This window comes from Macaca mulatta, chromosome 15, assembly GCF_049350105.2.
Source record: "Macaca mulatta isolate MMU2019108-1 chromosome 15, T2T-MMU8v2.0, whole genome shotgun sequence".
NCBI lineage: Eukaryota > Metazoa > Chordata > Mammalia > Primates > Cercopithecidae > Macaca > Macaca mulatta.
This window is the reverse complement of record NC_133420.1, coordinates 43,363,980-43,436,068: the sequence shown is the minus strand read 5'-3', so window position 1 is coordinate 43,436,068 and position 72,089 is coordinate 43,363,980. Positions and strand designations below refer to the sequence as shown.

The 72,089-nt window shown below is 41.1% G+C and overlaps 1 protein-coding gene across 1 annotated transcript; it reads right to left on the bottom strand.

Annotated features, from left to right (window-relative positions):
• Positions 1-41,907: 41,907 nt before the first annotated feature.
• TNFSF8 (TNF superfamily member 8) lies at positions 41,908-71,862 on the bottom strand. The gene is given in 4 exon segments (NM_001266670.1): positions 41,908-43,387; positions 44,881-44,952; positions 58,644-58,686; positions 71,534-71,862. Coding segments are annotated over 4 exon segments (705 nt in total). The 5' UTR covers positions 71,729-71,862; the 3' UTR covers positions 41,908-42,992.
• Positions 71,863-72,089: the final 227 nt, after the last annotated feature.

Here is a 72,089-nt window from a genome sequence, read left to right as displayed (position 1 = left end):
TGCATCAACTAATGGGCAAAATAACCAGCTAGCATCATAATGACAGGATCAAATTTACACATAACAATATTAACCTTAAATGTAAATGGGCTAAATGCCCCAATTAAAAGACACAGACTGGCAAATGGGATAAAGAGTCAAGACGCATCGGTGTGCTGTATTCAGGAGATCCTCACATGCAAAGACACACATAGGCTCAAAATAAAGGGATGGAGGAATATTTACCAAGAAAATAGAAAGCAAAAAAAGCAGGAGTTGCAATCCTAATTTCTGATAAAACAGACTTTAAACCAACAAAGATCAAAAGAGACAAAGAAGGGCATTACATAATGGTAAAGGGATCAATGCAACAAGAAGAGCTAACTATCCTAAATATATATGTACCCAATACAGGAGCACCCAGATTCATAAAGCAAGTTCTTAGAGACCTGCAAAGAGACTTAGACTCCCACACATTAATAGTGGGAGACTTTAACACCCCACTGTCAATATTAGATCAACGAGACAGAAAATTAACAAGGATATTCAGGTCTTGAAGTCAGCTGTGGACCAAGCAGACATAATAGACATCTACAGAACTCTCCACCTCAAATCAACAGAATATACATTCTTCTCAGCACCTCATTGCACTTATTCTAAAATTGACCACATAGTTGGAAGTAAAACACTCCTCAGCAAATGCAAAAGAATGAAAATCATAACAGTCTCTCAGACCACAGTGCAATCAAATTAGAGCTGAGGATTAAGAAACTCACTCAAAACTGCACAACTGCATGGAAACTGAACAACCTGCTCCTGAATGACTACTTAGTAAATAACGAAATGAAGGCAGAAATATAGATGTTCTTTGAAACCAATGAGAACAAAGACACAATGTACCAGAATTTCTGGGACACATTTAAAGCAGTGTGTAGAGGGAAAGTTGTAGCACTAACTGCCCACAAGAGAAAGCAGGAAAGATCTAAAATTGATACCTGAACATCAAAATTAAAAGAACTGGAGAACAAGAGCAAACAAAATCAAAAGCTAGCAGAAGACAAGACATAATGAAGATCAGAGCAGAACTGAAGGAGATAGAGACACAAAAAAACCCTTCAAAAAATCAATGAATCCAGGAGCTATTTTTTTGAAAAGATAACGAAATAGATCACTAACCAGACTAATAAAGAAGAAAGGAGAGAAGAATAAAATAGATGCAATAAAAAATGATAAAGGGGATATCACCGCTGATCCCACAGAAATACAAACTACCATCAGAGAATACTATAAGCACCTTTATACGAATTAACTGGAAAATCTAGAAGAAATTGATAAATTCCTGCACACATACACCTTCCCAAGTCTAAACCAGGAAGAAGTCGAATCCCTGAATAGACTAATAAGTTCTGAAATTGAGACAGTAATTAATAGCCTACCAACCAAAATAAGTCCAGGACCAGATGGATTCACAGCCGAATTATACCAGAGGTACAAAGAGGAGCTGGTACCATTCCTTCTGAGACTATTCTAAACAATAGAAAAGGAGGGAATCCTCCCTAACTCATTTTGTGAGGCCAGCATCATCCTGATACCAAAACCTGGCAGACACACACACACACACACACACACACACACACACACACACAGAAAATTTCAGGCCAATATCCCTGATGAACATTGATGCAAAAATCCTCAATAAAATACTGGCAAACTGAATCCAGCAGCACATCAAAAAGCTTATACCACAATCAAGTCACCTTCATCCCTGGGAAGCAAGGCTGGTTCAACATAGGCAAATCAATAAACATAATCCATTACATAAACAGAACCGATGACAAAAACCACACAATTATCTCAATAGATGCAGAAAATGCCTTCGACAAAATTCAACACCCTTCATGCTAAAAGCTCTCAATAAACTAGGTATTGATGGAACGTATCCCAAAATAATAGAACTATTTATGACAAACCCACAGCCAACATCATACTGAATGGGCAAAAACTGGAAGCATTCCTTTTGAAAACCGGCATAAGGATGCCCTCTCTTACCACTCCTATTCAACATAGTATTGGAAGTTCTGGCCAGGGCAATCGGGCAAGATAAAGAAATAAAGGGTATTTAAATAGGAAAAGAGGATGTTAAATGGTCTCTGTTTGCAGATGACATGACGGTATATTTAGAAAACCCCACCATCTTAGCCCCAAATCTCCTTAAGCTGATAAGCAACTTCAGCAAAGTCTCAGGATACAAAATCAATGTGCAAAAATCACAAGCATTCCTATACACAAATAACAGAGAAACAGAGCCAAATCATGAGTGAACTCCCATTCACAACTGCTACAAAGAGAATAAAATACCTAGGAATACAACTTACAAGGGGTGTGAAGGACCTTTTCAAGGAGAACTACAAATCACTGCTCAAGGAAATAAGGGAGGACACAAACAAATGGAAAAACATTCCATGCTCATGGATAGGAAGAATCGATATTGTGAAAATGGACATACTGCCCAAAGTAATTTACAGATTCAATGCTATCCCCATCAAGCTACCTTCGACTTTCTTCACAGAATTGGAAAAAGCAACTTTAAACTTCATATGGAACCAAAAAGAGCCCACACAGTCAAGACAGTCCTAAGCAAAAAGAACAAAGCTGGAAGCATCATGCTACCTGACTTCAAACTATACTATAAGGCTATAGTAACCAAAACAGCATTGTACTGGTACCAAAACAGATACATAGACCAATGGAGCCGGAGGCCTCAGAAATAATACCACACATCTACAACCATCTGATCTTTGACAAACTTGACACAAGCAAGCAATGGGGAAAGGATTCCCTATTTAATAAATGGTGTTGGGGGCTGGGCGAGGTGGCTCATGCCTGTAATCCCAGCACTGTGGGAGGCCAAGATGGGCGGATCACCTGAGGTTGGGAGTTCAAGACCAGCCTGACCAACACAGAGAAACTCCATCTCTACTAAAAATTCCAAATTAGCTGGGCATGGTGGCACATGCCTGTAATCCTAGCTACTCGGGAAGCTGAGGCAGGAGAATAGTTTGAACCTGGAAGGCGGAGGTTGCGGTGAGCCGAGATTGAGCCATTGCACTCCAGCCTGGGCAACAAAAGCGAAATTCCATCTGAAAATAAATAAATAAATAAATAAATAAATAAATAAATAAATAATAAAATAAATCGTGTTGGGAAAAGTGGCTAACCATATGCAGAAAACTGAAACTGGACCCCTTCCTTACACCTTATACAAAAATTAACTCAAGATGGATTAAAGACTTAAACATAAGACCTAAAACCATAAAAATCCTAGAAGAAAACACAGGCAATACCACTCAGGACATAGGCATGGGCAAAAACTTCATGTCTAAACACCAAAAGCTATGGCAACAAAAGCCAAAATTGACAAATGGGATCTAATTAAACAAAAGGGCTTTTGCACAGCAAAAGAAACTATCATCAGAGTGAACAGGCAACCTACAGAATGGGAGAAAATTTTTGCAATCTATCCACTGACAAACAGTTAATACCAAAATCTACAAAGAACTTAAACAAATTTACAAGAAAAAAAAGAAAAGCATCAAAAACTGGGCAAAGTATATGAACAGACCCTTCTCAAAAGAAGACATTTATGGCCAGGCGCAGTGGGTCACGCCGGTAATCTCAGCACTTTGGGAGGCCAAGGTGGGCGGATGACGAGGTCAGGAGGTTGAGACCATCCTGGCTAACATGGTGAAACCCCGTCTCTGCTAAAAATATAAAAAATTAGCCGGGCGTGTAGGCGGGCGCCTGTAGTCCCAGCTACTCGGGAGGCTGAGGCAGGAGAATGGCGTGAACCCGGGAGGCGGAGCTTGCAGTGGGTCGAGATCTCGCCACTGCACTCCAGCCTGGGCGACAGAGCGAGACTCTATCCCCTCCCCCCACCAAGAAAAAGAAGACATTTATGCAGCCAACAGATATGAAAAAAAGCTCATCATCACTGGTCGTTAGAGAAATGCAAATCAAAACCACAATGAGATACCATCTCACACCAGTTAGAATGGCTATCATTAAAACGTCAGGGAACAACAGATGCTGGAGAGGATGTGGAGAAATAGGAAAGCTTTTACACTGTTAGTGGGATTGTAAATTCTGTCAACCATTATGGAAGACAGTGTGGCAATTCCTCAAGGATCGACAACTAGAAATATCATTTGACCCCAGCAATCCTATTACTGGGTATATACCTGAAGGATTATAAATCATTCAACATCACTAATGATCAGGGAAATGCAAATCAAAAAGACTCATGCACATGTGTGTTTATTGCAGCACTATTCACAATGGCAAAGACTTGGAACCAACCCAAATGTCCATCAATAAATGATAGATTGGATAAAGAAAATGTGGCACATATACACCATGGAATACTATGTAGCCATAAAAAAGGATGAGTTCATGTCATTTGCAGGGACATGGATGAAACTGGAAACCATCATTCTCAACAAAATAACACAAGAACAGAAAAACACTGCATGTTCTCACTCATAAGTGGGAGTTGAACAAGGAGAACACATGGACATAGGGAGGGGAACATCACACACCAGGGCCTGTGGGGGTGCGGGGGGCAAGGAGAGGGATAGCATTAGGAGAAATACCTAATATAGGTGACAGGTAGATGGTTGCAGCAAACCACCATGGCACATGTATACCTATGTAACAAAACTTCATGTTCTGCACATGTACCCCAGAACTTAAAGTATAACAATAATAAAAAAAAAAACTTGGTACAGAAAAGGTAAAATATCTCATTAATATTTTAATGTTCAAATGACATTTTGGCATGTTAGATTGTATAAAAATATGACATTTGATTTTGTCTGTTTCTTTTGCTTTTTAAGTGTGACTACTAGAATATTTAATATTATATGTGTGGCTCACATTTGTGGCTTACATTATATTTCTATTGGATAACATTTTAAAGGGTCATATTTCTTTTCTACAATGTAATAAAGCATAAGGTATGATAGCAAAATCTCAAGTCTCTTAGAAATTAAAAAACAAAAATGTGAATTATAAACTCTTATTTAAAAATCTTTTTGTGTCATCCGGGTGCAGTGGCTCACGCCTGTAATCCCAGCACTTTGGGAGGCCAAGGCGAGTGGATCACCTGAGGTCAGGAGTTTGAGACCAGCCTGACCAACATGGAGAAACCCTGTCGCTACTAAAAATACAAAGATTAGCTGGGCATGGTGGCACATGCCTGTAATCCCAGCTACTTGGGAGGCTGAGGCAGGAGAATCACTTGAACCTGGGAGGCAGAGGTTGCAGTGAGCCGAGAGCTGAGATAGTGCCATTCCACTGCAGCCTGGGCATCAAGAACAAAACTCCGTCTCAAACAAAACAAAACAAAACAAAATCTTTCTGTGTCAAAGAGGATGCAAAGCAAAACTGGCAATGTCATAATATCTGGGAAGTAAATATGGTTGAAATAATAAATAGTTATGCATTGCTTAACAACAAGGATATGTTCTGAGAAATGTGTGCTTGTGTGATTTTGTCATTGTGTAAACATCAAAGAGTGCACTTACACAAACCCAGATGGTGTAGCCTACTATTCACCTAGGCTATGTAGTATAGCCTCTTGCTCTAGGCTACAAACCTGTGCAGCATGTTACTGTGCTGAATACAGTAGACCTTGTAATACAATGGTAAATATTTGTATCTAAACATACCTAAGTGTAAAAAGTACAGTAAAAACATGGTGCTAAGGACATGAATAGACAATTCTGAAAAGAAGCTACATAAATGGTCAACAAACATATGAAAAAAATGCTCAACATCACTAATGATCAGGGAAATGCAAATCAAAACCACAGTGCTATACCACCTTACCCCTGCAAGAATGGCCATAACAGGGAAAGAGCGGAGCAAGATGGCCGAATAGGAACAGCTCCAGTCTCCAACTCCCAGCGCGAGCGACACAGAAGACCGGTGATTTCTGCATTTTCAACTGAGGCAAACAGGGTCTGGAGTGGACCTCAAGCAATCTCCAACAGACCTACAGCTGAGGGTCCTGACTGTTAGAAGGAAAACTATCAAACAGGAAGGACACCTACACCAAAACCCCATCAGTACATCACCATCATCAAAGACCAGAGGCAGATAAAACCACAAAGATGGGGAAAAAGCAGGGCAGAAAAGCTGGAAATTCCAAAAATAAGAGCGCATCTCCCCCGGCAAAGGAGCGCAGCTCATCGCCAGCAACGGATCAAAGCTGGATGGAGAATGACTTTGACGAGATGAGAGAAGAAGGCTTCAGTCCATCAAACTTCTCAGAGCTAAAGGAAGAATTACATACCCAGCGCAAAGAAACTAAAAATCTTGAAAAAAAAGTGGAAGAATTGATGTCTAGAGTAATTAATGCAGAGAAGGTCATAAATGAAATGAAAGAGATGAAAACCATGACACGAGAAATACATGACAAATGCACAAGCTTCAGTAACCGACTCGATCAACTGGAAGAAAGAGTATCAGCGATTGAGGATCAAATGAATGAAATGAAGCGAGAAGAGAAACCAAAAGAAAAAAGAAGAAAAAGAAATGAACAAAGCCTGCAAGAAATATGGGATTATGTAAAAAGACCAAATCTACGTCTGATTGGGGTGCCTGAAAGTGAGGAGGAAGATGGAACCAAGTTGGAAAACACTCTTCAGGATATCATCCAGGAGAACTTCCCCAACCTAGTAGGGCAGGCCAACATTCAAATGCAGGAAATACAGAGAATGCCACAAAGATACTCCTCGAGAAGAGCAACTCCAAGACACATAATTGCCAGATTCACCAAAGTTGAAATGAAGGAAAAAATCTTAAGGGCAGCCAGAGAGAAAGGTCGGGTTACCCACAAAGGGAAGCCCATCAGACTAACAGCAGATCTCTCGGCAGAAACTCTCCAAGCCAGAAGAGAGTGGGGGCCAATATTCAACATTCTTAAAGAAAAGAATTTTAAACCCAGAATTTCATATCCAGCCAAACTAAGTTTCATAAGTGAAGGAGAAATAAAATCCTTTACAGATATGTCACCACTAGGCCTGCCTTACAAGAGACCCTGAAGGAAGCACTAAACATGGAAAGGAACAACCGGTACCAGCCATGGCAAAAACATGCCAAAATGTAAAGACCATCGAGGCTAGGAAGAAACTGCATCAACTAATGAGCAAAATAACCAGTTAATATCATAATGGCAGGATCAAGTTCACACATAACAATATTAACCTTAAATGTAAATGGACTATATGCTCCAATTAAAAGACATAGACTGGCAAACTGGATAAAGAGTCAAGACCCATCAGTCTGCTGTATTCAGGAGACCCATCTCACACGCAGAGACATACATAGGCTCAAAATAAAGGGATGGAGGAAGATTTACCAAGCAAATGGAGAACAAAAAAAAGCAGGGGTTGCAATACTAGTCTCTGATAAAACAGACTTTAAACCATCAAAGATCAAAAGAGACAAAGAAGGCCATTACATAATGGTAAAGGGATCAATTCAACAGGAAGAGCTAACTATCCTAAATATATATGCACCCAATACAGGAGCACCCAGATTCATCAAGCAAGTCCTTAGAGACCTACAAAGAGACTTAGACTCCCATACAATAACAATGGGAGACTTCAACACTCCACTGTCAACATTAGACAGATCAACGAGACAGAAAGTTAACAAGGATATCCAGGAATTGAACTCATCTCTGCAGCAAGCAGACCTAATAGACATCTATAGAACTCTCCACCCCAAATCAACAGAATATACATTCTTCTCAGCACCACATTGTACTTACTCCAAAATTGACCACGTAATTGGAAGTAAAGCACTCCTCAGCAAATGTACAAGAACAGAAATTATAACAAACTGTCTCTCAGACCACAGTGCAATCAAACTAGAACTCAGGACTAAGAAACTCAATCAAAACCGCTCAACTACATGGAAACTGAACAACCTGCTCCTGAATGACTACTGGGTACATAACGAAATGAAGGCAGAAATAAAGATGTTCTTTGAAACCAATGAGAACAAAGATACAACATACCAGAATCTCTGGGACACATTTAAAGCAGTGTGTAGAGGGAAATTTATAGCACTAAATGCCCACAAGAGAAAGCAGGAAAGATCTAAAATTGACACTCTAACATCACAATTAAAAGAACTAGAGAAGCAAGAGCAAACACATTCGAAAGCTAGCAGAAGGCAAGAAATAACTAAGATCAGAGCAGAACTGAAGGAGATAGAGACACAAAAAACCCTCCAAAAAATCAATGGATCCAGGAGTTGGTTTTTTGAAAAGATCAACAAAATTGACAGACCACTAGCAAGACTAATAAAGAAGAAAAGAGAGAAGAATCAAATCGACGCAATTAAAAATGATAAAGGGGATATCACCACCGACCCCACAGAAATACAAACTACATCAGAGAATACTATAAACACCTCTACGCAAATAAACTGGAAAATCTAGAAGAAATGGGTAATTTCCTGGACACTTACACTCTTCCAAGACTAAACCAGGAAGAAGTTGAATCCCTGAATAGACCAATAGCAGGCTCTGAAATTGAGGCAATAATTAATAGCCTACCAACCAAAAAAAGTCCAGGACCAGATGGATTCACAGCTGAATTCTACCAGAGGTACAAGGAGGAGTTGGTACCATTCCTTCTGAAACTATTCCAATCAATAGAAAAAGAGGGAATCCTCCCTAACTCATTTTATGAGGCCAACATCATCCTGATACCAAAGCCTGGCAGAGACACAACAAAAAAAGAGAATTTTAGACCAATATCCCTGATGAACATCGATGCAAAAATCCTCAATAAAATACTGGCAAACCGGATTCAGCAACACATCAAAAAGCTTATCCACCATGATCAAGTGGGCTTCATCCCTGGGATGCAAGGCTGGTTCAACATTTGCAAATCAATAAACATAATCCAGCATATAAACAGAACCAAAGACAAGAACCACATGATTATCTCAATAGATGCAGAAAAGGCTTTTGACAAAATTCAACAGCCCTTCATGCTAAAAACGCTCAATAAATTCGCTATTGATGGGACATACCTCAAAATAGAGCTATTTATGACAAACCCACAGCCAATATCATACTGAATGGGCAAAAACTGGAAAAATTCCCTTTGAAAACTGGCACAAGACAGGGATGCCCTCTCTCACCACTCCTATTCAACATAGTGTTGGAAGTTCTGGCTAGGGCAATCAGGCAAGAGAAAGAAATCAAGGGTATTCAGTTAGGAAAAGAAGAAGTCAAATTGTCCCTCTTTGCAGATGACATAATTGTATATTTAGAAAACCCCATTGTCTCAGCCCAAAATCTCCTTAAGCTGATAAGAAACTTCAGCAAAGTCTCAGGATAAAAAATTAATGTGCAAAAATCACAAGCATTCTTATACACCAGTAACAGACAAACAGAGAGCCAAATCAGGAATGAACTTCCATTCACAATTGCTTCAAAGACAATAAAATACCTAGGAATCCAACTTACAAGGGATGTAAAGGACCTCTTCAAGGAGAACTACAAACCACTGCTCAGTGAAATAAAAGAGGACACAAACAAATGGAAGAACATACCATGCTCATGGATAGGAAGAATCAATATCGTGAAAATGGCCATACTGCCCAAGGTAATTTATAGATTCAATGCCATCCCCATCAAGCTACCAATGAGTTTCTTCACAGAATTGGAAAAAACTGCTTTAAAGTTCATATGGAACCAAAAAAGAGCCCGCATCTCCAAGACAATCCTAAGTCAAAAGAACAAAGCTGGAGGCATCACGCTACCTGACTTCAAACTATACTACAAGGCTACAGTAACCAAAACAGCATGGTACTGGTATCAAAACAGAGATATAGACCAATGGAACAGAACAGAGTCCTCAGAAATAATACCACACATCTACAGCCATCTGATCTTTGACAAACCTGAGAGAAACAAGAAATGGGGAAAGGATTCCCTATTTAATAAATGGTGCTGGGAAAATTGGCTAGCCATAAGTAGAAAGCTGAAACTGGATCCTTTCCTTACTCCTTATACGAAAATTAATTCAAGATGGATTAGAGTCTTAAATGTTAGACCTAATACCATAAAAATCCTAGAGGAAAACCTAGATAGTACTATTCAGGACATAGGCATGGGAAAAGACTTCATGTCTAAAACACCAAAAGCAACGGCAGCAAAAGCCAAAATTGACAAATGGGATCTCATTAAACTAAACAGCTTCTGCACAGCAAAAGAAACTACCATCAGAGTGAACAGGCAACCTACAGAATGGGAGAAAATTTTTGCAATCTACTCATCTGACAAAGGGCTAATATCCAGAACCTACAAAGAACTCAAACAAATTTACAAGGAAGAAACAAACAACCCCATCAAAAAGTGGGCAAAGGATATGAACAGACATTTCTCAAAAGAAGACATTCATACAGCCAACAGACACATGAAAAAATGCTCATCATCACTGGCCATCAGAGAAATGCAAATCAAAACCACAATGAGATACCATCTCACACCAGTTAGAATGGCGATCATTAAAAAGTCAGGAAACAACAGGTGCTGGAGAGGATGTGGAGAAATAGGAACACTTTTACACTGTTGGTGGGATTGTAAACTAGTTCAACCATTATGGAAAACAGTATGGCGATTCCTCAAGGATCTAGAACTAGATGTACCATATGACCCAGCCATCCCATTACTGGGTATATACCCAAAGGATTATAAATTATGCTGCTATAAAGACACATGCACACGTATGTTTATTGCGGCACTATTCACAATAGCAAAGACTTGGAATCAACCCAAATGTCCATCAGTGACAGATTGGATTAAGAAAATGTGGCACATATACACCATGGAATACTATGCAGCCATAAAAAAGGATGAGTTTGTGTCCTTTGTAGGGACATGGATGCAGCTAGAAACCATCATTCTTAGCAAACTATCACAAGAACAGAAAACCAAACACCGCATGTTCTCACTCATAGGTGGGAACTGAACAATGAGATCACTTGGACTCGGGAAGGGGAACATCACACACCGGGGCCTATCATGGGGAGGGGGGAGCGGGGAGGGATTGCATTGGGAGTTATACCTGATGTAAATGACGAGTTGATGGGTGCTGACGAGTTGATGGGTGCAGCACACCAACATGGCACAAGTATACATATGTAACAAACCTGCACATTATGCACATGTACCCTAGAACTTAAAGTATAATAATAATAAATAAATTAAAAAAAAAAAAAAAGAATGGCCATAACAAAAAAATTAAAAAAAAAATAGATGTTGGCATGGATGCAGTGAAAAGGAACACTTCTATACTGCTGGTGGGAATGTAAACTAGTACAACCATTATGGAAAACAGTGTGGAGACTCTTTAAATAACTAAAAGTAGAACTACCATTTGATCCAGCAATCCCACTACTGGGTATCTACCCAGATTAAAAGAAGTCATTATACAAAAAAAGATAGTTGCACACGCATATTCACAGCAGCAGAATTCACAATTGCAGAAATATGGGACCAGCCCAAATGCCCATCAATCAATGAGTGGATAAAGAACATGTGGGGTGTGTGTGTATATATATATTAGAATACTACATATATATAAAATATGTATGTGTATATATAAATTATAATACTATATATATTATAATATATATACATTAGAATACTGTGTGTGTGTGTGTGTGTATATATATATTAGAACACTACTCAGCCATTAAAAGGAATTAATTAGTGGCATTTGCAGCAACTTGGATGGAATTGGAGAGTATCATTCTAAGTGAAGAAACTCGGGAATGGAAAACCAGACTTCTTATATGCTCACTTATAAGTGGGAGCTAAGCTATGGGATGCAAAGCCATAAAAATGATACAATGGACTTTGGGAACTTGGGGGGAAAATCTGGGAGGGGGGGGTTAGGTATAAAGGACTACACATTGGTTTCAGTGTATACTGCTTGGTTGATGGGTGAATGAAAATCTCACAAATCCCACTGAAGGACTTACTCATGTAACCAAATACCACCTGTTCCCCAAAAACCTATGGAAATAAAAACATTTTTAAAAAATTGTGTACCTGTCTAGGGCACTTACCATGAATGGCATTTGCAAGACTGGGAATTGCTCTGGGTGTCTCAGTGACTGAGTGGTAAGTGAATGTGGAGGCCTAGGATATTACTGTGCACTGCTATACACTTTATAAACATTGTGCACTTTGGCTACATTAATTTTATAAAAAATGTTTTTTCTTTCTTCAATAACAAATTAATCTTAGCTTATTGCAACTTTTAAAATTTATACACTTTTTAATTTTTTAAAACTTTTTTACTCTTTTGTAATAACACTTAGCTTAAAATACACGTTGTATAGCTGTTCAAAAATATTTCCTTTCTTTATATCCTTATTCTATAAGCTTTTTTTCTGTTTTTTTTTTTTTTTTTTTTTTTAACTTTTAAAACTTTTTTGTTAGAAACCAAAACACAAATATACACAGCCCAAGCCTTCACAGAGTCAGGATAATCAACAGCCCTGTCTTCCACCTCCACATCTTGTCCCACTGGTAGGTCTGCATGGGGCAATGATACGCATGGAACTGCCTTCACTTGTGATAACAATGCCTTCTTCTGGAATACGTCCTGAAGGATCTTCCTAACACTGTTTTACAGTTAACTTTTTTTTTTTTTTAAATAAATAGAAGGAGCACACTCTGAAATAATGATAAGAGTATAGTATAGTAAATACATCAATCAGTAACTTAGTTGTTTATTATAATTATCAAGTATTATGTACTTTATATCATTGTGTGTGCTATACTTTTATACGACTGGCAGCACAGTAGGTTTGCTTATGCCAGCATCACCACAAACAAGTGAGTAATATGTTGAGTTTTATTACAGGTACAATGTCACTAGGCAATATGAAATTTTCAGCTCCACTATAATCTTATGGGACTACCATTGTATATGCGGTTCATCACTGAGCAAAATGTCATTATGTGATGCATGACTGTATATCAAAATATATGGCATTTACCCAAAAGAAAATTAAGAGCTCTAATTACTTTCATTACTAAACTTTTAAAAACAGAAATAAATGTACGAAACCTGGATAAACTAAAGTCTACTCAAGAAATCAGAAAAACAAAAAGTATATTATTCTCAGAGGTCTTATAGTCAAGTTTAGGAAAGTAGTCTCCAGTATACAATGGATTCCCAACTGTCTCAGTACCAAGCGTCTGCTGTCAGCCAAGCAGCAGGATTACCCGTATTATGATTAATCCTTCCAAATAAAATTCAAAGTCGCACATTATTGCCTACTTACTCCCATTTTACAGATGAGAAAATGGACACAGCAAGGTTAAGTGACTTGTTCAAGACCTTAAAACAAAATAAAAGATGTGTGATTAGAATTTTAGCTCTCATGCTCATGGGGTTTCCGATTCATCACACTGGTGCTGAAATATTCAGCTATAGGACTGAGAGTCCATGGGTTATAGAATAGGAATGAAAGAATGGAAAAGCCTAAACAATTACATTTAACTTGATTTGATTGGCATCACTTGGTTTAGTTTTAGGAATGCTAGTCCCCTCCTGTATAAGACAAGGGAACAACAATAGGTGATTGTTTAAGACCATTTTTGGAAAGTAGCATTGAGAGGTGCTTTGGACAGGTTAGTTTTCCTGGTGTATGACAGTTGTTACTTGTTTCTGGTAGAAAAGGCCTCCTTCCATCATGGTACTGTTGCACTAACGTGCATAGGGTACTCTGGACACATGCCCCATTAAGACATCTCTGGAGCTTGGGTTGTTTATCCAAGTAATACTCTGTATTAGTCCATTCTCATGCGGCTAGAAAGAACCACCCAAGACTGGGTAATTTATAAAGGAAAGAGGTTTAATTGACTCATAGTTCTGCAGGACTGGGGAGGTCTCAGAAAACTTACAATCATGGTGGAAGGGGAAGCAAACATGTCCTTCTTCACATGGCAGCAGGATAGAAAAGTGAGTGTCCAGCAAAGAGGGAAGCCCCTTATAAAACTGTTAGCTCTTGTGAGAACTCACTCACTATCATGAGATCATGAGAACAGAATGGGGGAAACCACCTCAATGATTCAATTATTTCTACCTGGTCCCTCCCATGACACATGGGGATGATGGGAACTATAATTCAAGATGAGATTTGGTTGGGGACACAGACAAGCTATATCATTCTACCTCTGACTTCTCCCAAATTCCATGTCCTCACAATTAAAAACACAATCATGCTCTTCCAACAGTCCCCCAAAGTCTTAACTCATTCTGGCATTAACTCAAAAGTCCAAGTCCAAAGTCTCATCTGAGACAATGCAAGTCCCTTCCACCTATGAGCCTGTAAAATCAAAAGCGAGACAGTTACTTCCCAGATACGATGGGTGTACAGGCATTGAGTAAATACACCCATTCCAAATGGGAGAAATTGGCCAAAAAAAGGAGGCATGGGCCCTATACAAGTCCAAAATCCAATAGGGAAGTCACTAAATCTTAAAGTTCCAAAATGATCTCCTTTGACTTCATGTCTCACATCAAGGTTATGCTGATGCAAGAGGTAGGCTCCTCTGGTCTTGGGCAGCTCCACCCCTGTGTCTTTGCAGGGTACAGCCCCCCTCCCAGCTGCTTTCATGGGCTAGCATTGAGTGTCTGTGACTTTTCCAGGTGCATGTTCCAAGCTATCAGTGGATCTACCATTCTGGGGTCTGGAGGATGGTGGCCCTCTTCTTATAACTCCACCAGGCAGTGCCCCAGTGGGGACTCTGTGAGGGATCTCTGACCACATATTTCCCTTTTACACTGCCCTAGCAGAGGTTCTCCATGAGGGCTCTGCCCCTGCATCAAACTTCTGTCTGGACATCCAAGTACTTCCATACATCCTCTGAAATCTGGGTGGAGGTTCCCAAATCTCAATTCTTGACTTCTGTGCACGTACAGGCTCAACACCACATAGAAGCTGCCGAGGCTCGGGGCTTGCACCGTATGAAGCCATGGTCTGAGCTGTACCATGGCCCCGTTTGATTATGGCTGTAGTGGCTAGGACACAGGGCACCAAGTCCCTAGGCTGCACACAGCAGTAGGGCCCTGGGCCTGGCCCACAGAACCATTTTTACCTCCTAGACCTCTGGACCTGTGATGGGAGGGGTTGCTGTGAAGGTCTCTGACATGGCCAGGAGACATTTTCCCCATTGTCTTGGTGACTAACATTTGGCTCCTCGTTGCTTATGCAAATTTCTGCAGCAGGCTTGAATTTATCCCCAGAAAATGGGGTTTTCTTTTCTATTGCATTGCCAGGCTGCAAATTTTCCAAACTTTTATGCTCTGCTTCCTCTTGAATGCTTTGCTGCTTAAAACTTTCTTCTGTGAGATACCTGAAATCATTTATCTCAAGTTCAAAGTTTTACAGATTTCTGGGGTAGTGGCAAAATGTTGCCAGTCTCTTTGCATAGCAAGAGTGACATTTACTCCAGTTCCTAACAAGTTCCTCATCTCTCTATGAGACCACCTCAGCCTGGACTTCATTGTCTATATCATTATCAGCATTTAGGTCAAAGCCATTCAACAAGTCTCTAAGAAGTCCCAAACTTTCCTTTATCTTCCTGTCTTCTGAGCCCTCCAAGTCTCCAGGAAGTTCCAAACTTTCTCACATTTTCCTGTCTTCTTTTGAGCCCTCCAAACTGTTCCACCCTCTGCCTGTTACCCGGTTCCAAGGTCACTTCCACATTTTTGGGTATCTTTACAGCAATGCCCCATTACCCAGTACCAATTTACTGTATTAGTTCATTCTCCTGCTTCTATAAAGAGCTGCCTGAGACTGGGTAATTTATAAAGGAAAGAGATTTAATTGACTCACAGTTCTAAGAGGCTATAGGGAGACCTCAGGAAACTTATAATCATGGTGGAAGGGGAAGCAAACAAGTCCTTCCTCACATGGCAGCAGGAGAGAAAAGTGAGTGCCCAGAGAAGGGTGAAGCCCCTTATAAAACCATCAGATCTTGTGAGAACTAACTATCATGAGAACCGGATGAGGAAAACTGCCCCCATGATTCAATTATCTCCAACTGGTCTCTCCCATGACACATGGGGATGATGGGAAATACAATTCAAGATGATATTTGGGTGAGGACACAGCCAAACCATATCAGACTCTAATACTGTCTTCACACTTGGACACATTGCAGCTAAATCTTCATTAGCCATGAAATGGACTTCACTAGAATTGATCCTCTTTTTCTGCTAAAAGAAAGGAGAAGGCCATAAAAAGTCCAGAAAATTTTCAATTCACTGGAGAGTTCTGATCTGTTGAATTCATTTCAACACACATTTTTCAGGTTCTTAGTGTGTGCCAGCACCAGATACAGAGTTATGATGAACAAGACAGAATACCAGCCCTGAGAGGGATGACAGACTCTTAATCTGTCATTTTTTCCAGTTGTAAGAACAGAGACCCTCCCAGTCAACTCAGGAGATAATCAACATTAGAGTATTGTTTGGGTAGACAACTGATATACCAAGGAACTCAGAAGATCCTTCAGCCTTCTGTAAAGATAAACAAAGGAATAAGGAGGAATAGAATCTCAAACAACTATACTTCAAAAGACTGGATCATATGGGGGCACTGGAAGCTTCAAGGTCTTTCCAGAACACTACATGACTACTACAACTGTGTCAGCTACCAGCAACAATTTCTCTTAAGGCTCAGACACTACGTCAAACACTTTTCAACTCTAATAATTTTCTCTATTTTTCATATTTTCTACTCCTCCTTGGCTGTTATTTTAGCTTTCTTTACTCATGTGCATTGGTTTCTGGCTCTCACTGATTTCTTAGCCCTTTGTGTCCGGATTTTAAATGATCATAGGATACCCTAATTTGTCCACTTCATTGATTCATTTAACTAATATTTAAAGTCCTCCTCTTAAGTGTCAATGTTGAGCTAGGTTCTGGGGATTCCACATATAGTGAGAGAATTGTCGGTCCTAGAGTATGTAAGAGATAACAGAGAAGAGAAAAAAGAGAAGAGAACGAGAGAGAGAGAGAGAGAGAGAGAGAGAGAGAGAGAGAGAGAGACCAACCAATAAACCAACGTAATTCAGTTTTTTGTTTTAAGAAGATTCTTCCTGGTGTATGAAAAATACACCAGGAGTCAGACAGGAGGCAGCAAGAAAGAGATGAGAACAGGTAGGAGACTATTCCAGCAGTGCAGGTGAGAATGGTGGTGTGGATTACAGTGCCAGCAGTAGAGATGATGAAGAGAGGAAAAATGAGAGAGCACATTAGGAGGTAGTACAAGTCACTTACTGGTTGCTTAGATGCTGGATATTAGTAAAAGGGAGATTTCTGGTTTGATCAACTGAATCGATGGTGATAAAAGTTACTGCAGAAACCCAGAGGAAGCGAGGTAAGTGGGAGAAGATGTTAAAATAATGAGTTTTGGGTATTTAAAATTGGCAATATCAGAAAGAAAATGTTAAGTAGTTTTTTTGTTTTTTGGTTTTGGTTTTGTTTTTGACAGAGTCTCGCTCTGTCGCCCAGGCTGGAGTGCAGCGGTGCAAACTTGGCTGACTGCAACATCTGCCTCCTGCGTTCAAGCAATCCTCATGACTTCGCCTCCTGAGTAGCTGGGACCACAGGTGCACACCAACATACCTGGCAAATTTTTGTATTTTTAGTAGAGACAGGGTTTCACTATGTTGGCTAGGCTGGTCTCAAACTCCTCACCTCAAGTGATCCTCCCACCTCAGCCTCCCAAAGTGCTGGGATTACAGGCATAAGCCACTGTGCCCCACCAGAAAATGTTAAATAGTTGAATTAGGCAGATTGGAGCTCAGAGTAGTTATCTGGACTGGAGATGTAAGTTTGGCAGTTGATATGGCTAGGCTTTGTGTCCCTTCCCAAATCTCATCCTGAATTGTAGTTCCCATAGTCCCTACATGTCATGGGAGGGACCTGGTGGGAGCTAATTGAATCATGGGGGTGTTTACCCCCACACTGCTGTTCTCATGATAGAGTGTGAGTTTTCACTAGACTTGGTGGTTTTATAAGGCTCTTTTCCCCCTTTTGCTCATTCTTCTCTTCCTGCCACCATGTGAAGAAAGATATGTTTGCTTACCCTTCCACCATGGTTGTGTTTCCTGAGGCCTCCCCAGCCATGCTGAACTGTGAGTCAATCAAATGTCTGTCCTTTATAAATTACCCAGTTGTGGATATGTCTTTATTAGCAGTGTTATAATGGACTAATGCAGCAGTTATAACAGGTAGATGGCACTGGAAGCCATGATCATAGAAGAGACAATGGAAGGAAAAATCCTCCGAAGAACACTAAGTTCAGGCAGATGAAGAGGAAATGGCCAAGTGACTGAGAAAGGTGTCCCAGTGAGGTGGTATATGGAAGCCCAGAGAAAAGCATGTGCTAGGCACTGTGACAGACACTGGGATGCTGAGTAAAACAAAGACCAAGTGATGTCCATTGGATTTGAAAACATGAGATTTGTTGATGGATAATTGTAACAAGAGCAGTTTCCATTGGGTGTGGAGGTGGAAGGCAGAGCAGAGAGCATCACCAAGAATGAAAGGATGATGTCGAAGTTCTCTTCTGTGTCATGCTTCTAGTTTTATTCTGCTGTGCCTATCATAGTGGCAACCTCTGTTGAGCATTTTGTGTGTCTTTTTAAAATTTATCAAAAAATACACAGATAAATACCCAATTCCTTCTGTATTTTTAAATTTTCTAGAATAACATAGTAAGCCAAAGAGGAATAAGGTGAAGTGAGAATTTACCTATATTATGTAGAGATATCTCTTGGTAAGTTTGGCTGTGAGTAAGGGATAGAGAGATGATACAGAAACTGGAGGGGTGAAGATTTGCCTTTTCAAAGAGTTAGGCAGTAGAGCATGTTTGCTTGCTGATGGGAGTGGTTTAGTAGGGAGAAAGGAAGGACTGACTCTATTCCAGGAGAGAACATAACTAAGGAGGTACAGTCTTTTAGAAGGCAGGGATGAATTCATGGGATGGAATTCAGAGCCCAAGAGGAGAGTTGGCCTTCATTAGTCCTGGGGACACTTCCTCCATCACAACAGGTTAAAAAGAAGAGAAGGTGAGTACAGATATTGTAAGCATGAGCATGGGTGGTGAGAAGCTCAGAATTTGCTTCTGGTGACTTCTGTTTCTCCTCAAGTATGAGGAAAGAAATGATATATGTAGGAGGAGGTGTGGGAGAGAGAAGTTATTCACCTTGGGGAGTGGGAAGGTGAGCCTGTCAGAGAAAGATGATCAGCTCTTGGGCAGATCCCTACTAATTCTTGGGATCACCACATTAACATGAAACCCATCATCTCAGTTGTGCAGTTGTGTCCTCTAGCAACCTACAGCTGCTTGAGGACAGCCTCAAGGAGGAAGATGTCTGGTGTTTGCAGGAAAGTATGATGGAGGAGGATATAAGTGAATGAGTTGGCAGGATTTGCCAGGAAGTAACTGAAATGATTATTCATGAAATCTAGGATGGACAAGAGGAAAGGGAAGTCAGGAGAGCCATGAGAAAATTGTGGGGATGGGAGGATGACATCAAAGACTTGTGGTGGGAGTGGTGGGGCTGTTCTGGAGCATGTGATCTGGACTGACGGAAGGTGGTGGTCAGGGAGTGGGGTGTTTAAGCTGACATTTCACAGATGATATTGTTTCTGTTGATGAGAAAATTCAAGGTGTGACTGTGGGAGTGGGCAGATGCGATAGAGTGGAGGAAAAGGTGAAGTGGCAGTGGCAACACCAGGGTGCTGGATGTTGAGACTAGTGATGATGATGACAGGAGTTGGGGTGGACAGAAAACTGAGCCAAGAGTTCAGGTTGTCAGGATTAGGGGTTGTGGTCAGGAGGTCAGTAGTTTATAGAAACAAGGAGAGGCTGTGAGTTTGTAAGAGCTTGTGTGTTTTATAAGAGCAAGGGGGAGAGATAGCATGGAAGAAGAAATGGAGAGCACAGACAGCGACTCCATCTCAAGACTATGAGGTTGTGTTATGAGAGAACAAACCACCTTCCTTTTGAAAGGGCTGTAGGAGAAATGCTGTCTCAGAGAACAGCCAGATTTCAACTAAGGCAAAATATGTAAAAATAACTTATTAAGAAAAGGTTGGAAATTTAGGGTGTTCGCCGACCCCAGAGCAGGCATCCAGAGGGTTACAGTGGAAGGATTTGTGGGGGAGGAATTGGGTTAGGTTAGAATTAGGTCAGAGGATGTTACAAAGCAGCATGAAGATATGAGTCCACTTACTCATTGTTTTCACTGTGGAACCAAGCTTACAAACTAGACTAACTCATGGGCAACTGGCCATTCTGTAAGATTGGTTAGGAGTAATCTGTCTCTGGTCAAATTCTCTAAAAGTCAGGCAGTAATGATGTGAATATAGAGTGTGGCTTTCTAAACTTTGGAAGTTGCCCAGAACTATTTCCCTCAGCAAGGGTTGTGGACAGGGCAGGTACTCCTAGGGCAAATGAATTCCTGTGCAAAATGTAACCAGTTCCAACCCCTTTTCAAAGCAGAAGTTTTCTCTATAGCATGGTCAGTATCTTGTGTTTAAACATATTTAATTAATGTGACATTATTAGTAGAGTGTAGTTCATATTAGCATTGGCAATTTCCAGCATAAATATATTATTACGTTATCTTTAAAAGGCCAAATAAAATGTCAATGGAACACCATTTCTCCCTTTAGATTAGAAAAGTAATAAAGATTGGTAGCATCCATTGCTGATAAAGGTGTGGGAAATGGATTCCACTATATACTACTGGATTTGTAGTGAATTGTTTCAAAGTCGTGGAAGATAATTTGTGACATCTGTTACAATTTTAAAGGCCCATATCCATTGACACTGAATTCCACTTTCAGAAATCTAATCTACAAAAAAATTCTTATTGTATTTTAGGTGCATAAAGCTATATTTTGGGGAATGTTGCTTATAGTACTGTTGAAATAGCGAAAAATTGAGAATAGCCTGCGTGTCTATCAATGGAGGAATGGTTTTAGAATTATGTCTTTACCGAGAAATGCTAGATAGACAAGAATTTGATGCACGACAATTATGGTAAAAGAACATTTGCTTGGTCTACAGAAGATCATTAATGTTTTGTGACCATATAAGTTGTAACAGTGGATTGTTTTTATGTTTAGGTATTATTGTTAAATACAGGGACTGTTTCCAGGTCCAGAATATGAATCATAAGTTTGGATGGGCCAGGTGTGGTGGCTCGCTCCTGTAATCCCACCACTTTGGGATGCCGAGGTGGGTGTATCACAAGGTCAGGAGATTGAGACCATCCTGGCTAACATGGTGAAACCTCATCTCTATTAAAAATACAAAAAAATTAGCCAGGCATGGTGGCGGGCACCTGTAGTCCCAGCTACTCGGGAGGCTGAGGTAGGAGAATGGCACAAACCTGGGAGACAGAGCTTTCAGTGAGCCGAGATGGCACCACTGCACTCTAGCCTGGGTGACAGAGCAAGACTCCATCTCAAAAAAAAAAAAAAAAAAAAAAAAAAAAAAAGTTAGGATGGACGTTAGATGTGATCATGATGAAGGTCTGTGGTCCTAGATCTACAGATGCATGGTGAGAAATTAGAACAAACTGGAGATGGGCCATGGACTCTGCCTAGGCGTGTTAGGAAAATACTTTGACTCCAAGCCTTAAAATACTCACATGGAGTAGGTGCTCACCTCATTCACACAATCACAGAGCTCCCTGGACACTGAACCTCTAAAGGGAAAAGGTCTACCTTGGAGCAGGAGCACCAGGGTTTGCTTGGGAGCATGAGGGTCGAGCTCGGGGCTAGGCCTGGGCCAGGCCCCAGCAGCAGTGCTACTTGGGAGGAGCCACTTCACCTTTGTATTCGTTATTAAAAACAGAATTTGGACCGGGCGCTGTGGCTCACACGCGTAATCCCAGCACTTTTGGGAGTCCGAGGCAGGTGGATCACTTGAGGTCAGGTGTTTGAGACCACCCTGGCCAATATGGTAAAACCCTATCTCTACTAAAAATACAACAAAATTAGCCAGGCATGGTGGCAGGTGCCTGTAATCCCAGCTACCTGGGGGGCTGAGGCAGGAGAATCGCTTGAACCCGGGAGGCAGAGGTTGCAGTGAGCCCAGATTGCGCCACTGCACTCCAGCCTGGGCAACAAGATGAGACTCCATCTCAGGAAACAACAACAACAACATAGAATTTGGATCCTTTGGTCAGGTTCTCTGAAATTCTTTTGAGGTGTCTATGGTCAACTGCTTCAGCTTTGTTTCGGTAACCCCCTGTCTGGTTACATATAGGCTGTTCTTCACCTTGTTTCCAAAGCTGAGGAACAGAAAGTAGCCTCTCTTTTGAGGAGGTGGAAGTTATGTATATATTTATTTTTTACTGTGACTTGTTCAGGGCCACATTTTCCAAAATGCCTTGTTTCCTTTATTGTTTCTGCAAAGGAAAGTTCTATTAATATTGTTTTACTTTGAATATATATAGAATATATATGGAATAGTCTTTTAAATTAGGGCTGATTTTGAAAAATTCTGAGTTTAATTCACATGTATGCCAACACCTTCCCAAATAAGATAATATTCAGAGACAGTTGTTCTGCTCAGATGACTTACAAAAATTTCTGGAATATTCACATTCGAAGATTCCTTATTAATGAATGTCTTTGACTTAAATCTAACCAAGAACTGCAACATTATTCTTTGTACATTTTCGTTTATATAGTGTTAACAAGCTTAGTTGCAAACAAATAGAATACTTACGCTATTTGCTTACCTTGCCTTCTTAAAAAAAATAACGAAAAGAAATGCTAGACAGCCATTTGAAAGAATGAGAAACAAAGACAGATCTGTACATATTGACATGAAAGGATGTCTTTGCTATATAACTGAGCAAATAAAATCACAGACTAATATATATAACATGATTGAATTTTTATTGAAGAAAATACATATGTATATTATTATATGTGTATATATAAATCTGTATATTATATATCTATATCAAGGTCCATATCTGTATCTATATATAAAGAGATACCATACTTCATCAATTCTAGGACATACTTTTGTCATATGTTCATGTCTCTGAAATCTGAAAGTATCTTACAATGTGTGATGTGTAACAGTTTAATTGATAATAGTTTTTTTCTTTATTTCCTGATGGTACAGAAATTTATGGTGTATTTTAGGATTGAAAGAGGCTTAGGTGTGTTGAAATATGGTAGGTAAATAGATGAATAGAGACAAAGAAAAAAGTATTAAAATGTATGAGCATAGGAACAAGGATACCCATTAAATAGTTACTAGAAGTTGTCTTTGGGGTTAAGATCGAAATTACAGTGAGTGCTCTTTTTGCCTTCTTTAAAATATTCTAAAATTTAATTTAGTGTTTTAATTGAGGTAAAAATATCAAAATATTGAGTGAAGAGCTAGATTAATTTTTATGGTTACATATAAAATTCAATGAAAATCAGTTTTATGGATGTAAATGCCCTTGGTATCTGTGGGGGATTGGTTCCAGCTCTTCACCTCCTGCCCCCAGCCGATACCAAAATCCATGGATGCTCAAGTACCTTATGTAAAATAGTGTAGTATTTGCATATAACCCATGTACATCCTCCTGTATAGTTTAAATTATCTTTAGATTACTTATAATACCTAGTACAGTGTAAATGCTATGCAAATAGTTATTGTTCTCTACTGTTTAGGAGGTAATGACAAGAAAAACATCTGTATATGTTCAGTACAGATACAACCATTCATTTTTTTCTGAATATTTTTGATCTGTGGTTCGTTGCGGAACCCATAGATATGAAGGGCCAACTGTACTTGTATAACCACCACCCCGAACAAATTTAAGACATTTCCATCACCCGAAAGTTTCCTTCATATCCCTTTCCAGTCAATATTCATCTCCCCAATATAAATTTTATTCTGACTTTTATCAACACAGATTAGTTTGCCTGTTTTAAACATTATATAATCATACATTAATTCCTTTTATCAAATGGAATGTATTTTTTTTTCTGGCTTCTTTCACTTAACACAATGTTTTTGAGATTCATTTATATTATTGTGTGTAAAAGTAGCTTTTTTCCCTTTGTTGCTACCTAATATTATATTGTATGAATATACCACTATTTCTTTATTCATTTTTCTGTTGATAGTCATTAGGGTTGTTTTAATTTTGGGAGTATTATGAATAAAGAAGCTACAAATATTCTTCTACCCACGTTTTTTGTTGACATATGACCTCACTTCTTCTACAAATATGCCTAGGAGTAGCATGGTTGGATCATAAGGCAAGCATATGTTTAGCTTTAGTAGGTATTGCCAAACAGGTTTCCAAAATGACTGTACCACTTTCACTTCCTCCAGCAATATATGAGGTTTCCAGTTGCTTCACTTCCTCACCAACACTTGATATTGTCGGTTATCTCAATTTTAGCAATTTGGTGGGTGTGTAGTAGTTTTAATTTGGTGGTTATATGGCTTTAATTTGCATTTCCCTGATGACTAATGATACTATCAGGGAATCATTAGCTACTGGACATACAGATAGTGTCTTTTTTGAAGACCTCTTCAATTGTTTTGCTCATTTTAAAATTAGGTTGATTTGTCTTTTTAATTGATTTATAGGAATTTTTATACATAGTATTGTGAATATGACTCCTTTGTCACAGAACAAAGATTTTTCCAATCTGTGGCTTTTCTACTCACTTTCATAATGGTGTCTTTTGATGAGCAGAAGGTCTTAATTGTAGTAAATAGCAATTCATTACTTTTATGGTTTGTGTCTTTCATATTCTGTATATTGTATCTATTTCAATATTATGAAAGTACTTTCCTATACTTTATCTCAGAAGCTTTATTGTCATGCTGTTTGCATTTATGTCTATAATCTATCTCAAATAAATTTTTATGTATGGTGTAAGGTGGGGGAGTCAAAGTTGATTTTTTTTTTTTACAGATACAATTATTCCAGCATCATTTATTTAAAAGGGCATTGTTTCTACACTGAGACTTTTGTCACAATTCAGATGATAATACTTGTGTTGATTTATTCCATTGACTATATTTTCTATTCTTATGTTAACAGTCACAGTACTTTGATTATCTTTGCTGCATAGTTAAGTTGACATCTGATAGTAATGTTACTGGCAGTGAACCCATGTGGGTCTATAGCATCCTCAATTCTTGCCTCTTTAAAAGAAAGAATTCAACTGAGGAGCATAAAGCAGGAAAGCAAGTTTTAGAGCAAGAGTACAAGTTTATTAAGAAACTTTAGAGCAGGAATGAAAGGAAGGAAAAAAGTACACTTGGAAGAGGACTAAGCTGGCAACTTGAAAGACAAGCGCATGGTTTGACCTTTTGAAGTTGTTTTGCTTTGGCATACTTTGGTTTTATGTTTAACTTTGGCTTTATATGTTGGCATACTTCCAGGGTCTTGCGTCACTTCTCCTTTGATTCTTCCGTTGGGTTGGGCTGTCTGCATGCACATGCCTGAGTACACCTTCCCGACTCCAGGAAGCTGCTGATCACTAGTTTCAGGTGTTTTCTATGTATCAGGAGATGGCCTTTCCCTGGCACCGGCTGTGACCAATTATTATTTCAGAGAGACAATTAATAACAACCTGACCATTATTGACCATTACCCGATTGTCACCTGACATTCCTGATGTGTGTGGCAGGGGATGGGGGGTAGTGTGAAGTTGGGGAGAGCCCTCTTCTACCCTGCTCATGCCCGATGAGCTACCTACTATAACAGTAAGACTTGCAATTTGCTTATTTTCTTCAAACCTATTTTGGCTATCCTAGGTTCTTTTTATTTCCAAATAGACTTTAAAAACGTTTTGTCAATTTCCATACAAAAAAACCTGTAGTGATTTTAACCGTGGTAACATTGATTCCATGGATCAATTTGGGGAGGGTTTACATTATTTTTTATTTAATCTCCCAATTCACGTGTGTGCCATCTCTCTCCACTAGGTCTCTACTTTCTCTCAGCAATATTGTATAAATTTTAGTGTAGAGCGTTTTACATTTTTCATTAGATTTATTCCTAGGTATGTGATATTTTTGAATGCTATTGTAAATAGTTTATTTTTCTAAGTTTTATTTTCTAGTTCTTTGTTGATAGTATAAGAAATAGAATTAAGCAAATAATGCAGGAGCAGAAAACCAAATACTACAAGTTTTCACTTATAAGTGGGAGCTAAACACTGAGTCCACATTGACACAATAAAGGAAACAATGGGCATTGGAGCCTACTTGAGGGTGGAGGGTGGAAGGAGGGTAAGGATCTAAAAACTACCTTTGCCTATTACCTGGGTGATAAAACCATCTGTGCATCAAACCCTCATGACATGCAATTTACCTACATAAAAAACCTGCACATGTACCTCTGAAATGAAAATAAAAGTGAAAAAAGAAATAGAATTGATTTTTGTATATTTACTTTGTACCTAGCAACTTTGCTAAATTCATTTGTTTATAAATCTTTTGTATTATAATTTTTTAACTATAATATTTGTATCATCTGTTAATATAAAAGTGTTAATTCTTTTGTCTTTATATAATTTATTTCTTTTTCTTACTTTATTTCTCTGGCTAGGACCTCCAGTTCAATGTTGAATAGGATTGATGCTAATGGACATTTTTGTCTTATTCCTAACCAGAGGGAAAGTGTACTATATTTCACCCCTGAGTGTGATTTTAGTGTAAGTTTTTAATAAATAAGGTTCTTTTGTTTCTTAGTATAAAATATTTAAAGAGGGATGACCGTTGATGAGAAACACTTCTTCTGTTTTCTAGCAGTTTCTTTCACATGAAGGAAGCTCAGTTCGTTTAACTCTATGTCTTTCTTTCCTTTTGTTCACTCTGTCACAGGGATGGTGGAATAACTTATCTGTTTCAAGAATCTGGGAGGAAAAAAGGAGGCATGTTCCTTTCAACTGCTCTCTTTATCTTCCTCTTAGGAATCCCCTGTACTTGCCCAGGATTCAGTGATGCTATTACAGGCAAGCCTATCTAGATCTGAGATTCAGCTAGCAAAGCTGGTCTTGCTGGCTATGAAGCTAAGCTGCATCCTCCAACTTAATCTTTCATAGTCATGAAGTTGATATTTTAATTTCCTATCTGCCTTAATATTTGTTTTACTCTTCAGTTCGTTCAAGAGCCTGAATGCAGAAAGAGTTAACTTTCACCACTTCTGAAATTTTAATAGTGGTATTAAGAGATACTTTTACCCTTTTTAGTTGCATTATATTCAGTATTTTAAAATAAAACAAATATTAAATAAAACAAACTAGTCACAAAGAATTTTTAACATCTGTCAAGGAAATATATTTTTAAAGTATGATCTTTATGGGCCATCTAAGCCTCCTTCCTCTTCTGCTTATCCAGCTCTCTTTCCATTACCCTTTCCTTCTCCATGTTCTTCCTGCTGTACCTTAGCCAAGCTTCATCCTTGACAGAAAGCTATGCAGTACTCTTCCCTCTATGAAGTCGTAGACTTTTTTCTCAGCACCATCAGGTGGGCATGGCTAATTTCTCCTATAGATCTTTCTTCCCTGGCTGACCACAGGTGAAGCCCTCCAAAGCCAAACCCCACAGGATTGCTCCTTGGACTTACCACAGGAGTTCTACCACTTACACATTCCCATTACATTCCTTGAATTAAATTAGCCCCTCAGGTCCTCTTTACCTTATCTTTGCATTGGGAATAATAATAGGATCAATCTCATAGAATACCTGTGAATGTTGAGAGAGTTATTTGAACGTAAAAGCACTTAGACCAGTGCCATATACCAGTAAACTCCTACTACATGTTAGCTATTCTTATTAGCTCATATTATTGCATTTATTGGGCTTTAAAATATGTTATTTTATACTTTAATCAGGATGTTTTGTGATAAAACATGACTTATTTTCTAACTTAGTTTTTAAGCTTCATTAAAAACACACCTGGGTCTTGCGCTTTTGTTGCATTTCCTTTGTGCTAGTTGAATTTGCTATGGGCAATACCACAGCAAAACAATAATACTGAAATTTCCGTGTTTTCTTTAACCTGTGTTTCTGAAATACTATTAGTCTGATGCTTTTTGAAGTGCTGATATTCTAGATATAATAGATCTATCTTTATCCTACAGAGATTTTACTTGAGTATTTGGAGAAAGATAAAGAAAGCTTCCCTCGAAAAAATAGAATGTAACTAATTTGGTCTCTGAAAATCTGGGTTAGTGTCCTGGTTACTGCAGTTATTTATCAGGTAGGTGATTTTCATCTCTGATTCTGTTTCCCTACATCAATGAAATGGAAACAATAATGTCTCATTTTTAATGCAGCATTTAGTTTTCTCCTGCATTTCAATATTCAGATTCAAATACCAAAACAATTGTATTTACTTAATAAAAATACTATTTAAAAATAGACCACTGTTACACTATACATTGACTTTGTAATCACTGGTGTGTATGTGCTTGTATATGTGTGTGTATATGACATTGTTGAGTTAGTAACTGCACAAAACAGTGTGGACCAAAAGAAGGTTCTCTATAGATAGTAATAGATGCTGCTGGGTGGAATAGGGGTTATCAATAGACAGAAACTTGCAAAACTGGTCAATATGTACAGAGTGATAATCAGTTGCATCACATGGGACACAAGTTGCATTTTTACGGACAAGGATTATTTGCATTACTATCAATTTTCTGCAACTTTCTGGGCTGTAAAACAAATCCCAGAGCCAATGAAAGCATAAAATAACCAAAATTTATGAGCTAGTCAGTACTCTCACTAAATTTCAAAGTCTCAAATTTTTCCCTATACTACATGTTTTCTCAGCTAGAACACTATTCTTGTTAATCCTTTATTTAAAAGAGGGCTTGAGTTACTTAAAAATGTATAACACATAGAGCATTTAAAGAGTATTTGGGTACAATATTTTTGCTTGGAAAAGAGCTTGAACCAAGAGGACAAAATTTCAGACAGAATTTTTTTTAAAGGTAATTGCTGCTTCTATTCAAATCAAGGGAGGTGGAACAAGATGGCAGAATAGAAGGCTCCACTGGTTGTCCTCCCCACAAGGACACCAATTTAACAACTATCTACACACCAAAAAATACCTTCGTTAGAGCCAAAAATCAGGTGAGCGCTCACAGTACCTGGTTCTAACTTCAAATTGCTGAAAGAGGCACTGAGGAGATAGAAAAAACAGCTCTGAATTGCTGATGCCACCCCTCCCCCACCCTCCAGCAGCGATGGTGTGGAGAGTGTCACTGGGTGCTGGGGTAGGGAGAGCACAGCAATTGTGAGGCAATTGAACTCAGCACTGTCTTCTTAGAGCAGAAAGGAAAACTGGACAAAACTCAGCTGATGCCCACCCACCGAGGAAGCATTTAAACCAGCCCTAGCCAGAGTGGAATCACGAATCCCAGAATTCCAAACTTGAGTTCCTGCAAACCTCACCATTGAGGGCTACAGTGCTCTGTGTCTCCAAATAAACTTGAAAGGCAGTCTAGGCCATAAGGGCCACAACTCTTAGGTGAGTCCTAGTGCCGAACTGGGGCCAGGGACAGTGGACTGGGTGGCATGTGACATACTGAGACATCAGCTGCATCAGCCAAGAGACTGCTGGCATCACCCTTCCCCTAGACCCAGGCTGCACAGCTCCTGGCTCCAGAAGAGACCCCTTCCTTCTGCTTGAGGAGAGGAGAGGAAAGAATAAGGAGGACTTTGTCTTGCATATTGGATAGCAGCTCAGTCACAGCAGGAGAGGGCACCAGACAGAGTTGTGAGGTCCTTGTCCCACGCCCTAGCTCTCAGATGACATTTAGAGGCATACCCTGGGCCAGAAGGGAACCCAGTGCCTTGAAGGAAAGGACACAGTCCTGGCAGCATTCGTCATCTGCTAACTGAAGAGCTCTTGGGCCCTGAATAACCACCAGTGATGTCCAGGTACTACTTTGAGGGCCTTGGGTAAGCCTCTGGGACTTGCTGGCTTCAGGTGAGCCTCAGCACATTACCAGCTGAGGTGGATATGGGGCAAAACTCCTTCTGCTTGAGAAAAGCAGAGGGAAAAGTAAAGGGGACTTTGTCTTGCACCTTAGATACCAGCAGTTGGGTAGAACACCAAGTGGGCTCCTGGGGTCCCTGATTCCAGGAGTTGATTCTTGGATGGTGTTTATGGACCTGCCCTGGGTCAGAGGAGAGCCCACTTCCCTGATGAGTGAGTCCCAGGCCAGGCAGCATGCACCACAAGCTGACTTAAGAAACACTTCGGCAGTAGTCTGGCAGTACTCCTCGTGGCCTGGGGTGCGGCTCTCCTATCTTTGGAAAGGGATTTCTGTCCATCCACAGATGAATGGATAAAGAAAATGTGGTATACATATTCAGCAATAAAAAGGAATGAGATTTTGTCATTTGTAACAACATGGATGGAACTGAAGATCATTATGTTAAATGAAATAAGCCAGGCACAGAAAGACAAACATCACATGTTATCACTTATTTGTGGGGTCTAAAAATCAAGACAATTGAACTCACAGACATAGAGAGTATAAGGATGGTTACCAGCAGCTGGGAAGGGTAGTGAGGGGTTGAAAGGGAGGTGGGGAATAGTTAATGAGTAAAAAAAAGAAAAAATAGAAAGAATGAATAAGAACTACTATTCGATAGTACAACAGGGTGACTTTAGTCAATAATAACTTACCTGTACATTTAAAAATAAACAGTATAATTGAATTGTTTGTAACTCAAAGGATATATGCTTGAGGGGCTGGATACCCCATTTCCCATAAGATTATTTCACCTGCATGCCTGTGTCAAAACTTCTCATGTACTTTATAAATACATACACCTACTATGTACCCACAACAACTAAAAATTTTAAAAAGAGAAAACAAATATATAAACAAAATCTGTTAAAAAGTAAATATTTCATAAGTATCCACCATGTTAGATGAATAATAATGATACCTTGCCTTATCGGGCATATCCCATACTTATCCACTCACAGTGTTGTATAAGTTATAGTGTTGTGGTTTGGCCCTATGTCTGAGCAGGGACCAAACTCATAGGATACCTGTGAATATTAAAATTATGTCTGATAGTATATTTTCAGAAGTCTGGGTAATTCAGTCTGGAGAATAGCCATATATGAGGTTCTGTGATTCATTAGAATCCACTTAAGTTCCCTTTTTTCATATCCTTCTTTTTCTTCTTATTATTTTTTATTTTAGATGGAGTTTCGCTCTTGTTTTCTGGGCTGGAGTGCAATGGCACAATCTTGGCTTGCTTCACTGCAACCTCCACCTCCTGGGTTCAAGTGATTCTCCTGCCTCAGCCTCCCAAGTAGCTGGGATTACAGGCGTGTGCCACCATGCTCTGCTAATTTTGTATTTTTTTTTTTTTTTTTTTTTTAGTAGAGATGGGGTTTCACCATGTTGGTCAGGCTGGTCTCAAACTCCTGACCTCAAGTGATCCACCTGCCTCGGCCTCCTAAAGTGCTGGGATTACAGATGGGAGCCACAGTGCCTGGCCTCATATCCTTCTAAGGCACTGTCTGATCTCTTCTAAACTCCGTTGAGTGGTTGATTGAAGAAAAGCATCTAAGAACAAATAATTTTCCTAGAACAGTACATTCTAAATCTATATTTTAGAAAGAGACATTTTGATTAAAATTATTTTCATTATTATGAAGACATTCAAATCCTCAAATGTCTCTGGTTTACTGGTTGTAAAGAAAAAAATCCTCACATCTCTAACCTCCTTATTTTAAAACATGATCTTTTTGGAAGCTATTCCTTTCTCATTGCTTTTGGTGGACTTGCCTCTGAGTCCTTTTCTTTTTTAAGTTTACTACTTCTTCATATTGTTAGGATAGATGTTATTAATTCCATGATCAAAAATCATGCATTAGCCCATGGAATCTCTTAGCACTCAGAGGCAGGTTCTATACATGATTCCAACAAAGTTTGTACTCCCCTCTCACAGCTGACAATATTGAAAAGTTCAGATAGAGACAGTAATCATATGGTTCTTTTTGTGGGAGAATTTATGATGTATGTGTGTGTGAGTGTGTGTTGTAAGTGTGTATGTCTAAACATACCTGGAGTCACCAGCAATATATAGTAGGTCCATCAGACATTTTATGTAAACAGCTCCTGGATTCTGGGGCAGTTACTCAACTCTGCCATTATAGCATAAAACCAGCCATAGACTGTACATAAATGAACGAATGTGGCTGTGTTCCAATAAAACTCTATTTAAAAAGTATGTAGAGTCCCCTGAGGTTGTAGTTTAGTGATCTCAGAATATAGTGTAGTTCTAGACAAGAAATCAGAATAGCAGGGGCTCCCGCTCTCAGTTCTGCTTCTTCCCAGTTGAGTGTACAGCTTAGTTCTCTCTCGTACTATTTGAAAGAATAGTGGTGTAAACTTTAAAGCACTATGCAGACGTCTAAGATGGTATTCATTTAACTTTTCATTTAATCAAGAAATATATACCAAATGCCTGCTGTGTCAAAAACTTTCCTGGAACAACAAAGTGATTGTAGATGAGAATGAGTCACCTAAACTTTGGAAAAGGTACCAATACTGGGCTGTTGCATGATTGTCAGGTTGGGGTCATAGGGTAAGATGACAGCCTGAAAGGTGGGAGTGGGGTTTTCCCCTGAAGGGAATTGATGTTCACACAGTCACACATTTTGGGAAGTGATTAATTCTGGGAAGGAAATGAGTTGGCACTTTGAGTAGCGGGTGGTCAGACTTCTCTCTCTGGGGCCAGGAAGTGTTGGGCCACAATTTCAAATCATGGACAGGTCCAGATGATTCTGTTTGTTTCCTGGCTATGTCGGTTTAGACCCAGAGTGACTGGTACCATCAAGTTCATGACTTTCCACTTAGCAGTGACAGTGACCCAGGGTAGAAGCAGTTCGTGTCTGCAGCAACCAGCATCAAGGTTCAGGGTTGTAGAGTCTCAAGGCAGCAGTGTCCCTTCCCAGAGGCCAGGGTAGAGTGTGAATGGTGGAGGATCATGCCACAATAATCTGGAAGAAAGAATAACTTTACTTTTTAGATACCGGCAGGAGAGATGTAACACATTTTGACATTGTTCTTACTCAGAAGCCCACAGTCTAGCAGGGAGGCAAACATACAATCGTGCCATCATAGTCAGTGTAATAGGTTTTTAGACAGAAGGAGAATATCAAGGTCCAGGGTGGATGTCTAATTCAGTCTGGGAGTGGTTCTTGAGCAATAATGTCCGAGTTGAGATTTTATGAATGAGGTCAAATTAACAAGCTGTGAATGAAGGCCAAGGACCTTTTGAACAAAGGAATCAGCAGGGACCGTGTGAAGTGGCCTCAGGGTAGTGCAGTGTAGTGTGGTTAGAAATATAGCTCTGGAGCCAGACTGTAGTGGTTACATCTTAGCTCTTCAGCTCATGAGCTGCTGAAACTTAGAGATACTTAAGCATTTCTTCCAGCCTCTGTTTCCTCATCTGCAACATGGGAATGTTCATCTCTATCTCATAAGGGTCAGGATGAAGTAGACTACAGTATTTGAAGACTTCCATGTGGCGCCTGAAACCTGGTGAGCCAGCATTCAGTAAGTGTTAGTAATTATATCTATTTACGTAATATAAAGCGGTTTAAGTAAACACATCATGAGGAGAATGAAAAGACCAGATGCAATTGAGGACTGTGTGAGTGTATGAATGTAATGTTGGTGGTAGAAATGAAACCTCCTTCAGTGTTTTCTTGCTGTTTACTCATCCCATTGTATTGATCCTGTGACGGATTGTAGCCTTTCTTCCCTTGAGTATTGTGGCGTATGCTGACTGCATCCGGCCAGCTGGTAAAATGAGACTCATTGTGAGAATGGAAGGCATAGTCAGAATGTCAAGGAGATTAGGTCATCTGCGTTGCTAGCAATGGAAATGAAATGATGAAATACTTCAGCTGGTTTTTGCTTGGAGTCTCCTGGTTGTGAAGGAGGATCAGCCTTGAAATCAGCATGTTCTCGACACACACAGTTCTTCACTGTGTGTGTAGGACACTGATCTGGGTGCTGGGATTTGGAGATGGATTCTTCTTGTCTTCTAAGTGCTCATTTCTAAGTGGGAAAAGTGTTCATTGTCAGAGCAATCAGTGCTGCTTCTAGAGAGGCACAGGGAGAGGACCCCGATACTGCATCTCCCAAGCAGTCAGTTGGTTATCTAGTCCAGTTTTCCCTGCAGGATGAAACCATCCTTTGAGAGTTGGCCTCATAGAGACCTTTGTTGATCCAATGACTGGCTTTTCTGAATGCAGTTGGGCATAGGCTTCAATGAATTTGAGGAAGTTTCACTTTTCTCAAACTTGCATTGACTCATTTTTTCCTACTCCTCTCTCCAAGGTCTAACTCCTTCACAGATACTGAATATGATAAAATACCCCAAGAGTTAAACACTTTCCAAGCTTATTCTATGTGTTTGTTCTCCCAACAGTTTTGGGAAGAATTATGCATCCCATTGTACAGCTGAGAAAATTTAAGTTTAGAAAGTCCCTGTGACTTGCCAAGGTCATAGAGTTAGTAATTGCTTGAGCTCAGATTCAAATTGGTTCCCAACTGCCAAGGCCACTGTTCTTTCCCATCTGCCACCCTCAGACTTGCTTTTTCCTCTTTCCTTGGCTATAGGGAAAGTACAGCCCCCATAGAAGTTTCTAAACTGCATCCAAAGATTTCAACATATTGTCCAGAATCTTCCTAGTGCTTGCCCAATATTCCCAAGGGAGAGAGCTGAACCACAAGCAGTTGTTAAAAATTCACTGGTGATCATTACAAATGAATACCATCATGTTGACTTGACGGTTTTGTGGTGTTTAGACCCTCACGTTTGCATAAGCTGCAGACAAGGAAGACAAGGTCAATTCGTGAAAGTCCACTTGGGGAAACAGAGAAACATACCAGATTATCAGCAATCTTCTTCACTTACCAGAAAAAGTCATCCAACTAGTGTTCTTCAGATTGTAAGGTGCACCTGAATCTCTTGGATCATATTAAAATGCAGATTCTGTTCCAGTTTTTAGGTATGTATGAGATGCCTGCATTTTTAACAAGCTCTCTGGTGATACCAGGCACCAGGACATAACTTAGACAGCAAAGATTTAAACCACTGACTCTTATACTTGGCTTAAGTTTGGGAGCTCAAAATAATCCTGATACCTGGGTTCTAAATCCAGAGATTCTAATTTAATTGCTCTAGGAAGTGGCCTGGGATTTCAGGATTCTCAGGTATACCGAGGTTTGTTTTAAACTTTCTGGTGTATTTCAAAATATCTAGAAGAGAGGATTTTGAATGTTCTCACCTCAAAGAAATAACTGTTTAAAGTAAGGGATATGTTCAATAAAGTAAGGGATATATTCACTATTGCACAATGTATACATGAATTGAAATATCATATTGTGCTACCTAAATATGTACACTATTTTTGTGTCAATCAAAAATAAAATAAAACTTAAAAAACTTTCTAAGGTTAATCTCACTATTTCTAACCACAAAATGACTAGAATAGCATATAGATATCTCAGAGGTAGGAAGGGAAATGGATTCTACAGCAAATATACCACAGTTTGCTCAGAAAATTTTTTTTCCTTCCGTGTTCTCAGATGGCGCAGGTAGATTTTGCTTTCTAAAAATTTCACCTTTCTCTAATAGGCATTCTTATCTCCTGAGTGCTGAAAATTCTTTCTTTCTTTTTCTTCTTTCCTTCCTTCCCTCCCTCCCTCCCTCCCTTCCTTCCTTCCTTCCTTCCTTCCTTCCTTCCTTCCTTCCTTCCTTCCTTCCTTCCTTCCTCTCTCTCTCTTTCTTTCTCTTTCTTTCTTTCTCTCTTTCTTTCTTTTTTTCTCTCTCTCTTTCTCTCTTTCTTTCTTTTTTTTTGAGATGGAGTTTTTCACTCTTGTTGCCCAGATTGGAGTTGCAGTGATGCAATCTCGGCTCACTGCGGCCTCCTCCTCCTGGGTTCAAGCAAGTCTCCTGTCTCAGTCTCCCAAGTAGCTGGGATTAGAGGCATGTGCCACCATGCCTGGCTAATTTTGTATTTTTAGTAGAGACGGGGTTTCTCCATGTTGGTCAGGCTGGTCTTGAACTCCTGACCTCAAGTGATCCACCTGCCTCGGCCTCCCAAAGTGCTAGGATTACAGGCATGAGCCACCATCCCCAGCCTGAAAATTATTTCTAAGAAAAATAGGAGCTTTCAATGAACATTTCCATATTTTGAAAATATCTGTTTTTTCTTTTTTTTTTGGTATGGCTTATTTGATATCTTTTCCTTAAAATGGACTTACGTTGAAAGTGGTTTTCTTTGATAATTCATTTAAGAAATATTTATTGAATGGCCATCTACTATGTCCTAGGAATTGGGCTGGGCTGTGTGTACCCAGTGCTGAATAAGATTGATAGGGTACCTGCCTTCTGGGAATTTGAATGTTGGAGAGGAATGATAGAAAGAACCAGGGGTGAAGGGCAAAGTGTCATGCAATTAAGGATGGGGAAATATGGAAGGAGACAGCAAGGCATTAGGTGAAGCTGGCAGAGTCAGGAAGACTTCTCTGACGAGGTGACATTGAAATGGAAATCAGAACAATGATAGGAGTTAATCAGACAGTATCCTAGGAAGAAGAAAAATTATCTGCAAGCTTCTGGTGGCCAGGCAGAGCATGGAAGATTGGAGGAACTGGAAGGAGTGCAATGTGATTTGATAATAGAGCACAAGGAGGTGGGGCTGAGCACAAAACTAGAGAGACATTCAGGAGATAGATAGGGAGAGGCATGGCAGAAAGAGCTTAGAGTTTAGGAAGGCTATGTTCATAGTGACTGGAGCATGGGGTGTGGAGTTAGGCAAACTCGGTCTTAAATCCTAACTCTACCATCCACTGGCTGTGGGACATTGGCCATGCTCCTCAATGTCTCAGACTCTCAATGTCCTTATATGAAGAATGGGGATAATGATGCCTATTTCTTTTTTTCTTTTTCTTTTTCTTTTGAGACGGAGTCTTGTTCTGTTGCCTAGGCTGGAGGGCAGTGACGTGATCTCGGCTCACTGCAACCTCCGCCTCCTGGGTTCATGCGATTCTCCTGCCTCAGCCTCCCGAGTAGCTGGGATTACAGGCACATACCACCATGCTCAGCTAATTTTTTGTATTTTTAGTAGAGATGGGGTTTCACTATTTTGGCCAGACTCGTCTTAAACTCCTGACCTCATGATCCGCCCGCCACTGCCTCCCAAAGTGCTGGAATTACAGGTGTGAGCCACTGCGCCCGGCTCAATGATGCCTATTTCATTGGGTTGCTTTGAAGATTAAATAAGTGAGTGCAGGAAAAGTCATAACATGTAAAAGCTTGATAAATGGTCATTATCACTATCAATTCCAAGAACAATGGGGAGATACTATTGCTGTCTGGAGATGGGATTTTTAAGGAGTAAGACTGGAGGCAATGCTGTGGCTTAGGAGGTATCCAGAGTGGTGGCTGGAACTAGGAAACTGGAGGAATTAGTTGGATGTTAATTAAGTAGGACATGAGAAGAAGGATCTTCACAGACTGAGATAGTCCTTGATATTTGGAATGTAGCAATAGTGTTAAGTTCAGGATGAGTATGGTGGGGTTGGTTTGTACATAATGGTGAGGTCAGTTTGTACATGTTGTTATTGTATTCATGAGGAATCAGTTGCAGAGAAGAGACTTCACTTTAGCTTGTTTGGCAGGAAGGGGTTTATCACAGGATATTAAATGGCTTGTAGAATTGTCAGGAGGTCTGAGGAAACAGAATCGAGATTGAGCTTTTAGGAGCAACCTATAATGTGACACCTAGGAACTGGGCTGCTATAGTAGCTGCTGTCTCTTCAATAATCTTGCAATCAGGAAGTTTGCCCCTCTAGAACCACAAAACTGCTGCCGCCAACAGGAAACCACTACAATCAGGAAGCTGCTACTGTTGCCGGCTCCAGAACCAGTGCACATCTGCAACAGACTACATTAGCAGAATGGATGCTTCTCCCCCACCACCTAGGCTCACCCCAACTACTAAGCTCGTATTTGAACATTAAAACCTCTGCAAATGAAGCTGCAGAAAAACCAATCACCTTCACAGATGTGCTTGCTGGCTGGATGGACAAACATTCCAAAATTCTGTCCATTTCAGACTAAATAGTACTAGAGCCTGAGCTGCAAAAGAATAAGGAAAGTATATTTTTAGCATTCCAACATGTGGAGCAGGAGAAGGCACACTAGAACAGTGTTTTGGAAACTGAGGGTTGTAACTTAAGAGAGCATCATAAAATCAATTTAGATGGTTATAGTAAGTTTTTTCTTTTCTTTTTTTTCCTTAGTCCTTGTTGGCAACATGACATTTCTTCTGGGTCATGGTAGAAAAAAAACCTGGGAAGTCATTATACTAGACATTGAGTGACAATCTTCCATTGCAGAGTTTCAGGAGAGAACTGTGAGAGGAGCCCATGAGGAATATGGACATTTGATCTTGGGGGAGAAATCTTCTGGAGCTGTGCTTGTCCTTCATGCTTTCTGGTGTTTGTTTACTCTCCAGGAAGAGAGCTAGATCCAGGGAAGCCCCAGAGTGCACTGAAAGGCATATTTCAAACCCATGCTAATGAGGGCTGATTTTGCAGTGGCTTGGCAGAGCTGTAGCACACACCACGTTGGGTTGTAAACTGACCTGGCACTCACTGGCACTTGGGACATGTGTGTTGAATGAATGTACAGAGCAGAGAAGTACTTAGAAAGGATGGAAGGAGCCATTCAGATTCCAGAGACTAAGCTCCAGGTCATGAGCTCTGATCATAGAGGGGTCTAAACCGTCACGAGCCATGGTTAACTCAGTGTCTTTGTGACACCATTTATAATTTTCCAAGAATATTTTTGCTGTATAGAAAAATGGCAGCCAGGGGTGGGAGGTGTGCAAGAAGAAGATGTGCTTATTGTAGCTTTGTGTGTAACAGCAAAAACCTAAAAGCAAATTAAATGTTCTAGCATAGAAGAATGGACAAACTATGGTATATTCAAACAATTAAATATATAGCAGTTACTCTACCATAACTCTACTATCTAATTCCTTCTCAGAATCCCCAGTCACATAAAGGATGGCTCAGAGACTAGCCTAGTGCCCTAAGAGATTTCGATGTGAACAAGTACTAAAGGAGGAAGTGCTGAGGGAAGGTGGCAGAATCTGCTGAACAAGGGAGCCTCCCACAATCCCAGGAATACCACTTACTCTGGGATGGAAGGGACAAACCCCTTAAATTAAAAGGATGGAGAAGTCAGCCTGTATCATCTCTAGAACACTCCTGAGAGATCTGCCAGACTTGATGGAAGTCCCATTGGATGGAAGCCCAGCAGGGAGCAGACACTTGTGAAGTCCTCGAGTGTGGTTAGTGAGAGAGCTGGTATTTGAGCCCAGTCTCCTATGCCAATCTCCATTATTTCCCACCAGCCTTGATAGGGCCTCCTGTAGCCTTTCTGCAAAACCTCAGGTCACGTCTTCCCAGCCTTACATTGGACAGTCCCCCACATTCAGAGGTTTCCTCTGCTTTTCCCTGGTCTCACCCTGGTGACTCCAGGATGGTGATTTGAGTGTGAGACACAGGTGGTCTCTATCCTCTATAGACTCAGTACATGGTCAATATATGATTCAGAAAAGGGTTAGAGGCCAGGTGTGGTAGCTCACGCCTGTAATCCCAGCACTTTGAAAGGCCAGGGTGGGCAGATTGCTTGAGGTCAGGAGTTCGAGATCAGCCTGACCAACATGGTGAAACCTGTCTCTACTAAAAATGCAAAAATCAGCTGGGCGTGGTGGTGTGTGCCTGTAGTCCCAGCTACTCAGGAGGCTGCGGTAGGAGGATCACTTGAACCCAAGAAGAGGAGGCTGCAGAGAGCCGAGATCGCACCACTGCACTCCAGTTTGGATGAATCTACTTTGACTTGTTATTTTTTTATCAGCTCACTCACCATCTTCCTCTACAAGTTCTGCAAGTACACTGAGTGTCTGTGTGTGGTGAGGAGGTGGGGTTCAGAGGGTAGGAGGAAGGGAAGGAGCTCAAGTTGAGTTTTTACCAAAGAGGCATATGTGTTAGGTAGCCTGGGTTCCCAGTTAAATAAATTATTTATTTTACTTGCATAGATATCATTTTACTCACAGAATATCATTTGCTCATAACATTCCCACGGGCTGGTTAACCCTCAAGAGTAACAGAATCTAGTTTTAAACTTCCTGGGTTGCCCACTTCCTACATATCTATCAGTTGATTTATGAATGATTATTCTCTTTCTTTTTTTTTTTTTTGTTTGGTTACATTATTCATTTAAATGATGTACCCCTTGTGTCTTTAGGTGTTGGCTTTCTAAGCATTGCTTGACAGAGACTGCGATTAGAAACCGCTCACAGTGCAAAAGTCAGAGACCTCTGCTTAGAGAACAGTTGGTGAAAAATGAAAATGCAATCTTTCTCGAGTTAGAATGTGAGATGGCAGAAAATTTGCTTCGTTAACACACAGTTGGGTTGCATATACCTTTTCAAGAATGCATGAGTTGTTTAAGCAAGATTCACTTGTCCTACACAGTTAGTGTGTAACTCAAATGCCAGCCGTTTCCCTGTTTTTCTTAGCTTTGAGTCTTAATGTCTGTTTTTTACCACAGACCACTTGGCTTGCTGAATTCAACACCTCTTCCAATGCCTGCTTCTCCCAAAGAATCTACTCACAGAAAGAGTTAAAGAGAAATGTAGACTTTACTGAATATTTCAAAGAGGAGACCTAGGAGGAGGTTGACATAGCACACTGCTCAGCAGATGACTTACATTTTTCCCTTAGCCATTTTTGTTCTCTCAAGTCCCTCTCATCCATAACACCGCTGCTGATTTGTTCTTTCTTTCTTTCTTGTAAATCTTTTCTAGCTTTTCTTCTGACAAACTTTGCTGGAGTCCTACTCCTTTTCTCTCCTTCTTGAGAAAAATGCGAATTTTGCTCCATGTTTTAGTATAGCAGGGAAGCTTCCATCTTTTTTTTACTGAAGCATAACCTCAGGGCCTACATTCCATCTCAAACGGCTTGTCAAGGTCCTTCCATGAATAAGATGTTCCTCCAAAGATGATGTACAGATGCCAAGTTGGATATAGCTAGAGAAATCTCATGGCTACCCCAATCAGGAGAGAGGTTGCTGTTTCTCAGAAGTCCTCCTCCCCACTTCCAGGGTCATCATTATCTGTCAACAACTTTGTGGGGATTTAAAAACCCTCACGGAACTGGTTTTCTGAGAGGTGTTTGAAGCAGGAATATAATCTGCAGGAGATGCAGCAGCCATTCCCCGGCTGTTGCACACTGATTGTTTGCTAAAGGCACAACGCTATCCTGACCAGAAATGAAAAATGCCTGCTGCTCAATTATTGTCAACCTAACTGGAATAGAGTCAGGCCTCGTCAGATGGTTTCCCAAACACCCAGATGGTCTCTTAGATTCTGGATGGTCAGCATGGTAGTTCTTTCCATTACATCCTTGAGATCCTGCTGTTGACACCATTCAGCAGGGCACCCTGAACTTTGTTCCCATATTCTGGCTTTGCTGAGATGAGATGCAGTCAGGTGCTACTAGTGTCTTCAATTGTATACTGGGGTAGGGTGGCCTTATCTTGGTTGAAGAGCTTCCAAAATTGTGTCAGAATCTCAGTTCCCAGGGGCTGCTCTTCTGAGATGGAAGAGGTTTTGAAGCAATTCAAACCCATTCCTTTCATTTTCTAGACTTGGATCCTGAGTTCCAGGGATGGGAAGGTATAGTGAATTCTTATAATTTTTGTTGCCTTGGCAACCATTTTGTATACAAGTTTAATTTTCTCATACCAGAAGCTGGGCTTAGTCACCCTTGATATGGGTTTCCAGTTCTATACCAGACCTCTAGCCAAGACAAGAACTAGAGGCATCTCTCCTCCCTAGCAGACTGGATTCCCCACTTTTCTGTTACTTCCTTCAGACCATTCAGGCATTTGCCAGTGAATTGATAGTGACCACACCCTATTTATTTACCTACATTGGTAACTCCCTTGCTCTCTCTCTCTGACTTCTCATTCCTGTCTCATGTAACCCAGAGAAGGAGGACTGCCCTTCAGACTCATTATGCCCTTTCTGTCCAGGATCTGTAAGTAAAAGTCTTCAAACTTGTTTTCCATTGTGGTGGTGTATTAAATTTGTGCTTTCCATCTCAGGAATGGGGGGCTGTCCCAGGCCTGGTTTTCCCTGGGGGTTCCTAGGGGCAGGGTCATGTGGAGCACAAGGTCAGCTTCCCAGTCCCAAAGTGATAGTCAGATAGGCATAAACTGGGCATGGTTCAGTCACAAGGGTATCTGCCAGTATAGGGAAGTTTCCTGTGTGAAAGAGTCCTTGATCGCAACTTGGACAACTAAGCATTAGGCCATCTGCAGATAAAAGAAGTATCCCATGAAGGGCACAGTGTAAACACTCACACCCAGCTCCCCTTCATTTCCCATTAGGGCAGAGTTGCTAGCTGCTCTGATACTGGAGCCCCATTTTATCTGGAGGCTCTCAAAACAGAAGAAATAGATCAAGACCATACAGTGAATTAGTGGTTGGGCTGGGACATCCATTCATCCCTTCTGATTCCCATGTGGGGCTCTGCCCACTACACTACATTGCTTCCCTGCCTGCTATCTGAAAGATACTTCACTCAGAACTCTCTTTTTAACCCTGGAGCTATATCTTTCCAAGAGACAGAAGGCAAGGTATACTATTTAATACCCTGTGCAGTTTGTCTTGGTCTAAAGTTTTCTTTTTGCCCAAGTGTTTGGAGGGATGAAATACTGTATGGTAGAGAGGCGCTTTCTTCCTGAAGGCCAAGAGAAACTGTTCAGTCTGAATTACTGTATAAGAACACGGACAACACATTCTCAAGAGGAAAAGTGCTTGTATCTATGTACTGGAATGTATCCACATTGACTGATACGGTGGTGTTGACCTGCAGGTAATCCAGCAAGAATTGAGAGAGATTCTGGTACACGTGTTTGGTTTGCATTCCAGACTCACACACTGTCACCAGGGCCTGTTTTTTGATATGCTTGTTGATGAGAAGCTCCAACTTCAGATCGACAGAATTATTTGGGCATTGTACGAGAAACTGCAGTTGGCAAATGATGAAGTACAAACCAGGGAACTGGATCACCAGATTCCCATCCTGATATCTGACTCCATGGAGAATGCCATCTTTGTTCCAAGACAATTTGGTTTTGTTTAGATGCTTTGCCACTAGAAAGAGAAGTACAGAAAACAGAATTATTGAGAAGATTGTAGGTATGCATTGCAAAACTCTAAGTCTTTATTCAAAGTTTCCCATTCAAGACCCATGTTTTCTGTAATGTTCCAATCATCTGAATATCTTCCATGTTACTCCCTTTAGAGTCTACTTATTACTCAAGGCACAGGTATAAAACCACCCCACTTCCTTTTCTTCAACACTCAAAGCTGGAGGGTCAGAACACACATGATACTTTACTTCTACCTCCTATAGAATGGTTTTCCACGGAATCATTATCATATTATACTATTCTATGATGATGATGATGATCTTTCCCTTTTCAGAATATAAGCTCCTGGACTCTGTTCTCCACAAAGTCGGAACTATCCTGTTCATTTATCATGAATGGGCATTGCAGAAGGTATCAGAGATAGGAAATTCAATAATATTGAGTTTGATAGGCATTGTAGAAAGTGCAAGGTAGGACATTCAATAATATTATTCAGTTAATAACTAATTTAGGTATGAAGATTTCCAGGAGAATCGCCATGAATTTTCACATTAAGATGTATCCTCTAATGGTTCATTGTCTGAATTTTTGAATGCCTTCTTTCCTTCAAAGAGCAGCCAAAAATAATCGTGTAGGTCCCCCATGTGCCTATTAAGGGGCTCTTGCCATCTGGGATTTATTGAAAAGCAGAGAATTAGCAGACCCTCTAAACTGACAAGTTTGTGTTGGAGGGTGAGTCTCCAAGTCCTAACACATGAAAATTAGCACTGACTGGTAAGGGTGACTTTCAGGGCCGGGAAGCTGGCATGCTAGTTTTAATTGCTTCCATGCTTTCCCTTTAAACCTTGTTGCAATTCAACCGAAGAGTGAGAACTAATCTAACTACAAAATTGAATTTTTAAAATGAGCAGGATGGCTATTCAGAGAATCTTGGCCATCTCTCTCTCATCTTGCAGTCTAAAGTGCCTCTTATTGCTTCATTTGTAAGGGATCTCTTACCTGAAGCACACTGCAATATGCAAATTGTCCCTGTGCTGACATGTTCATTAAGTTGTCAATCTGTGGACAAGGCAATTTTATGGTTCCCTTGTGAATAACTTCATAGAGGCAGAGATTAAGTGCCTGTCTCCCTTGCATTAGGAAAAGGACTGTGTACTCTGCTGAAACTGGTAGGTAGCTGAATAAGAAGGGGTGAGGGGTGAGGGGTGGGGCTGGTGGTGGCAGTGATGGTGGGGACCATGAATGCCCACAGAGGCCAGGTAGGCAACATAAAGGAGTGAATGGGGCGAGGAAAGAGAAGACTTGTAGCTTTGGAGAATAATACTCTCCCCGCTAAGACATTCAAATTCAAATTACAAAAAAAATATCCTGCAGACTAAACAGTACACATCTGCAGGTCACATTTGACCATGGGACTCTAATTGTGACTTCTGTTGCTGAAAAGCCACAGAAGCGGTTTTCATATGTTTAGGTTTCCCGGGTTTGGTTACTGACCTTGGAGGTAGGCCCATGACTTCTTGAATGGAGCCCTTTTCAGGATACATAAGAGGTCTTCTGAGCAATTTCCTAAAAATAAGGAGATGATATATTAAAATGTCTTTTGCTGTTCTGGGATCTGGAGATACCAGATCTTTTTCTATGACCCTTTGATGGAGACAATTACCATTCTGTTTTCCATTTTGAGAATACGGAGAAATGCTCTTTATTTCTCATTTTGCCATCAGGTATTTTAGGATTTTAATTTTTTAAATTCTTTTTTATTGATTGCTACCACTTGGGCTTTTATGGAAGACTGTGGACATCGGGGAAGGAAACAAATATGACATCCATTCCTACAATGTATCAGGTGCCATTTTTTGCCACTATACGTATTTCATCTCCTTAATCTTTGCAGCAACTCTATGACAGGGGTATTATTAAGTCCCTTTTACAGATGGGAAAAAAATCTGGGGACCAGGCAGGTGAAATACATTGTTTCATGGCGCCTTGCCAGGCAGTGGCAGTGAGAATGATAATACTGATAGTAAATACTGTCAACTTACCCACCACACGCCAGAAACTAGTCTGGGTACTTTTACAGCTGGGTAATGTATCAGCTAATCTAGTTCTCAGACTAATCCTACAGGGTTAACTTTGATGCCTAGAGATGGTCAATACCATCACTTAAGTTCAGGCAAGTTTGTGTAAATGCTGGAATTGCCCATGGCTAATTCCAGAGGCCAGGTTTCCTGTTCTAGGCTATTTTGCTAGACAACAAAGATAAAAACATCTTGGTGTTCAATTTTAAGAGGACACAGGGTTAAATAAATCTTAGCAGAAGTCCTACTATTTGGAGCTTCCTTGGCAGAGGCAAATATAATATTATGTTATTATTTATTATTGTATTTAAGAAATAAAAATATTTTTCGTATATTCACTAGTGATGGTGGCTTAGCTTTTTAAAAATCATAGTAACTACTTAATATTTTGTATTCCAAGATTCAAATTATACATTTCCTGCAATGACTCTTGAATTCAACTTATTCAGAGTGAATCTCTTCTTTGATCCTTGGTTTCCCCAAGTGTAAAACTGGGCAATCTTTGACCTGACATGGACATCTTTTCAAAGATGTCATCAGAGATGACCATTCAGTCCATCCATTAGAGACTAGGCAACCAAAGGCCCATTCAACGGAGCAGCCACACCCTGGGATGTTTGCTCACTACATTGCCAAGTAGTACCTGCTGGGCTCACAACCTCTCCCATTGCAATCTCTGCCCAGCCCTGAGAAAGTCCCTCCTGGCCACCTTCATAGCTTCATGGGGGCTTTGGAGTGGTTCAAAGTTAAATGAAGAGTTCCCTCTGCTGTCTGAACAAGCTCACTGCGAGAGGCATCCCCGGCAGAAGCAGGGGCAGTTTTCCTCCTTATCTGCTGCATCCACATAGAGCTTCTGGTCCAAAGCTCTCTTTGTGGTGAGGGCCAGTGGGTCAGCTGTCATTCTCTTGGTTTCATCCTCTTGCATCCTCTGATCAGTGCTCTGGTCCTGCCTGTTGCAGCCCACAGCCCATGCTCTTGGGGTGTGTAGTCAGAACCCCAACACTGATGGCTGCTTATGCTCCTAATGGATTGTGACTACGGTTAGAGAGTCCTCCTGGCCTAACCTCCTACTCTAAGCTGCAGAACATTAAGTCAGGGAGACAGATCTGGCTGAGTCTGTTTGCATGGAAGCCCTTTCTGACTCCTTTTGCCTGCAGGATCAGGCCCAAATTCCTCAGCATGGCTTTCATGGTCCCTCACTCTGAACCTACTAAACTCTCTGGTCTCACCCCTCACCTTCCCTCCTCCCCTTTCCCTTTATGTTCCAATAGTAATAATAATGAGGAGGAGCAGTGATAATAATATGAATGATCATAACTAATGCATGTTGAGTGACAGCCATTTTCCAGGTACTCTGCTAAGCATGTGTTATTTCATTTAATTCTCACAACCACACCATGAGAGAGATACCATAATTAATTCTATCGTGTACATAAGGAAATGGACTCTTTTAAAGGTTAAGTGACTTGTTCACATTCACACAGGTAGTCAGGGGTGGAGTAGAGATCCAAACTCAGGCTGCCTGACCACTGCCTGAGTGGATTCCTGACCGCTGTCCTGGAGTTTGGGGCTTCGCAGTCCCCCTAAACATACCATTTAGGAATGTTGATTTATCATTACACCTTGGCACCTGCTGGGCTCTCTACCTGGACTGCCTCCTTCACCAGACAAGTTATTCCTCGTTTGAAACACAGCCTAGCAGTCAACTCCTCTAGGATACTTCCCTTTGCCTATTTGCCTCTTCTATTAGACAGTGAACCCTCAGGGCAGAGACTTCTGTTTATAAACCCCCACTGCCCAGCCTAGCAGATGCTCTGTAAATGTTTGTTGAATTGAATCACCTAGTTCATCTTTCTTGTTTCCCTCTGTGGATACTGAGTAAGTACTTAGGGCAACAGGCAGGTGAACCAGGATGCTTGACTTGCCTTTTGCCTGAGGGCTAGAATAACACGGGGCCTCATTCTCCCACTGGCTTTGCAGGTCAGGCTAGATTAGATGGGAAGATAAGACTCATGCCTTGGGCTGAGGCCAGCACATAACATCAAGAACAGGCTCTGTTCATTGGCCGAAGGCCCCCTCACACTGTGCCCCTTACTCCTTATGGCAGGTGAACTGTAAACAGGTGGCTGGAGAAGTGCAAACCCAGGCTTGCCTCTCACACATTCTGGTTCTTTTGTTGTTTTTTTCCCCTTTGGTCTTCAAATGTTTAGTGGGGTGACCTCAGTTGTAATTCTGAGAAACCCGAGGATGGAAAAAAAAAAAAAAGAAAAAAAAGCACCTTATTTTGAAACATTTGCATTTCCTGAAGTCAAATGGCATGGTATATTTTAGTTTTTCTTTAAAAATCATTTAGATGGTTTCTAGCTAAAGGGAAAAACACAGGCAGCCCCTTTTAGGAATGATGTTGCCAGAGCTGGTTCAGAAAGGAGCTAAAAGCAGGAAGCTAGAGGAGCTATTGAGGGAATGGGCTGTTAAATTTGGAGAAGACCCCAGAAGACGGCACAACCTCTGTCCTTTAATGCTTGAAGAAGTTGTCAGCACGCCGCGGGGCCCAAGCACTAAACCTCCAAGTGGAAGAGGAAGGAGATGAAGCCCTCAGCTAACAGCTAACACTGCTAATCCCCATTTCTCAGATGCAGCAATGGAAAGACCTACACCAAAAACACCCACGTCACACTGTGAGTCACAGTGTGCCAGCAGCTCACAGAGTTGACCAGTCAGTGCTACTCAAAAAAGAGGTAGGCTGCTTTGGAGGTCATGAGGCTCTTGTCAAGAGCTAGATGAACATTTCACGGGTCATCAGCCATGTGGTCTGAGTCTTCTCATCACCCTGTGAGTCTATGATGTAACTTTCTTTTCTGGTTATGAAGACTGAAAAACGTGACTTATAAATGGTGGCATTACATGCAGCTGAAATCCTGCAATGTCCCTGGAATTCTGAAGACTGGGAGCAGAGGGAGCAAAAAGTGATGTCTGGAGAGGTTAGTTTGAAGAACAGAGCATCAGAGTGGGGGAAATGAGAACTGTCTGCAAGTCACAGCTGAGCTTATGACCTAGGAGTTAGAATTCTGGGATTTCTCCTCTCTGGGCTCTAGTGTCCCTATTAGGTTTGTGCAAAAGTAATAGTGGTTTTGGTATTAAAAGTAATAACAAAAACGGCAATTACTTCTGCACCAATCTAATAGATGAAGGGCAGTGTGGATTTGACGATCTATCTAAAAGGGCCTACCTAGCTTATTTCAGCAGGCTGTACAGACTCAGCCATCCTCTGCCAGATCTGCTGGTGGTGGGGGTGGGAAGGTTTGGGATGGGGAGTCAGTCCCAGCTGCACCTGTCTATCTTTGTGGGCATGTTGCATTACTCAAGGTAGGAAACTATGTCTTCACACATTCAGGTTTTCAGACACCTGCAGTACTAGAACAGAACATTTTAGCTCTGAGGACAATCTAAGTTATGAATAGTCTGGTTCTGTAAGGACTTGCATAGTTTGGAGAAATGAAAGTTCCCTGAGATCGCCTGGTTCAGGCTTGGTAAACACATAACTCATGTGCTCTTCAGTGTTGCCCCTATGGCAGGCTGGCCCTAGGTCATCCAGAGAGTTAGTGAGAGAGAGGACCAGAGACCAGGACTCCTTACTCCTTCTGTAGGGCAGTCTATCTTTCAGACAACCCTAGCACTGCGTGAACTTCCCTGAGGACCAAAGCCTTCAGATGCATCGGCTTTGTAAATCATCTTTCCAAGCTTCAGCCTCTTCTAGGAAGATCATGGGACTTTCTGTGGTTTTGTTTGAGAGGGTGAAGAGAAAGATGTGCCAACAAAACCCTCCTGGCCAGTTTCACACAGAGGAAAGAGAGAGAAAGAGAGGTTGCTCGAGGCGGTTGAAAGGACCATATTCTAGAAGGTCAAGATTATGGCAACCTTAAGACTAGCTTTCACTTTGAGATTTCACAGCGTTGGATAGAAAGGGTCATTAAATGCCATGCTAACAGAGATCTTAGTTTTAGGAGTGGTGAGACTGAACCCAGAGAGACTAGAGTCTGGCCCAAGACCCCACAGTAAGTAAATGGTGGAGCTGGCTTCAGAACACAGGGCTTCTGACTCCTAATCCAGAACTCTTCTCTGACTTTCAGTCTTCCTGTGGAATAGGAAGGGCTAAATGCAGGAAGAAGTGGGTTTGCAGCCACTACAGACACTGGAACTGAAAACTGACAAGACAGCTGGAGGTGCTGAGAAAACAAGTACTAATGAGCTCCTGGGTTCCATCTTGTGGGAGAATGCCAGCAGATAACTTCAGGTCCATGTACTGAACACTGCCAAATTACAACATGGGCATGTAAAGAAGCAAGTATGCTCAAGGCGGCTCTACCATAGCAAAACAAACCAAGCCAACCATCCTGGCCAGATGGTATGTGGTTTGAGTGCCAGGTACCTTCCAGATGTACAGCACCTTAGATATAAGAACAAGGAAGACACGATGCATCGCAAAAAGAGTACCTGAGTTCTGGTCAGAGCTTTTAGCTCTGGGTCTGTCATTTCCCCTTACTGAGCCTCAGTTGCCATATCCATTAAGTGAGAATTAAAACAATCAACCTAAATGTATGGATGTCATGAAGATGCAATGAGACTGTGGATATCAAGTGATTAGTGTGGCCTGTGGCTAGAAGAGACACTCAGTAAAGTAGATTCTTTCTGCCTTACTCCTCTTTTCTTTGTTGTTATAGTGGCACAGTTTAGCAATGCCACTTAGCAGAGTGAATTGGCAGATGAAATGTTCATTAAAATGAAGCTCATGACATTATCTGATGGATGCGAGCTTCTCAATTAAGTACCTAAGTGTTTAAGTCTATCTGATGCTTCCAGGAATGTGTGCTGAATCCTCTTTACATTTGTTGAAAAATGTTTTAATCCTTCCAAGAAGGAAAGGGATTATCCTAATGACTCTGCATCTGCCATGCCCTGGCTTCTTTGTTTGTGGCTTCAGGGAGAATATCTAGGAGAGTCCCAACAGTGACATCTAGAGGACAGTCTCTCCTCTCTGGATAAAATTTGGATTCAAAGTGAGTCCTTAACCTGAGCAAGGGTAATTTCAACTATTAGGTTGGTACAAAAGTAATTGAGGCTTTTGACCATTTCCTTGATATCACTAAGCCAACTGGTAATGGAGAGATAAACTGCAGGACGGACCTTTTGTTAAACAAAGGATGACTAGGTGATCCTGATTTCCAAAAGGATTTGAGGAATGCCTATATGAGCATGCTGAGTGCTGACTGAGCACATAGGAAGTGATCAGTAAATAAAATTAAGATCAAGTTGGAATTAATTTAAATAATTTAAATCCTGCCTTCCCCCTTCCACCTCCACCCCACCTAGTTTCCTTGGGATGTTAAGGTCTTTTCAGTCCTGACTTGTTTCAGTGTATCTGCAACAGTCAGTAAACCTATCTGACTCTATGGGCATTTCCTTGGAATTCATTTATACTAAACACAGGTTGAATTGACATTACGGTGGGTAAGTAAGAAGCACCTTTAAAGTCTATAATTTAAAGGGAAAGCTGAATCTGGAGACATAGGATAAAATCCACTAACATTTTAATAATCTTAAAAAAAAAAAAAAACACTCCCTAGTTGTTCAAAATGCAAAAGTATGGCAGCAATTTTAGAAAGTTAGTTTTGGGTTCAAATCAAGTTTACAAAGTTAGACAGACTTGGCCGGGCGCAGTGGCTCACACCTGTAATCCCAGCACTTTGGGAGGCCAAGGCAGGTGGATCACGAGGTCAGGAGATTGAGACCATCCTGGCTAACACGGTGAAACCCCATCTCTACTAAAAATACAAAAAAAAAAAAAAAAAAAAAAATTAGCTAGGCGTGGTGGTGGATGCCTGTAGTCCCAGCTACTTGGTAGGCTGAGGCAGGAGAATGGCATGAACCCGGAAGCCAGAGCTTGCAGTGAGCCGAGATCGCACCACTGCACTCCAGCCTGGGCGACAGAGCAAGACTCCATCTCAAAAAAAAAAAAAAAAAAAAGTTAGACAGACTTGGGTTCAAACTCCACCTCTGCCATTACTAGCTGTGTGGCTTTGCAAAATCCATGCAGCCTCTTTGAATTGTCCTTTTTTCTTCCTAAAAGTGAGAATAATAAAATAACTATCATGGAGAGTTGTTGGGAGGATTAAATGAGATAATGCATAAAAATGAGCCTGGTGTCTACCACCCAAAGTATACCAAACAATGGTTGAGTCCTATGCCCTAGTCCATGGTTTGTGCTGCTTGAAATATAGAAACTTAAGCCAACACATGTTGTGTCTAGATAGTTTGAATGAAATGCATAACAAAAAAATTTCAAGGAATGGGCCTGCTTTCTTTCCCTTCCCTTTCTCCCTCTCTCTCTCCCTCCCTTCCTCCCTCCCTCTCTCCTTCCTTCCATTCCTTTCCTTTCTTTCCTCCCTCCCTCCCTTCCTTTACTCCCTCCCTCCTTCTTTTCTTCCTTTTCTCCCTCCTTCTCCAAAGTGTTATCTGAATTGTGAGGAACTCTGAAATTTCCTCTGGATTCAAAGACTTGTGATTTATATGTGCTAAATTCAAGTATAAATTTTCACATGTAACTCAGTGATTTCTTTTTTTCCTTTTCTTTATTCTTGCTCTCTCCCCTCCCCTGCACCTCCTCTCTTCTTCTCTCTCTTCTCTTCTCTTGGTCGCAGGGATGTGGGGATTAGGGGCAGATGGCTTTAGAACTCTGAAGGCTTCTTCAGGATCCCATTCCACTTTATTTTGAGTGGCTCATTGTCTAGTTCCTTCCTTCCTTCCTTCCTTCCTTCCTTCCTTCCTTCCTTCCTTCCTTCCTTCCTTCATTCCCTCCCTCCCTCCCTCCCTCCCTCCCTCCCTCCCTCCCTCCCTCCTTCCTTCCTTCCTTCCTTCCTTCCTTCCTTCCTTCCTTCCCTCCTTCCTTCCTTCCTTCTTTCCTCCCTCCCTTCTTTCACTCCTTCCTTCTCTTTTCTTTTCGTGAGAGATTTCTGATTCCTGTTAGCTCTGCTTTAAGAAAAAGTGAGTTTAAGAGTAGATTTTGAGTGAGTGTAAAGTAAATGGAGAAGCAAATAGGCTTTTGAAACCTGTGACTTATCTGAAAAGTAGTTTTCCCTCTGAGCAGGAGCACTCTCTCTTGCTGTGAAGAAAGAGAGAGAGAGAGAGAGAGAGAGAGAGAGAGAGAGATGAACTGGGCATTCTAGATCCAGAAATGTTTCTGCTTGCTAGTTTTTGTCTTTCTAGGGGAAGGAGCTGTCAGGAAGAGACAGAGTCTCACTCTGTTGCCAGGCTGGAGTGCAGCAGCGTGATCTCGGCTCACGTCAACCTCCGATTCCAGGGTTCAAGCGATTCTCCTGCCTCAGCCTCCTGAGTAGCTGGGACTACAGGCGTGTGCCACCATGCCCAGCTAATTTTTGTATTTTTGTGAAAGATGGGGTTTCACCATATTGGCCAGAATGGTCTCGATCTCTTGACTTCGTGATCCACCTGCCTTGGCCTCCCAAAGTGCATGTTGCCTCTTGACTGCTTCCAGCGTGGTGTTCCGCTAGGGCTGCTGTTGTCTGCATTGTGACCATGGGACATGAGGGATAGTTGGGTCTTGGTGAGGACCTAGTCTTGGTTTAGTGTCACCGCCTTCAAGGCACAGCTTTTATTGTTTCTTTGGGGTGGGTTCATTTGGTAAAATTAGAGAACCAACCTCACTTCATCTTCTTTAATGCCATTTTCTTTTTAGCAAGGGGAGGGGGAAGGAGGGTAGCCTGCTACACCTTATAAAATTGCAAATGTTAGAATGTTAAGGTAGTCAAAGTATCCTAAGATATTTGTTTGATTCATGGAACGCTATAATCAAAGCAAAATCCATCTCAGGGTTAGGACATCTGGCTTGTTTCCCTCACTTCTGATATTTTACAAAACAGGAAACCCAAGGCCCTGAGAGGGAAAGTGAATTGCTTCAAGTCCCAAGACTTGAATGTCAGCATTCCAAATTCCTGGCCGGTCCTCTGCATTTGGTACCCCAACTTTGGCTGGAGACTGAATTCAGGTGAGGGTGGAGTTGTTAGGACCCACACAAGGTCTATCCACTGTTCCAACTTCCTCCGGGAACCTCTGGGTATTGGAGGCTACATTACATTTGTAGGAAAGGCAGATCTGTTTTAACTGGTAGGCAGTGGGGAAGGAACTGTCCCAAGGCACATGACCCTTCAGCTGCAAAGCCAGAGCTGAAATTCAGCCTCTAGAACCCTCGCCATGGGCCATGTTTCCCCTCAGCACTTCACCTCATTCAAACCCATGCGTGTGGCCCCCCCACAAGTGGCCCTCTGTGACCCTGAGCTTGGTAAGAGAGAGTACACTTCTGAGACATGAAAGCCAAGAGCTGGGGGCAGCAGGTGCTGAGGAAGTGATAGAGCTGAAAGAGCCCTGGAAGGGTCCCTAGACTGGACCACCAGGTAGGGGCACTGCAAGGATGCTCATTAGTGAGTTTTCTCAGATGGTCTACAATACAATTCCAGCTAAGCGTAAGGGCTGCAAGGTGGATACGCTGGATTTGAGGTCTTGCCCCTCCTTACCAGCTCTGAAATTTTAGGCAAGGCAACAAGCCTCTCTGTGCTCCAGTTTCCTTACCTATAAAATAGGGCTAATTATGATTCCTGGGGGCTTATTGTGAGAACTGCATGAGTGAATTATTAAGTACTCAGCCAATTCTTGGCACATAGTGATACCTGTCAATGTTCGTTATTCTCACTCTGCCATGGCCTTATATGGATGCAACGAGGGAGTATAAGAAAGAACACTGCCCACATAATTCTTCTAGTGCAGGTAAGAGCTATCATTTGGTGGGATGATTTATTATAAAAAGGACCAGGGTATGTTGAGAAGGCCCAGAGGTGAGACCAAAGGACCAGAATCATTCTGCAAATTAAAGTCAGTACAATTTGAATTTCTGCAGAGTTTGTGAGGGAAGTGGAGAGCGGAGGGGAAATGGGAGAAGGACATTAAAACAGATAGGAAGGAGAGTGAGTCAGCTCAGGTGTCGGAGGGCTGAATCCCAGGGAGGAGAGCTGGGCCTTGAGAAATTCCCAGTGACAGTAATAGCTGAGGCCTTGCAAGAACAGAGGGACCTAATATTCAATTCTGCGTCATCTGCTGGGCTGCACTGGGATGTGCTACACTGCCCTACCAGCTTCTCTGCATACCCCAAATCCTTCTGTAGATGTCGCTATTCATAAATGTGGGTTACTATTCAAACTTGTGAAATCAAGGCAAAAGTGGCTGTCTTCTCTGATTTGGGCAAATAAGCCACAAACCATGTGCAGACATGAGATTCAAAATTTGGTGGAAGCAGAGAAGTGAAACAAGGAGTGATGAGGAGAAAGATGAGCTTCACTCTCTTTACACCATTCTCCTTGGTTCCATGCCATTTGTGAAATGAGATGGGAACATTTTATCTACATATGAAAGAATAGAGTAGATCCTATGCCCAAAGGACATAGGTTCAACTAGGTATCAGATGAGGGTCACATTTGCTGTTCCATTTCATCCTCATGGTGGCTTCATGCAAGAGTCATTATTAACTCTGTCTTCTGGGTGAGAAAACTAAAACCCAGAAAGGAGAGGGTGTGGGGAAAGGTTCTCCTCCCAGGCGCTTTTCCTGGTTTACTGCCTGTGAGGTGGTAGTTGGCTGGGGGCTATCCTGGCCAGGAATGGGAAGCTTGTGATAGGACTTAGAAATCCTTTCATTACCAAAAAGGACTTGGTTTTCAGTGGTTCCTCTGTAGAGAAGTGTATCTTGTGTTTCTCTTTAGCGTGTGCACATAGCTCTACATCCCAGGCTCTGAGCCACTGCTGATTTTCTGCTGACGGTGGAAGATTTTTGGCTCCCTAGAAGGTGTCTGGCTTCTGCCCTTTTCCTGTCTAGTGACAAACCACATGCTGTCCCTGAAGCTTCCTCCCAAGAGTACCTGGAAGATGCTTCCCCTCTGCCTGGAATGTCTTGCAATGGCTTTTTTCAAAAGGGACAATTTACTGCTTCTGTGCCTGTTTAAGCTGGGTTCGTTGGGGAAGGAAGCTGTGGCTTCAGATTTCCTTGAGATTTTTGTTAGGCTTTTTTTCTTCTATTTTTACATATTGGACAAGGAACATCACACACCGGGGCCTATCATGGGGAGGGGGGAGGGGGGAGGGATTGCACTGGGAGTTATACCTGATGTAAATGACGAGTTGATGGGTGCTGATGAGTTGATGGGTGCAGCACACCAACATGGCACAAGTATACATATGTAACAAACCTGCACGTTATGCACATGTACCCTAGAACTTAAAGTATAATAAATAAATAAATAAATAAATAAATAAATAAAAGAGAATTATAGTCTCATAAAGCGTCAAAGCTGGAAAGACTCCTCCAGGGCATTTAGTACGTTGCTGTTATATTACAGATGAGACTCAGAGAGGAGAAAAGACTTGTTGGTGTGGAGTTCTGGAGCCCAGGAATATTTTTTTCTACCTCACCCTATTGCAGTGTCTGCAGATTGCTGAGTTAAAGGGATGTCGACTTGCATTAAAAGCAAGAGAAAGTCAGGTACCACCTCCAGCAGGTCACTGGCATCTCATGGTGGAAGCCCGTCATGCAGGGAGAAGAGGGAGGAGCCCTGGATTCTCACTTGGCCATTCCCTCCTTGTATAACCTAGGGCAAATCACCTGGCTTCTTTGGGCCTCAGCTCCTCATCTGCAAAATGGGAAGACTCTTCCCCACATTGCTGTGGCTTGCTCACAGGGTTGAGGTGAGAATGAATCCAAAGGAGGTGAGGGAAGGTCTTTAACAAAAGTTTCACGGTCCCAGTGGGGATTATTGAGTTGGTGCAACAGTTATCATAGTTTTTGCCATTGAACATAATGGCAAAAGCTGCAATGTCTTTTGCACCAACCTAATATTATTAGCATTTAAAAAAATCTGGTTGTGGAAACATTGAATTGTAAACTGAGGTTGGTTTTGATTACTTTGTGTTCTGATATTCCCATTCACGGTCCAGATAAGAAGAAATCTGATAAGTAATTTAGTCCATGGTTCTCAAAAGTTTGGACTTTATAGACCCAGGAAATTTGTCCCCAAAGTGAAAATTCAGAGGCCAATATGGAGTGGACAGCTTTTTATTTTGCCTACTGTGATCATTCAAACAAAATAAAATAACTCTGGCAAAAAGCAAGCCAACTTAACTCCTGTCTATATCAACTTCATGTTGTAAAAGAAAGGACATTTTGACACACAAAACTGAAGGACCATCTCAGAGGAAGAGTGCCTCTAACATTAGATATAGTTGGCCCTGTGAAAAGGAGGCTACTGTGTCCTTATTTTTTGTACTCCATTTTGGACTGATGAAAACTTTATCAACTTTATTATGGGACCAGAATATTAGTTAGAGCCCCTGCACTTGGCAACTTTGCATTGAAGTGCTCTTTAGGCGAGGAAACTGAGATCCAGAATGGCTAAGGTCCTATTACCTAATCAAAACTATCCAAGTCACTGAGACCGTGTTTGTGTTAAAAATCCCTTCTCCCTGTCAAAAAACGAAAAGTTTCCATCTTTCTTGGAAAGTCTGGGTGGAGGTGGTGGTGGAACAGTGGGAGTGGGGAGGGGCAAGTTTATGTTCACTCAGAGTCTTTTGGTTTTTCCAAAGCTCCGTGTGAACATGCATTACGTGTTTAACTGAAACATCTGACTCCAAAGCCTGCAGTGACTCCTCCAATTCATAAGCCAAATCCAGCCCACCACCTCATTTGATAAATACGGTTTTATGGAAATGCAGCTGTGGCTACTTATTTGCATGTACTCAGGCGGGCTCAGCACTACAACAGCAGAGCTGACAAATTGCAACAGAGACATAGTGGCCCCCAAAGCCTAAACGTTTACTATCTGGCCCTTTGTAGAAAAAGTCTGCCTACCCCTGCATTCTACCATGCTCCTTTTAATCTTAATGTGACTGTCTGCATAGACATGATTGGAATTGAGGTCACATGCTAAGTCATTCCAGCCAAAATGAGAGATTGTTGACAAGGCTGTGATTATTAGTCTGCCTTGAAAGATCCAGAATTCTTGTATTTTGGGGACTTTTGCCCCTACTTTTGAAGTCTCTGGGTGATAAACCACAGGAAAGGCATGGCCAAGGGAAACTTGAAGGATGCTCCAAGTGTGATGCTGTGAGTGTGAGGAGCTGTGTCCACTCATCTGTTTCCTCTGGACTCAAAGACACTCTTGTGCCCTTACCCTGGTGTCTACATCAACTCACTTCCTTACTTTTTGCTCTGAGCTTTCTGGTTATCCAGCTGTGTTTGCCATCTAGGTTCTAAAGGTTATAGGACTGAGATGGGGGTTGGTGTTCTTGGGTGGAAAAGACACTGTATTAGAGATGAGGACATCTGGGTTCTAGGCTTGGTTTTGTATGACCTTGGACAAGATGCCTCACTTTCCCTCTCTGGGTCTTCCTTTTCCTTCTCTGAGCAATAAAAACATTAATCAGGTCATCTGAAAATTTCTCATCATTGATGTTAACTGAACTCAGCATATCATCCCTCTGAGGCTAGTAGAGACGACGTGTTAATTAGTGACTTCAATGACTGGAAATATAGGAGTGAGGAGGAAGTCTGTTTTCACAAGTCCTTGACTTCATTATACATTTTAGTTATTATTAGTTATTTAATGATTACTATGTGCTGGTTGCCATGGCAAGCAATTTACAGATGAGATCTGAATGGCTTCTCCAATACCTTGATGAGGTGAGTATTATTATTCCCATTAAATAGATGAGGAGTTGAGGCTCCCAGGTGGGAAGTCAAGCCAAGATTCATTACCCCAGTTATCTGATTTCAGGTTTCAAGCTTTTAACAAAACACTGCCTTGCAGTCCTGCCTATGTCAGAGGTAGAATTTTCATTAGTGGGAGTGTCAAGGGCTGGTAGGAGACTTGTGGGGATGAGTTCAGGAGCTACTAAGATGAATTCAGGTGCATCACCTCAGTCCTGAGCTGCCCTTGCCTCCATCCCTACACACTTTACTGTTGGGCCATGTCATAGAGTTGTTTCTGGTTGATAATCAGGTTTCACACTTTATGGCATTCATTTAGATGACTTACTACTCATTTACACCGAATTCCAAGATCTTACCTCCTCTGAGGGGGATGTTGTCAGGTGAGTTGGGAATGGAGTCCTGGAAGAGAAGAAAGAAAAAAGCAACATGAGGTGTGCCATTCAGTTGAAACAATTTTTTTTTCTTTTTCATTTTGTTGTCCTTAGAGTACTGTGCAATTTACCATTTACCCTCTGCCTGCCTCTTAAATTTTAAAAATTAATTCACTGATGTGGTTTCCAATGGGCTTTCTGTTCACTTGTTTGACAGTCTGACTACTAGAAATGCAAGATGCAATACTGTCCTTGTTTCACAGGCAAGAGACATGGGGTTGAGTGAGATTAAATGACTTGCCCAGGGCCACAAAGTTAATTTATAGAAGATCAGGGACCAGAGCTGGGACTCTATTTTTTTTTTTTTTTTGAGACAGAGTTTTACTCTGTCACCCATGCTGGAGTGCAGTGGCATGAACATGGGTCACTGCAGCTTCATCCTCCTGAGCTCAAGCGATCCTCTGGCCTCAGCTTCCTGAGTAGCTGGGAGTACAGGTGCACACCACTACATTCAGCTAATTTATAAAAGGAGTCTTGCTCTGTTGCCAGACTGGAGTGCAGTGGCACTATCTTGGCTCACTGCAACTGCCACCTCCCAGTTTCAGGTGATTTTCCTGCCTCAGTCTCCAGAGTAGCTGGGACTACAGGCATCCGCCATCACGCCCAGCTAAGTTTTGTATTTTTAGCAGACATAGGGTTTCGCCATATTGGTGGGGCTGGTCTCAAACTCCTGACCTTGTGATCCACCTGCCTCGGCCTCCCAAAGTGCTGGGATTTCAGGTGTGAGCTATCACTTGGCTAGAGCTGGGACTCAACTCCCAATCTGGTGCTTTTCCCCTCTCCACACGTTTGGGGTTTTTTTTTTCTTTTTCTTTTTCCTTTTGGTCAACATGAGAATAATCAAGTATATTATAAAAGTATATGTGGTTTTTTTTTTTCCATGTTCGATTCATCTGTGAACGTATGTTGTAAACATACTTGGGAAGGTACATCTCTATCTGTCCTGTGGTTGGAAATTCTGAATTAGTTGTGTGTTTATACGCTAAGCATTGCGAGGACACCATAATTAAATTGGGTCCCCACCCTTATGGATTTATTACAAGTTTATATTTACATATACAAATATGTATATACATGTAATATACATACATACAAATGCATATTATACATTTAAACATTTACATTAGATTATGTATTATTTATTCTGCAACAAACAAATATATATGTAAATATTTACACAAATAAGAGGTTGAGAGAAACAGATTGTCTTTCGAAGGAGGGAATCTTGGGCTGGGGATTGAAGGTGATTTAAGGGAGGTTCTAGTTCAAGGGCTCTCAACAAGGAGTTAACAGAAGCAGAGAGGCACAGTTCTTTCCCCCTAATAAATTCTTCAGAGACTGACTTTTGCACCCTGATTCTCCCTCCCCTTTCTCCCCAGCCATGAAGACATCCATACAACATTCTGCCGAGAAGGAATAAAGTATCTTATTCATCTTTTGACCTGCCCAGGTTGGAATCTCCTGTATTGCATTGAATTAAAATATTAATAAAGACCTAGAGAGGTGTGAGCATGTGTATGCGAAAAACCCAACTTCCTAACCTCTACCAAAGCAAGAAATTAGCAGCTGCCCACAGCTTATTTTCTTAGTGTTCTGTATGAACACTAGGACCATCTGGAGTTCCCCTACTATTGTAACATTTCCCTGGGAGCTCTGTCCTTTGCCTTCCGCTGAAAGCTTGTTTTCTTATGCATGGATCTCTTCTCTAGTGCAAGAGGATGGTAGTGAGTCAAGGACGTCTCCTGAAGGCAAAGCCCTGGCACAGCACCAATCTGGAGATGGGGGAAGTCAGTTTAAACATTTGGGCCCCAGCTTCTCAAGGGAAGGGAGGCAAACTTGTCCTGGAAGGCCCTTCCTACTGTAATAGTCTATGACTTTGTTGCCTTAGTTGAAAGCTTTTAACCTAACAAAGCTGTAAGTTTTTGTAGTCTTTCAGTTATGCATGCAGTTTGCAGGAAAACTTGATATCACAAAATTCCCCTTTATGTTGCTCTTGTGAGACAACACACAACATTTTAAAATTTAATAAACAACTTACTGCCAAGCGTGACCATTGATTAGTGTGATGTGCAAATGCACTAAGAAAAATATATGCACTGAAATGTCTTACCACAACCATCAAATTCATCAGCTGCCCAGGGACATATACAGGGACAGTGAGAAAGGTTAGAATAGCAAACCTGGTAGAGCCATCATTGCAGAGGCTGCTAGCAGTTCGGGAAGTCCTAGAGAATCATTCATGCAGCACACCTTGGATGAGCACCTGGTCTGTGGTAGGAACTACGTTAGTCATTAAAAGACATCCTATGGATTTTATGCTTTAGTCATTAAGGCAGCCTTTTAAAAAATATAAATAAATGTGTAATTAGAATTGCAGGTTGTGGCAAGAGCTATGGAGGAAAAGAATCATGGTGCTTTAAGGTAATGCTGTTGGAACTTCAACGTGCATACGAATCACCTGGGAGTCTCGTTAAAATGCAAATTCTGATTCTGCAGATTTGGGGAGAGTTTGACATTCTGTATTTCTTTCTTTCTTTTTGAGATGTCACCCAGGCTGGAGTGCAGTGGCGCAATCTCTGCTCACTGTAGCCTCCATCTCCTGGGTTCAAGCAATTCCCCTGGCTCAGCCTCCCCAGTAGCTGGGACTAAAGGGGCCTACCACCACCCCCGGCTAATTTTTGTATTTTTAGTAGAGACAGGGTTTTGCTATGTTGACCAGACTGGTCTTGAACTCAGGTGATCTCCCCCACTGGGCCTCCCAAACTACTGGGATTATAAGCGTGAGCCACTGCACCCGGCCAACATTCTGTATTTCTGGCAGCTTTCGAGTAATACTGATACTCATGGCCCACAGAACACACTTTGAATAGCACAGCTAGAGAAGTAATATCAGAGAGGAGGACCTAATTTATATGGGGGTCAAGGAAGGCCTCTTTTCTCTCTAACACTTGAATGCTTTCTGGTTTCCTAATTTCAGACAGCGGATGTCAAAAGCAGAGCACTTCAAACAGGAAAGAAGCCTGTCGCTTAAACCTTCACCGAGGGCCCAGGAAATCCACGACAGAAGCGTGACTATTCCTATTTTGAAGAGCTCTTGGGACAGGGTCTTTACAGCTTTTCCTAGCTACCATGGTAGTCAAGATTAGACAATCAAAGCCAGAGGGAGACTGAGACATCTTTCAGTCCATCAGGCTAATTTTATGGAGGAGGAAACCAAGGCACTCATGAGTCAGAGGCAGATCTTGGACTGAAATTCTCTGGTGTCCTTTCCACTGACCCAGGAAAGATGCTGTTTCCAGAAACCAAGGATAGAAGAGCTCATTCCTACCTCCTCCTCTCTCCTATAAGCAGTCCTTGTATTTGGAGGTGGAGAAGCAGGGTCTAAGGAGATGATGACTGTTGAAATTCAATGAAGACTGTTCATAAACAGGTATTATACTAAGTGTTGTTCACCAACTCCTCTTTGGCAAGATGTCCCCCAGGTCTAGAATTCTCTCCCTAATCTTGTCTGGGGATCTGGGTCCTAGCTCTGGAAATGTGAACTCTCTTGCTCGATGACTTGGCTTTGAGTAAGGTAGTGCCTAGGCTGAATGCAGGCACAAACAAATGGACTCTCCCAGGTTTTCATTCTCAGCTCCACTGAGTAGCTCAGGAAACTGTCTCTGTGATTATCAACCAGTTACACTTCTTAAGTGTACTTCCTCTTTTTTTGGCCCCTGTAGATATCTGATGAGTATTCCCAACAATAATAAAGTTCTTTTCATGTATGGAGGAGGGGAATGGTCATGTCTAACCTATTTGTCTCCAGGTAAAATGAACCCCATCCCAATCATCTTCCCTGCCTAGGAGTGTTTTCCTCTCCTTTAATCAGTGATTAGATTGGTAATAATCCATCTTTCCACTGGGTTATTGTGGACATCATAAGATATTATAAAGTATTAGCAAGTACTTGAAAAGCATAGCTATTTTGAGCACTGCCTTGATGTTAACGATGTGCTTAATTTGCCTCAATACCTTGAAAGACTTGTTTCTTTTCACAGAGGAATGATCAGCAGATGCAATCAGCTCCCGAATTTGCTTTGGACACAAAATGCCCTCTTGGACCAAAAATGATTAAAGGCAACTCTGTTTGGAAAATGACAGGGGGAAGTCCACATTCCTTTCCTTGCTGCCCTCACGTAGTCTTGTAAGGTGGGATCTGGCTCATGGCCCACAGAGACTTTTGCCGAGAATACCTCTTATTTTCAAGCTAACTCATTGAGCACTTAATGAGGGTTACTCTATATGCATTATTTCATTTGGCCTTTAACTTGACCCCAAGAGTTAGGGATTCATCAAGACTTAGAGAAGTGATTTCATAATGTGATAATGTTTACAGAAGGTCCCACAGGTGGTGAATAGCACAGAAGGGATTCAAACTTAGGTGAGTCTGACTTTGAAGGCACTGCTCTTCAATGTCCTGCTACATTGCCTCTCTAGATGAGGGCAGGATAAAGCTGAGCAGCAAAATCTCCTGAAGTTTCATGGAAAAGTGAATAGAAGTCATGGAAAATCCTCAGGGGAAGACTATTTTTACTGGGAGCACATGGTCTGCCAAAGTGAGAATTGGACCACAGTTGCTTAAAGCAGTGCTTCTCCCACTTTAAAAGACTGACCAGCATCTGGTGATTTTGGTAAAAGCAGATTCTGACTCAATAGGGAGGGCCCGTTAGGTTTTTCATTTTTGATGAGCTTCCAGGTGATGCCAATGTTGCCAGGCCATGGACCACACCTTGAGTAACAAGGTCTTAAATACACTACTCAGTAGGCAATCAGAACACGTGAGGTCTTGAGAGATGGCTGTAGGAGGCTGAGTGTAGATTTGGGCTCAGATATGGGCTTAGGAAATCTTCCTAGTTTGAACATGGCAGTGGCATCCTGTCCTCTCAGTCTTTTCTATCAAATCTCTTTGTCACTTAGTTCCATTTCTTCTCCTCTGTACAATCTGGACTGACTTCTGGCCCTACCACTCCTCTCCTCACACCTGGGCTTTCCTTCCTATGGGCTGTGCCACTGCTTTCTTTTTTCGCCTCACCTGGAATATCCTGCTCCTCCTCCTCCTCCTGCTACCATCTTTCCAATGGTGAGCTCTTCTCTACAGAAGAATAACAATAACAGCTAATAAATTTGGAAGAAGTGACAGACTTAGGCATTCCCTTTCTTTAACCCTCAGTGCATTAGCTGATTCAGACAAGGATCATTAAGAAATGGCAAAACCACCAAATGAAGGGTATTTATGTCTTCAGAGTATTATCCCATACATAGATTTCCTTCCTTCCTTCCTTCCTTTCTTCCTTCCTTTCTTTCCTCCTTCCTTCCTTCCTTCCTTCCTTCCTTCCTTCCTTCCTTCCTTCCTTCCTTCCTTCCTTCCTTTCTTCCTGTTTTTGTTTTTGTTTTTTTTAGATGAAATGTCACTCTGTCACTCAGGCTGGGATGCAGTGGTGCCATCTCTGTTCACTGCAACCTTGGTCTCCCGGGTTCAAGCGATTATCCTGCCTCAGCCTCCCCAGTAGCTGGGACTACAGGTGTGTGCCACCACATCCTGCTAATTTTAGTCTTTTTTGTAGAGACAGGATTTTGCCATGTTGGCCAGGCTGGTCTTAAACTCCTGGCCTCAAGTGATCCACTCACCTTTGCCTTCCAAAATGTTGGGGTTACAGGCATGAGCCACTGCTCCTGGCCAGGTTACTTATTAATGAGAAAGAAAAATGTTTTACAAAGGCGATAGTTGGTGGTCACCACCTTAATCAAGTGATCAAACCTATAGTCATCAAAAATGGGACAACCTGACATATGCCTCTAGCTGTGCTACAATAAGAAGTGTATAGAATTACCTATATACTATTCTTACCAAAAATGTTTCATCTAAGTATAACCATAAGTCAATACCAATACAAATCCAGGCTATGAATGGATTTCTACAACAGAACTGGTCTGGACCCTTAAAAAAAGGTCAATGTTATTTAAAACAAACACCAAAGGGCAAAGGAGATTTTAGCTCAGTGCTTCTCAAACTTTAATGTGCATACAGATCACCTGGGGAGCTTGTTAAAATGCAGATTCTGATTCAGAAGATCTGGGGTGAGCCCTGAGATTTTGAATTTCTTTCTTTTTTTTTTTTGAGACGGAGTCTCGCTCTGTCGCCCAGGCTGCAGTGCAGTGGCCGGATCTCAGCTCACTGCAAGCTCTGCCTCCCGGGTTCACGCCATTCTCCTGCCTCAGCCTCCCAAGTAGCTGGGACTACAGGCGCCCGCCACCTCGACCCGCTAGTTTTTTTTTTTTTTTTTTTTTTGTATTTTTTAGTAGAGACGGGGTTTCACCGTGTCAGCCAGGATGGTCTCAATCTCCTGACCTCGTGATCTGCCCGTCTCGGCCTCCCAAAGTGCTGGATTACAGGCTTGTGCCACCGTGCCCGGCCGAGATTTTGAATTTCTAACAAGACCCAGGACCACACTTGAAAGAGCAAAGTTCTAGATTAAAACAGATATTATCATAACACAGTATGTGACCTTAGATTTGTTCAAACAAATGAAAACACAACAGCCATACATATAAGACATTTTTGAACAAGTAAAGAAATTAAAATATGGACCATATATTGTTATTATTTGATGATATTAATGAATTAGTATCAACTCTCTTGGCTATGATAGTGGCATTGCAGTTAGTTAAGAGATGAGTACTGAAGTTCATGTGAGTGAAAGGTCATGCTGCCTACAGCTTACTTTCATATCCTTATCTAGAGAGAGCAAAAATACAGCAAGATACTGACACACCAATCTAGGTGCAAGGTTATATGAGCATTTGCCATTCTACTTTTCTGTAGGTTTGAACATTTTCAGAATAAGACTTTGGGAATAAGCCATGACTGTTGTAATTCTTGGAAGCCTGACTTTTGTTCTAGCTCTTCCGCAAACCCCTCCTTCATCCCAAGCAGAAATGACTTCTCCTTTGCTCTGTGGCATTCTGTGCCATTCTGCCCAGAATCCAAGAACTTGGTGTTTGGGCTTCATCTGCTCAATTTAACAGAGTTCCCAGAAGACAGGGTCTTGCCCAGTCCACTTGAGACTCTCCACATAACCTCACACAGGGCTCGCTCCTGGGAAGATTTACAGTGGATTTTTCTGGATTGCTAAATGGGATGAATATCAGGTGGAGGGAGTACCTTGGGTAGAGAGAAGTGTCATGGGGCATTCCAAATAACTTCTTCTTGTTCCGAACTCCTATTAGCCTCAACAGGGAAGGCACCATGTTCAAGAGGCTAAAGAAGAGGTGTAGAGTCAGCAAACAAGACATGGGGGTTTTATTGGGGGCTTACATAGAGCGGAGGAGTCCAGTGGCAGCGAGCTGAACAGGAAGACTGCTTTATGGACAGAAATGATCTCATGGCAGCGGGGTGGACGACATATTCACCTTATATACAGTCCAGTGGTAGTGGGCTGGGCAGGAAAACCACAACCACTTTTCATATAGCATGCAGTTTCTACAGCATGCTCAGTTAACAGCCTCCCCTTAATGGCCTCAATCTCAATCTCTTGTACGGCCCAAGTTCCACGGCCAATCTCTCGTACTCAGGCCTCAATCTCTTGTACAACCCAAGTTCCACGGGATGGGCTGGGGACTCAGATGTTCCTCATAGACAAGGAATGAGTCTCCAGGTTGAACACTCCTGGATTCTCTCGTTTGGAACACCCATTCAGACGTGTCTGCCATACATGGTTATTCTAAGGGTATGCTTCAGTTATTGCTATATCAGGTGTGTTTATCCTACACTTCTATTTTGTATCTGAGCTTAAAAATAAAAGCAAAATACCACACAACCACCAATAATCACTACCCTTAAACAGGTGCTCAGCTTTACTGTTGGTGTGTGGAAATAATTTAAAAAGAGTATTATTATTATTATTATTATTATTATTTTAAAGAATTTTCTTTGCTTATAAAGGCAAAAGAGGCAGCTGCTTTCTTGAAAGCCTACCAATCATGAACCCTTTACACTAACCTTTCGGAATGTAACCCTTTACATTCTCCCCTGGGGCTAGTGAAGCCCAGTCTCCTGGTTTACAAAACAAAGCTGTCTCTAAGGTTAAGGGCCTCAGAGCCTTTTTGAAATGCGAACACCTACCTCTGGTGTTAACGTAGGAGTCTATCTCCTTATGTATTCTCCTGTCCTTTGAGAGATAAGAGAAGTTTTATTTTTTGTTCTTTTGCTTTGCTAGATGAATTGTGTGAAATTTCATCCTGACTTTGTAGTCTGTTGCAGGCTGCCTATTTGCATGTACTCTTGTGCTTACTCAACAGTAAATCATTTTTTTCTTTCCATATTGATGTAAAGAGGAGTCTGTTGGTAGGACTTTTACTTCCTCAGGGGTATACTAGTACAATCTCTTTGGAGACAGACTGACATTTATTGAAATGAAAATGCACATTGCTCCTGGCTAACACGGTGAAACCCCATCTCTACTAAAAATACAAAAAAATTAGCTGGGCGTGGTGGTGGGCACCTGTAGTCACAGCTACTAGGGAGGCTGGGGCAGGAGAATGGCGTGAACCTGGGAGGCGGAGCTTGCAGTGAGCAGAGATCATGCCACTGCACTCCAGCCTGGGTGACAGAGTGAGACTCCGTCTCAAAAAAAAAAGAAAGAAAGAAAACGCGCATTCCATTTCTATCACTAAAAATTTATTCCCCAGATATACTTGCAGACATGCACAGAGGGCAGAAATTCTAGAGAAAACATTGATGTCTCTCACCAGACACTGATAAATTATGAAGCATTTACACTTCATACTATGCGACTCTTCAAAAGAATGAAATGAACTTCTATGTACTGAGATGGAAGGATCTCTAAGATATACAGTGTGTTGTCAAGTGAATAAAGCAAGATGCAAAATTATGGGTTTATTATAATGATGTGTGTACTGTGTATTTGTAGATGCACAGATTTTTGGAAGGACACACAAGAATCTGTCAATGGTGGTTATCTAGGTGAAGAGAGATTAGTGGGTGGGTGGGGAAAGTGTGAAGATTTTTACTTCCTTTTCTCTTATTTGCTAGTTACTTTTCTTAAACCATGTGAGTATAGTATTTTATAATGTATTATAAAATATATGAATATATTATATTATAAAATATTAAATAGCATATAATAAATATTATTTTATAATATATTTATAATATAAAATGTTTATTTTATAATATCATATTTATCATATAAAATGTTTATAATATCATATTTATCATATATTATATGATATATATAATATTATATATGATATGATTATATAAATCATATAATAGTATATATGATAATATTTATCATATAAAATGTTTATTTTATATTTTATATAATATATATTATATCATATTATATATTTTATATTTTATATCATATGATATTTATCATATAAAATGTTTATTTTATAATATAATATTTATAATATAAAGTGTTTATTTTATAATATAAAATAGTATTTATTTTATAATATAAAGTAATATTATTATATAATATAAAATAATATTTATTTTACAAATATGCTGGCTTAAATGTAAATAAAACAAAATACAACCACCACTGAGACTTTAAAAATATCACTGGAAAGTAAGTTCCATAGTAACTCAAAGACAGGGATTTTGTTGGTTTTTTTTTCAAGGCTTTGGAACAATGTCCTGCACACAGTAGATATTTAATAAATACGTGAGACAGAAACCTAAGTTCCTCCTTTGTCTTTCCCAAGGAGTTTAAGCTTGGAGTTATCTGATCTTCAAGTCAAACCTCAAGGCAAGCTTTGTCGATTTCCCTATACTCTCTATATCTTCTCTCCTCTGTCTCTTTGCTCATGCTGTTCCATTGGCTAGGAGTGCCTCTCCTCTGCTTTCCCTTCCCTGCCTGTTTGAAATAGTTCACATTTCTCAAGCCAACCTGAAACTCTAGTCCCCAGGAAAGTTTTTCTTAAACCTGTCTGGAAAAATACACTCTCTCCTTAACTTGTGCTCTCATGGTATCCCTTTCATCACTTATTATATATGAGGACTTAGTTGTTTTAAATTTTGTCCATACATGTGTCTTGGGATAAGAATTGTGTGACTTCTTATGCCAGTAAAACCATTCTATGGTTCTCCACCCCTGTTCCCATCACATACAGAGTGCTAACTGACCTTTAACTCATTACATTTTTAATAATGGGGATGTGAATCTAAGCTCCCTGGCTTTCTTCTATTGATTTATTTCCTAGAGTTTCTTTTATAGTCTCTTCACTTGTCTAAGTTATTCCTGTTTTCAAGTCAGTCTACATTCCATCTTCCTATAGGAAACCCTTCCTGATAACTCAAGTTAATGGGAATGATGCTTTTTTTTTCTTGTTAGATCTTACAACAGTTAACGTCTGAGGAATTTATTGAAAATGATATGTGCAATGCATTTGACACTTAATATATCACAGCTGCTATTAACATGGCAGGCCTCAGTTTTAAGGAAGCAACTGATATTTCCTGGGCTAAGAAATCACAGCACACCAAACTGTACAATCAGATTTTGCAGTGAATCTTTTCATATCCAAACATGAGGGGTAAGTCAAGGAAATGGATGCACGAGAAGATAAAGCTCCCAAGAGAAGAGTGGGCACAATGTTTCTTAGTGCTTCTGTGGCTGTCTGTGTTGGCAAAGGGGATGCTGCTGGCATCAAACAATCAAGCAGTATTGGCTCTACCACTTTCTCACGGTGACGTAGTTCAAGCCCTGTTCCCTCTCTGCACCTCATTTTCCACATTTACAAAAACGAGGCAGAAAGATCTGCTCTGGTTCTTTTATAGAAGAGATCAATTCAACTAAAAGTTGGATAGGAATGAGCTCTGAAGCTCTCTCTAGCTTTATATATCACCATCAACAACCATTTTTCCACCATCTCTCTCTCAGCAGTTTTAGTTGGATCCTTTAACTAAGGAACTTTTTTTTTTTTTTTTTTTGAGACGGATTCTCACTCTGTCGCCCAGGCTGGAGTGCAGTGGCCGGATCTCAGCTCACTGCAAGCTCCGCCTCCCGGGTTCACGCCATTCTCCTGCCTCAGCCTCCCGAGTAGCTGGGACTACAGGCGCCCACCACCTCGCCCGGCTAGTTTTTTGTACTTTTTAGTAGAGACGGGGTTTCACCGTGTTAGCCAGGATGGTCTCGATCTCCCGACCTCGTGATCCGCCCATCTCGGCCTCCCAAAGTGCTGGGATTACAGGCTTGAGCCACCGCGCCCGGCCAGGAACTTCTTAAAGGACACTTCAATTTCTTTTCTTTGGCCATTGCTATAAAATGACACACCCTTGGTTTACTCCAAATTCAAATTACCGAAATTGCAGAGCCCCTACAGAAGAAAAGATGCCCTAAAGTGTTTTCAAGATTATTATACTTAGTAGATGTAGATAAACCCATTAAATTATGAGTTTTAAGAATTCCACTATCTAAATCAAATATTTGTGACTCCTTCTTTTCACTTCTGTAGAGACATGAGCTTCAAAGCTTCCATTTAATTTCAAAGCTTGATGACCCTTGAGAAATAGATATCAAAGCCTTTTAAAGCCTAGTTCTTTCCAGCAATTGATAAGCTGTAGAGTATTTGGCCTAAGAAAACTGAAGAAAAACCAGAATAAATTCTGCAGGATTATAGTACCATGAAAAGTAGGAGCTATGAAGTAAGAAACAGAAATATTCTCACTTGGGCAGGTCATGTGGGTGGGTGCAGTTCTTAAATTACCCAAATTAACAACTTTACTTCATCAAAAAAAATTCACGAGCAATATATGCTATTACTACAGCATTTTCTACATAATACATACTGGTGGATTCTCTGTAAACACCAATTTCCTAAAATATGAAGAAGCTTCCTCTTTCTCCTCCTCTTCTGTTTTCAGAAACAAATCTTACCATTTACTTCAAAGTAAAACTCCCAAGACAGTCTGACCCTGTACAGCGTGCACCCAACAATTGCTTAGTATTGTGAGGAACCTCAGAGAGAACAGGTGCTAAAAACCTTTCAACTTTCTGCTTTTATGTGCTGTTTTTTTGTGACGCCCTAACTTCTTCAAAGTTGTGGCTTAAGAAGAAGCTTTCGATTTGTCTTGCTGGCTGTAACACCAAAATGTCCAAAGCTCTAAGAAGCCGTGGTCTTCTCTTTTGCCTCCTTCCCTTCTAGGCCCTGGCCTCTGAAACTTAGCTACCTATATAAAACAAAAGCAAAACCAAAAACTCTTGGCAATGAGTGAGGCCTCAGAAACCTCCAGGACACTCGGACTTAGGATACGGAACTTCAGAATCCAGTCTGAAGTCCTTGAAGACACGATAGCAACTTGTGCAAATGTGTTATCAGGTTTCTTTATTGCTTCCTTCCTTGATATGGGTCCCTGGCTCATTAAGATTTAAATCTTAACTTTGAAAGGCCAATAGCTTCCCTCCACAGTTTTGCTCAGACAGGTCTGCAAAGTTTTAAGATGATGATGGTCTAACAACATTTCTCTCAACAAGCCAAATTATTTTAGAGAGTTAAGTTCCTCTTTCATTTCTCCCTTTCTCATACACACACACACTGTATAACATATATATAATGTAACATAAATATATTGTGCTATACAGTATATACTATAGTATACATATATATATAGAGAGAGAGAGTTTATTTATTTAATTTTTTTTTTTTTTTGCTCTTAACCAACAAACGAATATCGTTTGTTCCCAGGGCTCTTTCTCTAGGGAAAACAACAAGAAAAGGAAAGGGAGGAAGAGGAGTCCACTTACCGTCCTCTGAACTACCAACACCATAATGGTGGCCACCGTGAAGACGAGGCACAGAGCCAGCGTGGCTGTGGTGAAATAGAAATAGCTGCGGCTGGTGGTCTCCAGGTGGCTGGCCACGGAGCCCGCCGGCACATGGGTGGCTGTGTCTCCAGGAGGGGCCATTCCGTTGAGTGCTTGCTGCAGCCCTGGGTCCATTCTTTATATAGTCTTCCCCACATCACACCTTATCTCTCTTCATCTGATTCGGTCCTGGGCCCATCTCTGTTCCAAGAAGGATTCTCCCCCTGAATCCTGAATCATGTGACTTGGAAAAAAACCTTCACCTGCTGCCTGGCGGAGAAACTCTTCTCTGGGGGCGTGAGTCGAGAGGCGGCAGCAAGGGTGGGGGAGAGGTTCATTTTTCATTGCCAGGGATTAAGTTGTGTGCAGAGAAACTAGCTACAGAGAAGGTGGCTGATGTCAGAGGGCGCGTAGGAAAATGACGGTTCCCCTACTCTGTGTGTGTGTGTGTGTGTGTGTGTGTGTGCGCGCACACACACAAAGCAACTTCTGTTTA